General features: G+C 41.9%; 1 protein-coding gene across 1 annotated transcript; it reads left to right on the forward strand.

The window, feature by feature from the left end:
• Positions 1-13,508: 13,508 nt before the first annotated feature.
• On the forward strand, positions 13,509-40,265 carry LOC311146851 (myosin heavy chain, fast skeletal muscle-like; the record flags this gene model as incomplete). The annotated part of the gene is made up of 39 exons (XM_084183456.1): positions 13,509-13,724; positions 14,231-14,374; positions 14,575-14,731; positions 15,219-15,246; positions 16,267-16,375; positions 16,503-16,595; positions 16,771-16,831; positions 17,418-17,516; positions 17,866-17,969; positions 18,370-18,508; positions 18,748-18,866; positions 19,041-19,190; positions 19,285-19,455; positions 19,635-19,938; positions 20,155-20,219; positions 20,313-20,400; positions 20,516-20,633; positions 21,710-21,833; positions 22,214-22,350; positions 27,816-28,071; positions 29,718-29,960; positions 30,628-30,804; positions 30,895-31,040; positions 31,202-31,292; positions 31,579-31,968; positions 32,090-32,216; positions 32,413-32,531; positions 32,649-32,845; positions 32,970-33,153; positions 33,277-33,442; positions 33,739-33,863; positions 34,180-34,488; positions 34,684-34,887; positions 34,995-35,120; positions 35,260-35,430; positions 35,666-35,770; positions 35,866-35,961; positions 38,055-38,186; positions 40,245-40,265. 39 exons carry the CDS (start codon positions 13,509-13,511, stop codon positions 40,263-40,265), a joined length of 5,811 nt encoding a protein of 1,936 aa, XP_084039582.1.
• Positions 40,266-72,089: the final 31,824 nt, after the last annotated feature.

Genomic DNA, 72,089 nt, shown 5'->3' on the forward strand with positions numbered 1-72,089 from the left:
GTGTTTAACCCCTCTGTGTCCAAGAACTGAACTTTTCAATATTATTTTCGGACTGAACTTTTCAATATTATTTTCGGGGCGCTTCAAGTGACATTTTTTACAACATTTATTTCTGATAAAATTAGTTCATTGCATCCGCCATGGAGCCCAGTTTCATAATATTACCTTCTGTCCCTGGTTAGGAAGTAATCGCGAAAAAACAGGCCTTATGTTTGGGCATTTTTCACCCTACCAGCTCCTTTTAGTTCTATTGAGCTCCGTGACACCGACTCGCCTTAAGAACGTTCTATTCCCAGCCCATTGTTTTGCGTCACAATGCCAGCTTCACTATTGTTATCAATGAGACCTGCCTGCGTTAACCCTGTAGGTTTACCTCAGGTAACTTATTATTAACAAGGTTACAGCTACTTGGTGAGCGCGCTCACTCACTCACTCACTCACTCACTCACTCACTCACTCACTCACTCACTCACTCACTCACTCACTCACTCACTCACTCACTCACTCACTCACTCACTCACTCACTCACTCACTCACTCACTCACTCACTCACTCACTCACTGTTCACCTGAGTACAGGGGTACGAGGTAATAACTTGGCTTTATACACAGGGTACCAGTACCGAGTCGATGTTCAGGGGTACGAGGTAATAACTTGGCTTTATACACGGGGTACCAGTACCGAGTCGATGTTCAGGGGTACGAGGTAACAACTTTGCTTTATACACGGGGTACCAGTACTGAGTTGATGTGCATGATGTGTAGATGTACGAGGTAACTGAGGTAGATATGAACATATAGGTAGCGGTAAAGTGACAGATAGTAAACAGTAGCAGCAGCATATGTGATGAGTCTAAAAAAGTTAGTGCAGAAAGGGTCAATGCAGATAGCGTTTTGGTTAACTATTTAAATAACTATTGAGCAGTTGTATGGCTTGGGGGTAGAAGCTGTTCAGGGACCTGTTGGTTCCAGACTTGGTGCATCGGTTCCGCTTGCTGTGCGGTCGCAGAGAGCACAGTCTATGACTTCGGTGTCTGGAGTCTTTTGACAATTTTTAGGGCCTTCCTCTGACACCACCTGGTATAGAGGTCCTGGATGTAATTGAGCTCAGCCCCAGTAATGTACTGAGCAGTTTGCACTACCCTCTGTAGTGCTTTGCGGTCGGATACCAAACAGTTGCAATACCAGGCGGTGATGCAACCAGTCAGGATGCTCTCGATGGTGCAGCTGTAGAACTTTTCATATAGGTAACGGGAAGAAATCAAGGCACACCTCAAAATCCACAAAGAAATGGTTTGTTAATCTCCGGACATGGTTTGAATTCAAAATCTAATCAAATCGTAATTTAATGTTATTGCATACACATATTTAGCAGATTGCTGGTGGTGTAGTGAAATGCTTGTGTTCCTAGCTCCAACAGTACAGTAGTATCTAACAATTCACAACAATACACACAAATCTAAAAGTAAAATAATGGAATTAAGAAATATATCAATATTAGGACGAGCAATGTCGGATTGGCATTGACTAAAATACAGTAGAATAGAATACAGTATATTCATATGAAACGAGTAAAGCAGTATGTAAACAATATTAAAGTGACTAGTGTTCCCTTATTAAAGTGACCAGTGATTCCATGTCTATGTACATACGGCAGCAGCCTCTAAGGTGCAGGGTTGAGTAACTGGGTGGTAGCCAGCTAGTGATGGCTATTTAACAGTCTGATGGCCTTGAGATAGAAGCTGTTTTTCAGTTTCTCGGCCCAAGCTTTGATGCACTTGTACTGACCTCGCCTTCTGGATGGTAGCGGGGTGAACAGGCCGTGGCTCGCGTGGTTGATGTCCTTGATGATCTTTTTTGTCCTTCCTGTGACATCGGGTGCTGTAGGTGTCCTGGAGGGCAGGCAGTGTGCCCCTGATGATGCGTTGGGCAGACCGCACCACCCTCTGGAGAGCCCTGCGGTTGTGGGCGGTGCAGTTGCCGTACCAGGCGGTGATACAGCCCGACAGGATGCTCTCAATGGTGCATCTGTAAAAGTTTATGAGGGTCTTAGGGGCCAAGCTGAATTTATTCAGTCTCCTGAGGTTGAAGAGGCACTGTTGCGCCTTCTTCACCAAGCTGTCTGTGTGAGTGGACCATTTCAGATTGTCAGTGATGTGTGTACACCGAGGAACTTGAAGCTTTTCACCTTCTCCACTGTGGTCCCATTGATATGGATAGGGGCGTGCTCCCTCTGCTGTTTCCTGAAGTCCACTCTCAGCTTCTGCATTTTGTTGACGTTGAGGGAGATGTTATTTTCCTGGCACCACTCTGCCAGGGCCCTCACCTCCTCCTTGTAAGCTGTCTCGTCATTGTTGGTAATCAGGCCTACTACTGTTGTGTCGTCTGCAAACTTGATGATTGAGTTGGAGGCGTGCGTGCCGATGCAGTCATGGGTGAACAGGGAGTACAGGAGGGGGCTGAGCACGCAGATACTGTTTGTATTTGGTCATATTCCCAGTCACCTTGCCATGGTTAAATGCGATGGTTCGCGCTATCAGTTTTGCGTGAATGCTGCCATCTATCCACGGTTTCTGGTTTGTGTATGTTTTAATAGTCACAGTGGGAACAACATCCCCTATACACTTCCTGACGAACTCAGTCACCATGTCCGTCACCATGTCCGTGTATACGTCAATTGAAGAGGGCAGTCCATGAGCACAGATGAAAGACATCAAGGGTCTGGAAAGATTCTGCATGGAGGAATGGTCTAAAATCCCTCCCAATGTGTTCTCCAATCTCATAAAACATTTTAGAAAACGCTCAGTCTTTATCCTCGCAAGGGGAGGGTGCTGGAGTATTAAAAACAGCCAGAAACCTTTAAAACCTATTTTTTTTAATTACTTGTTAAACAAAATATTTTTCTCAGACCAATTGTATTAGTATAAAATAATATTAACATTAAAAACAATTTTTGCATATACTTTTATCTTTTTAAAAATTTATTTTCAAATTAAACATCTCTTTCTCTGAGCAATTGTATAAAATTATGTAATTTTCCCTTTTTTTGTATATATTTGTATATATAGCTCAGTATTTTAATTATTTATTTTATAGTCTGTTTTGCACATATTTATCAACGGTGCCAATAATTTTGGACCTGACTGTATATTTTTTTCCCATCTTAGACAGAGACGTTAACATTTATGTACTCTTTCCTAAGACCAGTACCCTGCTACCCAAGATGCTATACTCTAGGGCAGGGGTTCCCCCTTCCAGCATTGGGGAACATCCCGTGACCCACCTGCGCACGCACACGCTCCACGTCTATTTCTATGGGCACAAGCACTGTTCATGACACAAACTGTTCACACCCCTTCTTGATGGTGGAGAGAATTTAGCAGGTTTAAATCTTATTTCCTGCAATTCTACACATTTTTTCATGTGGTGCAAAGAACATTTTGCAGTTTTAAAGCACATTTTCTTGCTATTCTATACATTTTTCCATGTCTTATATGTTTTCATGTGATATTTGAGTGACCATAAAATGTCAACAATATCTATGGACTAAAAAACCTATATATATAAAAATAAAACGTTAGCTGACATGGGGTAGTTGATTTTTTAGTTATAAATAGCTCTCTAAGGTCTGCAATGACTAACATGACAAGAGGAACTGATGATATACTACCTAATTTATAAATTGCACCTTGTGCATTCTACTTTTACAACGTTCAACAGTAAGTTTAAAGCCGGACTGAGTTCCTTTAAAAAAACAAATATATATATATACACTGTATTTACAGTACCAGTCAAAAGTTTGGACACACCTACTCAATCAAGGGTTTTTCTTTATTTTATCTATTTTCTACATTGTAAAATAATAGTGAAGACATCAAAACTATGAAATAACACATATGGAATCATGTAGTAACCCAAAAAATTGTTAAACAAATCAAAATAGATTAATATTTTAGATTCTTCAAAGAAGCCACCCTTTGCCTTGATGACAGCTTTGCACACTCTTGGCATTTTCTCAACCAGCTTCATGAGGAATGCTTTTCCAAGGAGTTCCCACATATGCTGAGCACTTGTTGGCTGCTTTTCCTTCACTCTGCGGTCCAACTGATCCCAAACCATCTCAATTGGGTTGAGGTCGGGTGATTTTGGAGGCCAGGTCATTTGACGCAACACTCCATCACTCTCCTTCTTGGTAAAATAGCCCTTACACAGCCTGGAGGTGTGTTTTGGGTCATTGTCCTGTTGAAAAACAAATGATAGTCCCACTAAGCCCAAACCAGATGGGATGGCCTATCGCTGCAGAATGCTGTGGTAGCCATGCTGGTTAAGTGTGCCTTGAATTCTAAATAAATCACAGACAGTTTCAACAGCAAAGCACCCCCACACCATCACACCTGACAATCCATGCTTCACGGTGGGAACCACACATACGGAGATCATCCGTTCACCTACTCTGTGTCTCACAAAGCCACAGCGATTGGAACCAAGAATTTAAACTTTGGACTCATCAGACCAAAGGACAGATTTCCACCAGTATAATGTCCATTGCTCGTGTTTCTTGGCCCAAGCAAGTCTCTTCTTATTATTGGTGTCCTTTAGTAGTGTATTCTTTGCAGCAATTCGACCATGAAGGCCTGATTCACGCAGTCTCCTCTGAACAGTTGATGTTGAGATGTGTCTATGACTTTTGCGACTGCACTTGAAGAAACTTTCAAAGTTCCGGATTGACTGACCTTCATGTCTTAAAGTAATGATGGACTGTCGTTTCTCTTTGCTTATTTGAGCTGTTCTTGCCATAATATGGACTTGGTCTTTTACCAAATAGGGCTATCTTCTGTATACCTTGTAACAACACAACTGATTGGCTCAAACTCATTAAGAAGGAAATAAATTCCACAAATTAACTTTTAAAAAGGCACACCTGTTAATTGAAATGCATTCCAAGTGACTACCTCATGAAGCTGGTTGAGAGAATGCCAAGAGTGTGCAAAGCTGTCATCATGACAAAGGGTGGCTACTTTGAATAATATCAAATATCAAATATATTTTGATTTGTTGATCACAGTTTTGATGTCTTCACTATTATTCTACAATGTAGAAAATAGTACAAATAAAGAAAACCCCTGGAATGAGTAGGTGTGTCCAAAACTTTTGACTGGTAGTGTATATATCTTTATTTTTTTGGGTGGGGAGGTTTGGTAACCGCTGCTCCAGGGGACAGTGATGTCACTCTTTCCTAAGGCTGGTCTGGACCAGTCCCCTGCTACCCAAGATGCATGTACACTCAACAGCTGCAGTACAACCCTAACCCTTGAAGGGGAGGGGATGGGATTACCGCTTTCATCAATGTTCTCTTTTGTTATGAACTTGTCCTGTCTTAAACTGTTTCGTCTTCCCAGTTATATGTGTTGTCGTTACATGTTGAACATCTAAAAATATAGCTGTCCAAAAAAGAAGCGCGTCTTTGACACTGGTCTGTCTTTGGCCACGTCTATTCTGTATATGGCCATATCCCACTGGTGCACAGCTCAAATGGCAGTAGATCTGGGTTATTACTCATCACGGGGGGGGGGGGGGGTGATAAAGCCATGCCGAACGATTGTGCTGTGGCGGTTACATTTACTTCTGACACCCCAGTTTGTGAACATGGCCCTATTGAAGACAAGGTCACTGATAGGACTTTGTAAATCATCCTGTTTTCGTTCTACTGCTTTTGTAACTCTGTCTTTGACTTCAGGACATTGAACTGGAGTTCTAAGACAATGGTTATGTTTCCCCCTCTAAGGTTTAACAGATCTGTTTGATTGGGTGGTTTATAGAGATGCACATCTTTGCTGAAAAGACACAATAACTCACCTTTTGGATTCATTTCTTTATACTTACATGCAATATGTTTAAAATCAGACATTTCAGCCTTTCATAGACTTGCTGCAAAAGTAAAAGCCCTGACAACCTATACTGTGAAGCACAGAGGTATCCGGTGCAGGACAGCATTTTTGACCATTTTAGTCAACCCTGTCCTCACATTGGTGACATTGGCTACTGTAATATATTTACCGCTGAGATATGTGGCCTGTATGGAAAATAAGCTCTGAATGAGCTTAGCCTTGCTCTGGCCACTCCAAGTCTTTCAAAGGGGACCGGGACTGTTATATGGATCCCTGCCACTTCATGTGACATTATACATCCCAATTTAGACCTTTACCGTGGGGGGACATTGTAATGGATTAAATCATGTTACAAAAAAATGCTGTTGTGAGCCAACGGCTGGGGACTCGCAGGCAACTCACGCCTGTCACAATAACATGTGAGCGTAGTTACAGCACCCTTAAAGAGGCTTTTTACTTTTCCTGTTGAAAAACAATATCCCAGGTATGAATACAGTAATGTACACACACTTAAGGGTAAAATGTTTTGAGCAAAATTTGTGTTTTTTAGACAACTGCGAACTTCAAGGAGTAGGCCATTGAAGGAGTTGGTCTGATGTAAAAATCAGACCAACTTTTTTTTTTTTTTTGCATATCCCCCTAAGAAACCCTTGTCAGCTCGGGGATTAGAACTAGCAACCTTTCAATTATTAGCGCAACACTCTAACCACTAAGCTTCCTGCCACTCTGTGATGTCATCGATGTCATTGTGATGTTACCATCAGGGTTTGGCAACGGTTCTGGACAGCTGCAAGGTGTGCAGAACTTTTGTTCCACCGCAGCTCTATCACAGCTGATTCAGCTAATCAACTGCTCATAGTCTTGATTCAAATCAATCAGGTGTGTTAGTGAACAAAGCCTGTGCACACTGACAGCAGGTCTCCAGACCTGGGCTTGGTCCGCTACATTCATCTACAGCACACCTTTACCCCTTCCTGTCCAGGTACCGTTTTACCACTCCGTTACAGTGCTCACTCCATTATGAGAATCCTGAGCTTTGGCCTTTGTGGCCAAGTGTACAGGTGTGCCCTCTAGCTTGGAGTACCAGGTAAGCACATAATTACTTTGACATTGATCTAACATCTGTTTTGTAATTTTCCCCGTAATGGTTAAGTTGAGGACTTGGTAAGCTGATTCTAAGGAAAGCTTATACCCAATTGTGGATCTAAGAGAAACATGTCCCGCTGATACCATGACAAATGTCAAATATAATTTAAGATATCTACACACCTGCCCATTAAAATATCTTGAATGTCATGAACTCCATTTGAATAATCTGCATGGCATGAAGAACTCTCTCTATCCACAACCGCGTCCAGAAAATATGTTGTGGCAGCTGTGTGGAAGAGTTTGCCGATACTCAATCACTACAAAGGCTTAAAACAATAAGCCTCGACTGCAGAGATGAGAATAGCATAGCTCAAGAAATTAAAAAACTGTTGGCCTTGCCTACTCAACATGACTCCTGCAGCGCCCCCTATGATGTTTCCAACAGTGGCTTTATTAATACATTACATTGTCACATTGTTGCAAATAGGTTGGGAGAACATTGTGACAACTTTATTCTGCTAGTAGGGGATCGGATGAGACACATGATTGAATAAAACAAAATGCCACATTAATTTAGCTGAACCAATTGGAAAGAAATAGCTTTTACACAATAATTGATTGCAGACGTTTGACAGAAAAGATTCAATGGATATTAAAAGCTGTGAAATGATTGACTTGAAAGAAAAAGTGTTGATTGATACCATGAACCTATGTCTCTTAACAAATACAAATCGCACTAGTATGTCAAACCTTAAGGATAAATCTCAGCTGAAATCTCCAATGTGGAGAAAGACAGGAATTGTTTCAGGATTTGTGATTCTTTTGGTAACACTTTATTACTTTTACTTTATCTGAAGGTGATACACATAAAGGCATTCATAACACTTTTGAAAAACCATTCATAACACCTTTAAGTAAATGTTGTTGTACCGTTCATAGCAACATTCAAAACACATGTACAGTTGAAGTCGGAAATGTATTAACACTTAGGTTGGAATCATTAAAACTCGTTTTTCAACCACTCCACAAATTTCTTGTTAACAAATTATAGTTTTGGCAAGTCGGTTAGGACATCTACTTTGTGCATGACACAAGTAATTTTTCCAACAATTGTTTACAGACAGATTATTTCACTTATAATTCACTGTATCACAATTCCAGTGGGTCAGAAGTTTACATACACTAAATTGACTGTGCCTTTAAAAAACTTGTGAAATTCCAGAAAATGATGTCATAGTTTTAGAAGCTTCTGATAGGCTAATTGACATCAGTTGAGTCAATCGGAGGTGTACCTGTGGATATATTTCATGGCCTGCCTTCAAACTCAGTGCCTCTTTGCTTGACATCATGGGATAATCAAAAGAAATCTGCCAAGACCTCAGAAAAAAAATTGTAGACCTCCACATCCTTGGGAGCAATTTTCAAACGCCTGAAGGTACCACGTTCATCTGTACAAACAATAGTACGCAAGCATGAATACCATGGGACCACGCAGCCATCATACCGCTCAGGAAGGAGATGTGTTCTGTCTCCTAGAGATGAACGTATTTTGGTGCGAAAAGTGCAAATCAATCCCAGAACAACAGAAAATGACCTTATGAAGATGCTTGAGGAAACAGGTACAAAAGTATCTATATCCACAGTAAAACGAGTCCTATATTGACATAACCTGAAAGGCCGCTCAGCGAGGAAGAAGCCACTGCTCCAAAACCGCCATAAAAAAGCCAGAATACGGTTTGCAACTGCACATGGGGACATAGATCGTACTTTTTTGAGAAATGTCCTCTGGTCTGATGAAACAAAAATAGAACTGTTTGGCCATAATGACCATCGTTATTTTTGGAGGAAAAAGGGGAAGGCTTGCAAGCCGGAGAACACCATCCCAACCGTGAAGCACGGGGTGGCAGCATCATGAGGTGGGGGTGCTTTGCTGCAGGAGGGACTGGTGCACTTCACAAAATAGATGGCATCATGAGGAAGGAAAATTATGTGAATATATTGAAGCAACATCTCAAGACATATTGGAGTGGCCATCACAAAGCTTTGACCTCAATCTTATAGAACATTTGTGGGCAGAACTGAAAAAGCGTGTGCGAGCAAGGAGGCCTACAAACCTGACTCTGTTACACCAGCTTTGTCAGGAGGAATGGGCCAAAATTAACCCAACTTATTGTGGGAAGCTTGTGGAAACACATGTACAGTTGAAGTCGGAAATGTATTAACACTTGGGTTGGAATCATTAAAACTCGTTTTTCAACCACTCCACAAATTTCTTGTTAACAAATTATAGTTTTGGCAAGTCAGTTAGGACATCTACTTTGTGCATGACACAAGTAATTTTTCCAACAATTGTTTACTGATGAAACAAAAATAGAACTGTTTGGCCATAATGACCATCGTTATGTTTGGAGGAAAAAGGGGAAGGCTTGCAAGCCGGAGAACACCATCCCAACCATGAAGCACGGGGGTGGCAGCATTATGAGGTGGGGGTGCTTTGCTGCAGGATTGATGGTGCACTTCACAAAATAGATGGCATCATGAGGAAGGAAAATTATGTGGATATATTGAAGCAACATCTCAAGACATATTGGAGTGGCCATCACAAAGCCTTGACCTCAATCTTATAGAACATTTGTGGGCAGAACTGAAACAAACCTGACTCTGTTACACCAGCTTTGTCAGGAGGAATGGGCCAAAATTAACCCAACTTATTGTAGGAAGCTTGTGGAAGGCTACCTGAAACGTTTGACCCAAGCTAAACAATTTTAAAGGCAATGCTACCAAATACTAATTGAGTGTATGTAAACTTCTGACCCACTGGGAATGTGATGAAAGAAATAAAAGCTTAAATAAATCATTCTCTCTACTATTATTCTGACATTTCACATTCTTAAAGTAAAGTGGTGATCCTTAATGACCTAAGACAGGGAATTTTTACTAGGATTAAATGTCAGGAATTGTGAGAAAAATAATGAATTTAAATGTATTTGGCTAAGGTGTATGTAAACTTCCGACTTCAACTGTATAGCTAGAATCTCTACCTATGGCTTGTCCGTGTTTTTGTGAGAAATTAGACTGGTAACTCAAAACTTTTATGAAGTATTTGTAAAGTATAAAAGGCCTTTTGATAAGCGATTTACTTCAGAGTGTCATAAGATTAATGAAATACTGTACTGGTGTCATGGGTCATAGGAATTCTAACTCTGACCTTAAATCGTAAGAATCCTACTGGACTGTTTCAGCACCTTAAGCTTATTCACGCTGGAGATTAATAACTACACATTATCAGCTATAATTTAAAGCCTAAATGTGTCTGTTCTAGTTTTTAAATATGCATTTAATATGGTTTCACCAGAGTGATAAATCAAACCAAGCAAAGCACAAGGTAATGGCCAACTCCATCACAATGAGGTGAGGAGACAGTTCACGTGTTTACTAGCAAAAAAAAAATAGAAATATGAAAAAAAAAAGGAGGGAAAAAATATATATATAGTTCTTGATAAGGATTAATGCCACGGAAATTCAACTAAATAAGGTCAGATTATATTATACAGTGGGGAGAACAAGTATTTGATACACTGCCGATTTTGCAGGTTTTCCTACTTACAAAGCATGTAGAGGTCTGTCATTTTTATCATAGGTACACTTCAACTGTGAGAGACAGAATCTAAAACACAAATCCAGAAAATCACATTGTATGATTTTTAAGTAATTAATTTGCATTTTATTGCATGACATAAGTATTTGATCACCTACCAACCAGTAAGAATTCCGGCTCTCACAGACCTGTTAGTTTTTATTTAAGAAGCCCTCCTGTTCTCCACTCATTACCTGTATTAACTGCACCTGTTTGAACTCGTTACCTGTATAAAAGACACCTGTCCACACACTCAATCAAACAGACTCCAACCTCTCCACAATGGCCAAGACCAGAGAGCTGTGTAAGGACATCAGGGATAAAATTGTAGACCTGCACAAGGCTGGGATGGGCTACAGGACAATAGGCAAGCAGCTTGGTGAGAAGGCAACAACTGTTGGCGCAATTATTAGAAAATTGAAGAAGTTCAAGATGACGGTCAATCACCCTCTGTCTGGGGCTCCATGCAAGATCTCACCTTGTGGTGCATCAATGATCATGAGGAAGGTGAGGGATCAGCCCAGAACTACACGGCAGGACATGGTCAATAACCTGAAGAGAGCTGGGACCACAGTCTCAAAGAAAACCATTAGTAACACACTACGCCGTCATGGATTAAAATCCTGCAGCACACGCAAGGTCCCCCTGCTCAAGCCAGCGCATGTCCAGGCCCATCTGAATTTTGCCAATGACCATCTGGATGATCCAGAGGAGGAATGGGAGAAGGTAATGTGGTCTAATGAGACAAAAATAGAGCTTTTTGGTCTAAACTCCACTCGCCGTGTTTGGAGGAAGAAGAAGGATGAGTACAACCTCAAGAACACCATCCCAACTGTGAAGCATGGAGGTGGAAACATCAATCTTTGGTGATGCTTTTCTGCAAAGGGGACATGATGACTGCACCGTATTGAGGGGAGGATGGATGGGGCATTGTATTGCGAGATCTTGGCCAACAACCTCCTTCCCTCAGTAAGAGCATTGAAGATGGGTCGTCGCTGGGTCTTCCAGCATGACAACGACCCGAAACACACAGCCAGGGCAACTAAGGAGTGGCTCCGTAAGAAGCATCTCAAGGTCCTGGAGTGGCCTAGCCAGTCTCCAGACCTGAACCCAATAGAAAATCATTGGAGGGAGCTGAAAGTCCGTATTGCCCAGCAACAGCCCCGAAACCTGAAGGATCTGGAGAAGGTCTGTATGGAGGAGTGGCCCAAAACCCCTGCTGCAGTGTGTGCAAACCTGGTCAAGACCTACAGGAAACTTATGATCTCTGTAATTGCAAACAAAGGTTTCTGTACCAAATATTAAGTTATGCTTTTCTGATGTATCAAATACTTATGTAATGCAATAAAATGCAAATGAATTACTTAAAAATCATACAATGTGATTTTCTGGATTTTTGTTTTAGATTCCGTCTCTCACAGTTGAAGTGTACCTATGATAAAAATTACAGACCTCTACATGCTTTGTAAGTAGGAAAACCTGCAAAATCGGCAGTGTATCAAATACTTGTTCTCCCCACTGTATATATATATATAAAGAATTATAATAGGTTTGGGACAACATGGACTCACTCCATTACAGTATTTGAGGGGCAATGACATTGTAATAGATTTGATAAATCAAACTTTTGATATTGGCTTAATTATTCGTTTATGACATCTCTCATTCACGTAAATTCTGTGAAATTTAATTTAGACAAATATTATATTATATTAAAGAGAAATATGTATTCTAATGTTTATGTATTAAGATTGGTTGGTTGAATTTCATGTCAATAAGGTGTTATGCCATTGGCCACACTTGCAGATAGCGGGAGATCACGAACGTCAATTTATCCCAGTCTGATATTTACATTCAAGCAGTAGGTTGAGTTCTAAACTAAAGCACTTTATTTGATTTATGTAAATTACAGTTTGTACAAGTTTAATAAGTACAACAGCTCAAGGTCAGCCACAGAGCTTTACTCTCGTAGCAGGTTAGATGGACATGTCATATGCAGACATTCCTGCAGTAGGTAACCTGATCCTCCTCAAGGTCTCAACGTAGTCTAGAACAATCAATGGTTAAAGAATAAGGAGTGTGGTTATCCTGGAAGTGGGTGGGGCTAGTGAGACACAGACACACAGAGGTCTCTCATCCAATCCATTTCCTTCACCAGAGTGGTCCATAATTAACTTTTGCTTGCTTGGCACTTTCAAACAGATATAAGGAGGCTGAGGCCCCAGCGTTCTTAAGTCAGATACCTTCTTCCTCTGTGGTAAGACTCTCTCCGCCTCCTTAGATTTGTACATACAGTTTCATATTTGCGCTCAGCATCTGAGGCAGTAACTAACTACACTGTTTGAGTTCAGCATTTATTTTTTTTACATGTCTTTTGTATGATTTTACAATATGCAATCAAGTGGCATTGATTTAAAATGTTTTAGTTTAAATGTGTTTTACTTAAATTGTAAAGTGTAACTTTCATTCACGGTAAAAAGTGGTATTCCTGCTCTTGTTTTTTAAATTGAGGGGGTGGTCTAGAATGTAACTGGGTTTTCAGGGGTATTTATTTGAAGTCTTGAGATGAAAGTTTCCAGTTGCACCTGTAGTCGAATTGGATGTAATGATGAAGTTGAATGATGCCATTCAAAATGTTTTCTAGCCCTTCGGGGGCTAAATTATAATGCTTTAGATATGCGTATTCACAACACCCTGATGTTTCACAGGGTCCTCCAAGACGTACAAATTCATCTGTAGGAGTGGAAAAAGAAGGTGAGACATGGTTTGAGTCTTCACATAAAATGTGATAAAAATATTCTGTGTGAGATGCCGCTCACTCTATTGACTGGGGAGGAATGCACCACAGAGTCAATCATGTCTCTTGTTTCATCTTTTTCCTAGTGTTCCGTCACCATGAGTACGGACGCAGAGATGCAAATCTACGGCAAGGCTGCCATGTACCTTCGGAAACCCGAGAGGGAGAGGATTGAGGCACAAGCCGCACCCTTTGATTCAAAGAACGCCTGCTATGTGACAGATGTCAAGGAGCTGTACCTTAAGGGTCTGATCATTGGCAGGACAGAGGGAAAGTGTACTGTAAAAGTCACGAATCCTGACGGCACTACAATGGTAAATCCAATCTGAAAAGTATTCAAATTCAAGTTTGTGCAATTACACTATTTAAAAAAATATATATATATTTCAAAATGATCAAAAACATGCCAAAAGTCAATATGAAATCATTAACAAAAGATTAAGAAGCATTTTTCTTTTTTTAACAGAATATTTTTAACCCTCAAACAAAACAATTTTATTGAACTATTTAAAAACGGCATGGAGTTATTGATGTTGACTAGTCAAGAATCACCATGTATGTGTCAGTGGGGATTTTAAAAAATCATTTTTTTACATTTTAGTCATTTAGCAGACGCTCTTATCCAGAGCGACTTAATTTATTTTTTATTTTTTTATACTGGCCCCCTGTGGGAATCGAACCCACAACCCTGGCGTTGCAAGCACCATGCTCTACCAACTGAGCTACACGGGACCAAGATTGAACTTGTATTTAATGAGCAAAAAGCATTCAGTCATGTCCAGTTTGATCCGTGTGTAATCTAGATTTCTGACTGTTTCAGGATAAAGAGTTCAAAGAAGCAGACATCTACCAGATGAACCCCCCTAAGTACGACAAGATTGAGGACATGGCCATGATGACCTACCTGAATGAAGCCTCTGTGTTGTATAACCTCAAAGAGCGTTATGCAGCATGGATGATTTATGTAAGAAACCTGCATAAACATACACACATACTGTAAATGAACATAAGAAATTCCCACATGCATGAACACACAAACAGTACTACACAGAAATGAACGGTAGAAACCAAAACATACCAATACAGTAGATCCACATTAGTATATCAAAGCACACCCTCATCCTCACATAAATCCCTTAATTTCATTGAATCCCTTTCATCCAGACCTACTCTGGGCTCTTCTGTGCCACGGTGAACCCCTACAAGTGGCTCCCCGTGTATGACGAAGATGTTGTCAACGCCTACAGAGGGAAGAAGAGGATGGAGGCTCCACCCCATATCTTCTCCGTCTCTGACAACGCCTTTCAGTTCATGATGATTGGTACGAGCTCTCATGGATGGATGGATAGATAGATAGATGGATGGATGGATGGATAAATTAATGAATGGATGGATGCGAAAAAATATATATAAAAAAATAACACTTAACCAGTACTTCTAGCCCTGACTCTACTGACAGCTACCTTATTGAGGAAAAATGTACTTTCTATGCCTGTAATGTGTGGTTGTCACTCCCAGCTATCTTAAGATGAATGCACTAACTGTAAATCGCTCTGGATAAGAGCATCTGCTAAATGACTAAAATGTAAAATGTAAATGGATGCATGGATGGATGCATGGATGGATGGATGCATGGATGGATGGTATTCACTGTTTTCTAGTTAAAGCAGTTTGCTGGGAATATTTGATTTCACTAGACTTAAATGGAAAATGTACCAAAAAATGAAATTCATGATGATGCTTATGAATGCAATTATGTACCCATAATGTTGCTTGAGTATAATAAGGAACATGTTTTTTGGTTCTAGATAAGGAGAACCAGTCCGTCCTGATTACGTAAGTTATTTACTATAATTCCACTTGAGAAGATGTTTCTATTGTAATATGTTGGGTCACTTGGTGTTATAAAATACATGACATTATGAATGGATTAGGTCACTTGGGTGTGATGAAAATATACTGAACAAAAATATAAACGCAACATGTAAAGTGTAGGTCCCATGTTTCATACGCACAAAAAGCTTATTTCTCTTAAATTCTGTGCACAAATTTGTTTAGATCCCTGTTAGTGAGCATTTCTCCTTTGCCAAGATAAACCATCCACCTGACAAGTGTGGCATATCAAGAAGCTGATTAAACAGCATGATCATTACACAGGTGCACCTTGTGCTGGGGACAATAAAAGGCCACTCTAAAATGTGCAGTTTTGTCACACAACACAATGCCACAGATGTCTCAAGTTTTGAGGGTGTGTGCAATTGGCATTTTGACTGCTGCAGAAATGCCCACCAAAGCAGCTGCCAGAGAATTTAATGTTCATTTCTCTACCATAAGCAGTCTCCAACAAGTTTTAGAGAATTTGGTAGTATGTCCAACCGGCCTCACAACAGCAGACCACATGTGTAACCACGCCAGCCCAGGATCACATCCGGCTTCTTCACCAGCGGGATCTTCTGAGACCAGCCACAGCTGATGAAACTGAGGAGTATTTCTGTCTGTAATAAAGCCCTTTTGTGGGGAAAAACTCATTCTGATTGGCTGGGCCTGGCTCCCAAGTGGGTGGGCCTATGCCCTCCAAGGCCCACCCATGGCCTAATTCATTTTTTTGCAATTTACTGATTTCCTTATATGAACGGTAACTCAGGAAAATCGTTGAAATCGTTGGATGTTGCATTTATATATGTGTTCAGTATACATGGCATTATGAATGGATTAGACTGTGCGTAATAATGAGTCGATGAGTGGAAATATTCTAACTTATGTTAGAAAACAGGTGAACAGTGTATTTGTCAGTGCTATTTCTTAGCAAAAGCCAATATGACACTTAAACCCATCATTCTCGGTCATATAAACCAGTGGAGAATCCGGTGCAGGAAAGACTGTCAACACCAAGCGTGTCATCCAGTACTTCGCCACCATTGCAGTTTCTGGTGTCAAGAAGGAAGTAGACCCCACCAAAATGCAGGTAGGTTATGCCTTTTTAACATATTTCAGTTTGGTGGGCTGTGTAAAAAAAAAATTCAAGTGCTGAATACTGTTTTAAGTAAAGTGTTTCCCAGTTTCTGAGCAACTTGTGTTTTTTCTCAAATCAGGGGTCTCTTGAAGATCAGATCATTGCAGCTAACCCTCTGCTGGAGTCTTACGGTAATGCCAAGACAGTGAGGAACGACAACTCGTCTCGCTTCGTAAGTATGAAGAATTGACTGTGGAAGTACGTTATATTGGGTGGAAAAATGTCAGTAGTTCCCTATAGTTGTATCAATAGATGTCCAACGAACTGTAACATTTCAAGGGGTCTATCAAAGTAAAATGGTAGATTTATTTAGTTGACCTATTTCTAACCCCCATGCTCTACTATAGGGTAAATTCATCAGGATTCACTTCCAAGGAGGCAAACTGGCTAAAGCTGACATTGAGACCTGTGAGTTGGTTTTGATTGTTTCTCAATGCTTTCCTTAAAGACTTGCTCCGGAACTTTGAAGACTAGGAAGTCTTTTTTAAATCTCGCGCTTTGGACTGGATGTGTCTATGTGTAGTAGACTAGCAAGTATGTTTTAAATCTCGTGCTTTGGGCTGGATGTGTCTATGTGTAGTTTATACATGCACAATCTGTCTTAACTTAATTAGCCAGGAAATCCCTAGTTTTAAAGTGACTTTTTTCTGGAAGCGCCATTTTCCCTACATTTTCCCCCAGGTGGGCCAGCCCCCTAGCAATTGAAGTTTCAGCCAATGAGCTTCAGCCCTTCGCCATTTGAGTGACAGCTAGCAAGTTGCACACACAGCAGAGCGAAAGAGAGAGTAATGACTTGGTGCACATATCTGCACATATGTGAGGTAGTACGTAATTTTCGGGGACCATTTTTGACTCGTGAGCGATAATTTCAGAACTACTGACTATAAAGTATACAAAAGTACCGGAGAATCTTTTTAATTCACACAGCATATTTCGAGGAGATCACATCATCAGATATAATATTTTTCTATCACTTGTTCTCTTTCTCTCTCAGACCTGCTGGAGAAGTCCAGAGTGGCCTTCCAGCTGCCCGCTGAGCGAGGCTACCATATCTTCTACCAGATGATGACCAACCACAAACCTGAGCTAGTTGGTAAGGCAAAGTAGAGGTTTATGTGAAATTATTCCCACCCCCATCTGTGGAACTTATTAAACATTTTCATACTCTACACTGTTAATATTATTACAATGACTACATCCAAGGTAACAAGGCATCTAAACATGGGTCAGGTCTTTCAAGGTCTTTCATGGGAAAGATCTATCAAGTAATGCACTGTGATGCACTAGTCCTGGAGCCTCAGTCCCCTCTTTTGATGCTATGTATTATATACTACATGTATCCTTGAGTCCATCTATTGAGTAAAGGAGGGAGAGATACTGTAAAGGTAGGACAGCACAATTCTAAGAGATTTAACTGACAAACCATTCTCCGTTGTCCACAGAAATGACGCTCATCACCACCAACCCCTACGACTTCCCCATGATCAGCCAGGGTCAGGTCACTGTGGCCAGCATCGACGACAAGGTCGAGCTGGATGCCACAGATGTGAGTCATACAAAGTGTTAACCAAACTCTAGATATGGAATGGGTAGGATCACCATACACACTGAATGCACTGTGCAATTCCAACTTGGTGGCAGCTGGGCACCTTGTGTTAGTTAGGCACGTGCTTCAAGGCACTCTTCATGCCTTCACTCTTCGCCTTGAGGCACATACCTGTAAGACATCCACAAGAGACTGCCACTATATGCCCTGTGGAACTGTGTAAAACTAATTTTGTGCTGCCATATACTAGTGTGTTGGCCAAGAGCAATCATGTGGAACAGAGAAGCCAGTCAATTGTATCCATCCCATTTGTTCTGGACTGAACACAGAACGGTAGTGTACTGTAACTGAGCAAACTGCCGTTCAGTTCTTCACGGTTGTACTTCCTCTCTAATGCCAGGATGCCATTACAATCCTGGGCTTCTCTAATGATGAGAAGATGGCCATCTACAAGCTGACAGGAGCTGTAATGCACCATGGAAACTTGAAATTCAAGCAGAAGCAGCGTGAGGAGCAGGCCGAGCCAGACGGCACAGAGGGTGAGTCCCACTCAAAGATATACAATATGGAAAGCATTAGTCCCTTTCCCAGTCCCAAACATATAAATAGAACACATAAGACAGACAGGCATGAGATAAAAACTCAAACCCCCGGAAAATGATTTTAAATAATAGATGTGGGTTCAAATCTAAACCTAACCTACAAAAGAGCTGGCCAAACTATTTTGTCAGTTTGACATCAGAAACAAGTGATCTGTTGTTGTTGGCTCTCTCTCCAGTTGCTGATAAAATCGGCTACCTGCTGGGCCTGAACTCAGCTGAGTTGCTGAAATGTCTGTGCTACCCCAGAGTGAAGGTCGGCAACGAGTACGTGACCAAGGGACAGACTGTGCCTCAGGTAAGGCGGTCAAACACAGCATCAAACATCTACCATTTTCTAACGACCTGAATTATTTTGGGGATGAGTGCATTGCTTTCTAAAAATAGTAATGTTGTTTTCCCAAGCGCTTATCGCCTTATCACTAGACATGGCCAATATCTCCTGTAATAATTTGAGTTATTATCATTGCAGGTTTATAACGCAGTCATGGCTCTGGCCAAGTCCATCTACGAGAGGATGTTCTTGTGGATGGTCATCCGTATCAACGAGATGTTGGACACCAAGAATCCAAGGCAGTTCTATATCGGTGTGCTCGATATTGCCGGGTTTGAGATCTTTGATGTGAGTATGAGACCAGAACAAGACAATTAGTTGTGATTAAGAAGGATTACAGCCTTGTATAATGAAATTATCCCTTTTGAAATTCCACCAACAGTACAACAGCATGGAGCAGCTGTGCATCAACTTCACCAATGAGAAACTGCAACAGTTTTTCAACCACACCATGTTCGTCCTGGAGCAAGAGGAGTACAAGAAGGAGGGAATCGTCTGGGCCTTCATTGACTTCGGCATGGACTTGGCTGCCTGCATTGAGCTTATTGAGAAGGTAAGTTATCGAGAGATATATTCACAGTGGTACAATGTATCTGACTGTTGAGAACTCAATAGGTTTCCTATTTTGTGCCCCTAAATGAATAGAATCCTATAAAAGCATGTTTGCAAAAGGAATAAATGTGATCCTAAATGTAAATATCAATCATTTGATATACATCTCTTTTTGTAAAGCCATTGGGCATCTTCTCCATCCTTGAAGAGGAGTGCATGTTCCCCAAGGCGTCAGACACTACCTTCAAGAACAAGCTGAACGACCAACATCTTGGCAAAACCAAGGCATATGAGAAGCCCAAGCCTGCCAAAGGCAAGGCAGAGGCCCACTTCTCCCTGGTGCACTACGCCGGCATTGTGGACTACAACATCACTGGCTGGTTGGAGAAGAACAAGGACCCCCTGAACGACTCAGTTATTCTGATGTACGGGAAGTCCTCAGTCAAACTGATGGCTACCCTGTATCCTGCTGCCCCACCTGAGGGTAAGACCAGCATCACGTCAACATATTTAATTAAGCCCTAGTTACAACTCAGACCCACATTGTCTTTAAAGCCTTTGAATGTATCACAATTTCTCAGGGTTATTCACTGGGTTAATTTACACATACAATAGGTGTTATTTTACACAATCTCATTGGTAGTGTTTGCATTTGATTCTCTTATTTATAATTATATTTTACTTTTCCACATTTGAACAGATACAACCAAGAAAGGAGGCAAGAAGAAGGGTGGTTCCATGCAGACTGTGTCTTCCCAGTTCAGGGTGAGCTCTTGAAATGTGTATATTCAGTCCTTCAAAAGGTGCATTGATTATCATAAATTATTTATGAGAAAATGGTTTGTAACCCTCTTACAGGAGAACTTACAAAAGCTGATGACCAACTTGAGGAGCACTCATCCTCACTTTGTGCGCTGCCTGATCCCCAACGAGTCAAAGACTCCAGGTCCCGAAATATTGCGTTAAATATTACATCTTATCAATACAGTATGAGTAACCTTAATGAGTCCAATATTTAATCTGTTTATGTGTATTAAAAGAGACTTGGTTTGTTTTACCAGGTCTGATGGAGAACTTCCTGGTTATCCACCAGCTCAGGTGTAATGGTGTTCTGGAGGGTATCAGGATCTGCAGAAAGGGCTTCCCCAGCAGAATCATCTACGCTGACTTCAAGCAGAGGTACACACACACAAACACAAATGCACACACGCACAACAACAACACACACACACACACACACACGCACACACACACAGAAAGATCTGCTCCAAGAGTTTTCCCAGCATCAGAATAGCTATTTCATGTGCATTCGGAAAGTTCAGACCCCTTGACTTTTTCCACATTTTGCTACTTTACAGCCTTATCCTAAAATTGATTTTTCATCAGTCTACACACAATACCCCATAATGATAAAGCAAAAACAGGTTTTTAAAAATGTTTGTGCCAGGTTTCCTCCAGACGTGACGCTTGGCATTCAGGCCAAAGAGTTCAATCTTGGTTTCAACAGACCAGACAATCTTGTTTCTCATGGTCTGAGAGTCTTTAGGTGCCTTCTGGAAGGTTCTCCCATCTCCACAGAGGCACTCTGGAGCACTGTCAGAGTGACCATCGGGTTCTTGGTTACCTCCCTGACCAATGCCCTTCTCCCCCGATTGCCCAGTTTGGCCGGGCGGCCAGCTCTTGGAAGAGTGTTGGTGGTTCCAAACTTCTTCCATTTAAGAATGATGGAGGCCACTGTGTTCTTGGGGACCTTCAATGCTGCAGACATTTTTTGGTACCCTTCCCCAGATCTGTGCCTTGACACAATCCTGTCTTGGAGGTCTACGGACAATTCCTTCGACTTCATGGCTTGGTTTTTGCTCTGACATGCACTGTCAACTGTGGGACCTTATATAGACAGGTGTGTGCCCTCCAATCAAGTTGTAGAAACATCTCAAGGATGATCAATGGAAACAGGATGCACCTGAGCTCAATTTCGAGTCTCATATTAAAGGGTCTGAATACTTATGTGAATAAGGCATCTGTTTTTTCTATTTTTAATACATTTGCATACATTTCTGAAAACAATTTTTGCTTTGTCATTATCGAATATTCTGTGTAGATTGATGAGAACAATATTTTTTGGAATACATTTTAGAATAAGGCTGTAACGTAACAAAATATGGAAAAAGTCAAGGGGTCTGAATACTTTCCGAATGCACTGTATAACCAACCTATTACAACTTCACATAAGTTAAAAATGTCTCCTCATTCAGGTACAAAGTACTGAATGCCAGTGTCATCCCCGAGGGCCAGTTCATGGACAACAAGAAGGCTTCTGAGAAGCTGCTTGGGTCCATTGACATAAATCACGACGATTACAAGTTTGGACACACCAAGGTCAGTCAAATACCCCCAGCAAAAGCTGACAACAAAACACAACTTCAATGATAATTCCAACCCTAACTGTTCAACATCTCACCAGTATCTTCATTTAACTAATGAAAAAGGTTGGAAAACTATTTTTACTCACATCTAAGTATAGAAACTCAACTCATTATCATGTTGCATTGGTTTAGAGTGATTTGGTTGCAGTTATCTGTATCTGTGTTCATTATTCATCTGCAACTGTACAATAACTTACAACTTAGAAACAGCCTATGCAATGTTTATGTTGTTCAAATCAATCCAGTGGTGTTGTTGCCCTGTTTTGATCCAACCCTTTCTATCTGTAACCATCTGACTGTGGTTCCAATGTTCCATGTTTACCTGTGCCTCAGGTGTTCTTCAAAGCCGGTCTGCTGGGTGTCCTGGAGGAGATGAGAGATGAGAAGCTGGCCGTTTTGATCGGCATGGTCCAGGCTCTCAGCCGTGGATTCCTCATGAGGAAAGAGTTCACCAAGATGATGGAGAGGAGGTGAGGAATAGTAGACTTATAATTTTTTTTTCATTGTTTTTTCACCATTCAGCTCCCCTCAACCCATACCATCTATTTCTGAACGCCATCCAGTTTTGATTTCTATTAGCCATATATTTTTTAACTATGCGGTTTCACAAAAGTCCTGAACCTTTCTAGTCTCATAGTTTCTACAGATAGTCAATTAAAGATATAATGTTTTGCTAAGAGTATTATTATTTTATTGATCGATTGACTATGACTTTGCAGAGTTAGCTCCAAGTAAATGTGGCAATTTTTCAGCCATTCCTGAACCTGCGACCAAAAACAAGCTACATATGGGCAGTACCAAAACAAGTGATCTAATGATTCTGTCTCTTCGCAGAAAAATCTGCAGAGCTTAAATGGTTGTATCTCCCATACATATAACATTCTGTTGGTTGCAAGAATAATGTGTAATAATTTTAGTTTTGAATCTGGCGTCTTTCACAAACTTTTGAATTGAATTGAAAATCGAAAATCTCCTCCCAACTATGTTGCAACATGTATGGCGCAGCTGTCCATTTTTTGGTTCTTAGATTAAACTTTTTTATTCATCACGATTTGCTTTAGGCAATTTTGGTCTTTAATGCCGACAGACAAGTTCCTTACCTTTTCCCCTTTACACTGCGGTAATGCTGCAATCAGTTGGCTGTAATTTTGGATAGAGAAGACATTTCCATATATTTTTGTTAACAGCATGTCACCAGTCCTATTTGTGATATCATTTACAAAGATTATACTTTTTTTTCTGATTTAAAAAATAAATAAATAATCAATTAGTATTTTTGAGTTTAACCATAATATTTCTTGTAATATTTGTTTGGTCTTTTCTGGTGGATTAAACTGAAATAGCAGCCAACTTTCTATTGCTTGTTTTAAAAATAGCGATAGTTTGGAAATGATTTCATTTTCAATTAACCGAAAGTGAGAGGTTGTAATCTGAATAAAGGGAAACAGGACATTCTTGAACACGGGGTGAGCCATTCTTACTAATCTACAAGAAAACCAGTTCGGATTTAAGTGTAGCTTTTGTATGACTGAAGCCTTTAGTGAGTGAGACGTCTAACACTTTAATATTTAATTGTTTCTGCCCTCCGAATTCATATTCATTATATAAATAGGCCCGTTTAATTTAGTCTCGCTTCCCCATTCCAAATAAAATTGAATATTTTTTACTCATATCATTTTTAAAAACAAGTCGTTGGGTGTAGGCCATAAGTAAATAGGTAAACTGGCATATGACTAAAGAGTTAATCAGGGTGATTTTCCCACAAATAGACAGCTGTTGTCCTTTCCATGGTAGCAAAATCTTGTCTAATTTCTATTCAAATGTATTGTAGTGAGATCGTTTATTTTTTGTTCAGGGTATAAATACCTAGTATGTCCACTTCACCGTCTGACCATTGTATTGGTAAACTACACGTTAATGTAAACGTTAACATTTTTTGAGATCCAATACGTAATATGGTACACTTATCATAATTCGATTGTAATCCAGAGAGTTTAGAAAAATTATCTAGATCCTCTGAGGCTGTGGAGGGATCCAACTTGTGGTATTAAAAGAAAACATGAATCATCAGCGTACAATGACACCTTTGTTTTTAAGCCCTGGATTTCTAGCCCCTTTGATATTATTGTTGGATCTGATTTTAATATCTAACATCTCGATGGCCATAATAAATAGATATGCCGATTATGGACAACATTGTTTTACTCCTATTGACAATTTAATACTTTCTGAGAAGTAGCCATTATTTACTATTTTACACCTAGGGTTACTATACATAACTTTAACCCATTGTATAAGAGATTCTCCAAAATTAAAATAGTCCAGGCATTTATATATCAATTCCAGTCATACTTTATCAAAAGCCTTTTCAAAGTCTGCTATGAATAGTAGGCCTGGTTTCCCAGATTTGTACTTGTCTTATATTATCTCCAATGTATCGTCCATGAATAAAATCTAACACCTTTTTAATTCTATGCGCTATGCATTTTGCTAGAATTTTTGCATCTTTATATTGGATCTTCACATTTACCACCTGGGTCCTGTTTCAGTTAATAGTGAAATCAGACCTTCTTGTTGAGTATCTGATAGTCTACCATTTTTATCGGAGTGGTTAAAACATGTTAATAACGGACCTTTGGTACATTGAAAAATATTTGATATACCTCAACTGGTATACCATCTAGCCCTGGAGTTTTCCCGGACTTGAAGGCTTTAATTGCATCGAGAATTTCATCCGCTGTAATTTGGATTTCACATTACTCTTTCTGTACAGCTGTTCATTTGACATTATTAATTGAACAATAATCCTTGCAATTAACTTAGTTTAGTGGAGATGGAGGAGATTGAAACGAAAACATATGCTTAAAGTAATTTGCTTCCTCTTTCAAAATATTGTTTGGTGGATCATGGGTGACTTAATTTGTAACAAATTTCAGTAAATAATTTTTGGTAGCATTTCTATTTTGAAGATCCGCATATTCCATCCAGTTCGCTTTATTTTTTATAATATATTAGACTTGATCTTTCTTGAATAAGGTCCTCCAGTTCTTTTTGTTTTTCCTCTAACTTATTCTGTGCCTCTCTAGTACAGTTTGTATTGCTATCTATCTGTACTCTTAGTCCCTCTATTTCCTTTGTTAATATGAACACTTTTCACCTACGTTTCTTTTGTTTTAAATATGAGTATTGAATTGCATGGCCTCTAAAGGCACATTTAAAAGGATCCCATACAACAAGGGGATCTGCTGTACCTATGTTATGTTGGAAAAAGTCTGTTATGAATTATTCTGTCTTGGTTAAAAACTAGTTGTCATCCAATAGGCTTTGATTACATTTCCAATATCCTCGCCCACTTGGAAATTCAGCAAGAGTAATGTACATGCCAATTTTTTGATTCAACTTTTGGTGCCAGCGAGAATGACATAAGAAAGTAGTCAAGACGACTAGCTTGATTTAGCCTCTGCAATGTATATCTCACTAGGTCAGGATATTTAAGCCTCCATATATCCACTAGTTCCAATATATCCATGATATTTGTAATTTCCTTAAGTGCATGAGGGTCCATTGAGGTATTTAAAACCGTATTATAATCTCCCACCATAATAATAAAGTATTGTATTGCTTGTAGGCTTGAAAGAAAATTATTTTCAAAGAAGCGTGGATCATCATTATTTGGACCGTATAGATTAAATGAGCCAAATCTGTTTATGGTCCAATAACATATTTAAAAAAATCTGTCTACCTTGCTGATCTGTTTGGACAGTTTGCACATTCGGATCAAAATTATTATTAATTAATGTCATCACCCCTTTTGATTTTCTTTGCCCATGGGAGAAGTATATCCCCCCCCCCCCCCCAGTCCTTTTTCCATACAACTTCATCAAAAATTGTTGAATCAGTTTCCTGTAAACAATATATATATTATATTCCTTCTCTTTTAGCAGGTAAATACTGAATGTCTTTTCATATTATCTGCTAAGCCATTACAATTATAACTGGCTATACTTATTTCACCATTTACCATAACGAGATACAAGTTTTAATTATATTTATGCTAATATATGTTTGTAAACTTACCATTAAAAAGTACCATGATGGTTGTGTATCCATATAGCTGTACCATGATATTTGAACTGCTACTGAGTAAATCTCCAATTGTTCTCCAATATCCACTATTCCATCCGCTAAAACCCTCCCCCCATCCCAAGTTGGGTTGTCGTCCCGGTGACTGGCAGACCACCCCTGTCCCCCTGGATCCTAGGGCCTTTGAGAGATCGGGACCCATCCTTTAGAAAGAGCACACAGTGGCACCCACAGAACAGCAGCAGATTAACAGCCAAAGGCATTTCCAACGCACTCACCTCCATTATATTGAATAGTTATTTTATATATATATAAAAAATTATTGAATATCTTTATTTATTCCACAATTAATGAATAATACCGCGTAATGATGTAGGCACTTCCTATGAAGGATTGTTACCTATAACCAGGACTGGCATTACAAAAATCACATTTTTGGCAAGCTATTATTGTGATTCAACCTACCACTAACATCATTACCCCATAGCAACAGATGTGGGATACATACACACACACACACTCTCCCCACCCTTCCCCCAACAAACAACCACAAGCTCAGATGTTCAACAGTTGTTCCATCCCGGAGCCCAACTCAAGAGAAGGCTTGACGTGTGAATGCATTTACAGTTGTAGCTGTTTGAGAAGGCCTGCAAAAATTGAGCAAGAATGGGGAGATTTGATTAACCAATGTCAAGTCCTAGCTGATGGAGCTTAGATACACCCCCCTACCCTGAAACACACACACACACACACACACACAGACACTGGTCCCCCGTTGTGAGCATTTTCCCAAGCACCTCTATGCAGTCAAACCATTTGATTATTTTGTGTCGCCAGGGCCACAATAATTTGCTCCCTCTCTGATTGTCCGAGTGTGACCCCCTCCCCATGGGTTACTGCAGCCAGTGTTGCCAGCACTGCCACTACCTGGGTGGGGGTACCCCACCGGAATCCCCACTGGCTAGGTACAAGGTCGTCAATGTTCTCATTAGCAGCTTTGAGAATTTCCTTGTATATTATGCTCTCCCATCAGGGGGCTCTGGCTTTGTAGGACCAACCCTGCCAGGCAGGCTCAGAATCTTGAGGGGGCAGTGCTGCTTTAGTGGGTCTCTGACCGCGGTGATGTTTCTTTCAGTCTCGGCTGTGTATAGGCTACTTGCAGTAGGCCTATAAAACAGATAAGGACTTCTCCTTAGTGTGTGGGTCGCTCAGGTGGGTGTCTAGGATATAGGGTTGGGGACCATTCAATCATGATAGGACAATAAATAAATAAACTATTTACCCATTAATTCTTAAAGAATATAAAATGCCTCATGAGCTAAGCATGACCTGTAAGTCCTTGCATTCCTGAATGTAGCTTTAAAAAAGGTCCAATGCAGCTGTTTTTATCTCAATATCAAATAATTTATGGGTAACAATTAAGTACCTTACGAAGATTGTTTCAAAATTAAAATAGTGAAAAAGAAACAAAAATAGCTTCTTAGCAAAGAGCAATTTCTCAAGCAAGAATTTAGCTATGACTGTCTGGGAGTGGTCTTAGTGGGGAGGTGAAAATTGAAAACTAGCTCTTATTGGCAGAGAGGTTTGGAACTCTTTCTTATTGGTCTATTAACTAATTTACTGCCTGGTGATGTCACCAGGCAGGTCAAAACGCCATCCCACCAATTTCAGGCAGACTTTTCAAACAGCTCTTACGCTAAAAGGGCATTCTCATTATTTTCACAATTTCACAGGATTATTCCAACCTCATAGTGTGGAAATGTATATAAAACACAGGACAATCATGATTTTGACTGCACTGGGCCTTTAAGCATGTCACTCACCATGCCACTCTGTCCTTTCTGTTGACCAGAGATGCCATCTTCACCATCCAGTACAACATCCGCTCATTCATGAATGTGAAAACCTGGCCATGGATGAAGGTGTACTTCAAGATCAAGCCCCTGCTGAAGAGTGCCGAGACTGAGAAGGAGCTGGCTAACATGAAGGAGAACTTCGACAAGATGAAGACAGACCTGGCCAAGGCTCTGGCCCGCAAGAAGGAGTTGGAGGAGAAGATGGTGTCTATTACGCAAGAGAAGAATGACCTGGCACTCCAAGTTGCATCTGTGAGTGAGAAATGATCCTCATGAGGTCACATTTACATACACAAGAATACACAGATGAGCACACATTTTTATTCTCCATGTTATACATATACACACACACACACACATATTTACATATATATACACATATACATATATACACACATATACATATATACACACATATACATATATACACACATATACATACATATACATATATACACACATATACATATATACATTTATACACACATACATATATACATTTATACACACATATACATATTTACATTTATACACACATATACATATATGTAAACATATATATACATATATATACATACAAACATATACATATATATACACACATATACATATATATATATATATATATATATATATATATATATATATATATATATATATATATATATATATATATACACACACACATATATATATATATATATATATATATATAGCACCAATCAAAAGTTTGGACACACCTACTCATTCAAGGGTTTTTCTTTATTTTTACTATTTTTTAAAATTGTAGAATAATAGTGAAGACATCAAAACTATGAAATAACACATATGGAATCATGTAGTAACCAAAAAAGTGTTAAACAAATCAAAAATATATTTTATATTTGAGATTCTCACAAAGACACTTCGGTTGGAACCAAAAATCACCAATTTGGACACCAGACCAAAAGGACACATTTCCACCGGTCTAATGTCCATGGCTTGTGTTTTTTGGCTCAAGCAAGTCTCTTCTTCTTATTGGTGTCCTTTGCAGCAATTCTACCATGAAGGCCTGATTCACGCAGTCTCCTCTGAACAGTTGATGTTGAGATGTGTCTGTTACTTCAACTCTGTGAAGCATTTATTTGGGCTGCAGTTTCTGAGGCTGGTAACTCTAAAGAATTTATCCTCTGCAGCAGAGGTAACTCTGTGTCTTCCATTCCTGTGGCGTTCCTCATGAGAGCCAGTTTCATCATAGCGCTTGATGGTTTTTGCAACTGTACTTGAAGAAACTTTCAAAGTTCTTGAAATGTTCCCTATTGACTTACCTTCATGTCTTAAAGTAATGATGGACTGTCATTTCTCTTTGCTTCTTTGTGCTGTTCTTGTCATAATATGGACTTGGATTTTTACCAGATAGGGATATCTTCTGTATACGACCCCTATCTTGTCACAACACAACTGATTGGATCAAATGCATTAAAAAGAATGAAATTCCACAAATTAACTTTTAAGAAGGCACACCTATTAATTGAAATGCATTCCAGGTGACTACCTCATGAAACTGGTTGAGAGAATGTCAAGAGTGTGCAAAGTTGTCATCAAGGCAAAGGTGGCTACTTTGAAGAAACTCAAATATAAAATATATTTTGATATGCTTAACACTTTTTTTGGTTACTACATGATTCCATATGTGTTATTTCATGGTCTTGTTGTCTTCACTATTATTCTATAATGTAGAAAATAGTAAAAATAAAGAAAAACCCTGGAATGAGTAGGTGTGTCCAAACTTTTGACTGGTACTATATATATATATATTTCATGAATTTATATAGATTTGCTCTGACCTCTGACTAAATCAAATCTATATGTTGATACACAAAGTGAGGCTGCTGATTTTTCTCTTGTTCTGAAACCAGGAATCAGAGAATCTGAACGATGCTGAGGAAAGGTGCGAGGGGCTCATCAAGAGCAAGATCCAGCTGGAGGCCAAACTCAAAGAGACGACTGAGAGGCTGGAGGATGAGGAGGAGATGAATGCTGAGTTGACTGCCAAGAAGAGGAAGCTGGAGGATGAGTGCTCTGAGCTGAAGAAGGACATTGATGACATGGAGCTCACCCTGGCCAAAGTGGAGAAGGAGAAGCACGCAACTGAAAACAAGGTCTTGTGTCTTCCATAGACAGTCTAACCAAACAATAATCAACTCAAAACATAAAATAGCTCAACAGAAATGGAATTACAGTTATATTGTGTGTGCAGGAAAAATGAAGACACAAAATAGTAGAACAGTGGTACTCTCTCCTCTCTCCTCTCCTCCCCTCTCTCCTCTCTCCTCTCTCCTCTCCTCCCCTCTCTCCTCTCTCCTCTCCTCTCTCCTCTCCTCCCCTCTCTCCTCTCTCCTCTCCTCCCCTCTCTCATCTCTCCTCTCCTCTCTCCTCTCTCCTCTCCTCCCCTCTCTCCTCTCTCCTCTCCTCCCCTCTCTCCTCTCTCCTCTCTCCTCTCTCCTCTCCTCTCCTCTCTCCTCTCTCCTCTCCTCCCCTCTCTCCTCTCTCCTCTCTCCTCTCCTCTCTCCTCTCTCCTCTCTCCTCTCCTCCCCTCTCTCCTCTCTCTCTCTCACCACCCCTCTCTCCCTACAGTAATTGTATGTTCAGATCCCCCTCGTTTATGACTTCCATTCAGTACACTGGCATTGAGTTCACTGCCATCTAGTGTTGACTCTATAGAACAGTACTTGTTGACATTTCTAATCTGAATGAAATACATATCAAACCAATTCTCCCCTTCATGGTGAAGTGACCAAAGGCTAATTTTGGTGTGGCCGTTTTCAGGTTAAAAACTTGACAGAGGAGATGGCGTCTTTGGATGAGAGTGTTGCCAAGCTGACCAAGGAGAAGAAAGCCCTCCAAGAGGCCCACCAGCAGACACTGGACGACCTGCAGGCAGAGGAGGACAAAGTCAACACTCTGACAAAGGCCAAGACCAAGCTGGAACAGCAAGTGGACGACGTGAGTGGAGTTTGGCCATGATAGTATGTAAGATGATATTATCTTCAGTTGTTTACATAAGAAAAATACATGTGTGTTTTTATCTTGTAGCTTGAGGGTTCTCTGGAGCAAGAGAAGAAGCTCCGTATGGACCTAGAGAGAGCCAAGAGAAAGCTGGAGGGAGATCTGAAACTGGCCCAGGAGTCCATAATGGACCTGGAGAATGACAAGCAGCAGTCTGATGAGAAAATCAAGAAGTAAACACAAATAAATTAACACAGTATTACCTGCCATCTTGATCATAATGGTTGTTCTTGACTAATTCTTGAAATTATGAAATAGCATTTACATATGATACTCTCTCTTTACCCTATCGGACCAAAACCATCTTTGCAATCGACGTGTTTGTGTTTCTTAGGAAGGAGTTTGAGACCTCCCAGCTCCTCAGCAAGATTGAGGATGAGCAGTGTCTGGGAGCTCAGCTGCAGAAGAAGATCAAGGAACTCCAGGTACAGTACAGTACCTAAGCTCCTGTACAGGAAAGCACACACCTGAAACATTTCATAAATAAATATTCTGGTAGCACACATTTTTCCTGGTGGCTTGTAGGTTGGAAAATGGTGCTTCTTGCTGGTGCTTCTTAATGTTATGGTTTTGGTTCCCGCATGGGACACTATTTACTTATTATATTAGTGTAACTGGCTTTGAATGAACACATTTATGAAAAATATACATACTATTATTATTTTATGTATTGTAGTGTTCATCCCTCCCTGCTCCTGCCCCCTGTTCTAGGCCCGGATTGAGGAGCTGGAGGAGGAAATTGAGGCTGAGCGTGCTGCCAGGGCTAAGGTTGAGAAACAGAGGGCCGATCTCTCCAGGGAACTTGAGGAGATCAGCGAGAGGCTGGAGGAGGCCGGAGGCGCCACTGCTGCACAGATTGAGATGAACAAGAAGCGTGAGGCTGAGTTCCAGAAGCTGCGTCGTGATCTTGAAGAGTCCACCCTGCAGCACGAGTCCACAGCCGCCGCTCTGCGCAAGAAGCAGGCCGACAGTGTGGCTGAGCTCGGGGAGCAGATCGACAACCTGCAGCGCGTCAAGCAGAAGCTGGAGAAGGAGAAGAGTGAGTACAAGATGGAGATTGATGACCTCTCCAGCAACATGGAGGCCGTCGCCAAGGCTAAGGTGAGTAGTGATGCTTTGATCAAGCAGTGTTGAGGAGGGTCAACTACATTACCATTCAAGTTAACTGAAGTTGACAGGAGTCCCATATATAAAGTAATGATGGAACATGTTTCACTAACAGGGCAATCTGGAGAAGATGTGCCGTACTCTTGAGGACCAGCTGAGCGAGATCAAGACTAAGAATGATGAGAATGTTCGCCAGATCAACGACATCAGTGGACAGAGGGCCAGACTCCTGACAGAAAATGGTACCATCATCACCAACGAACAACAAACCAATGCTTTCTTTCTGTAAAACACAATAACATGGGTTGGGGGCTGTATCCAGTCCACAGTTTCTACTGGACTATTCAACACCTAACATTGCCATACGATACCTTAAAATACATGTTCAATCTTAGAGAACAGAGACCCCATTAACAAGACGTTCCTCTTTCCCTGCAGGTGAGTTTGGCCGCCAGCTAGAGGAGAAGGAATCCCTGGTGTCTCAGCTGACCAGAGGAAAACAGGCCTTCACTCAGCAGGTGGAGGAGCTGAAGAGGCAGATTGAGGAGGAGGTCAAGGTAAGGGACTCAAAACGGACATCACCGACTACAGAGTTTAGAGCTTCATATAGACGGTGACTACGCCACCCTCAGAGACTTTGTCATTTGTAATTTATCTCCTTTTCTCTCTTACAGGCTAAAAACTCATTGGCCCACGGTGTCCAGTCTGCCCGCCATGACTGTGACCTCCTGAGGGAGCAGTTTGAGGAGGAGCAGGAGGCCAAGGTAGAGCTGCAACGCGGCATGTCCAAGGCCAACAGTGAGGTGGCTCAGTGGAGGACTAAGTATGAAACTGATGCCATCCAGCGCACAGAGGAGCTGGAGGAGGCCAAGTGAGTCGCACTCAACAGCAAAAACTCAAACATACAGTGTGGATGGTGAGGGTGGTAGGGGGATCTAAGAAAATATTACGTTGATATGTATTTTAACATTTGTACACCCTCTGTCGTCCAACAGGAAAAAGCTGGCCCAGCGTCTGCAGGATGCTGAGGAGACCATTGAGGCAACAAACTCCAAGTGCGCCTCCCTGGAGAAGACCAAGCAGAGGCTGCAGGGAGAGGTGGAGGACCTCATGATTGATGTTGAGAGAGCCAACGCAATGGCTGCCAACCTCGACAAGAAGCAGAGGAACTTTGACAAGGTTAAAATGAATAAACCTCACTCTAGGGTGATATTTTCTGTCTGCTATATGATCAATTGTAATATAATTGTAACATATTTCTGATTCCAAACTTCATCAATAACTTCTAATGGATTTTCCTAGGTTCTGGCAGAGTGGAAGCAGAAGTATGAGGAGGCTCAGGCTGAGCTGGAAGGAGCTCTGAAGGAGGCTCGCTCTATGAGCACTGAACTCTTCAAGATGAAGAACTCCTACGAGGAGGCTCTGGATCATCTGGAGACTCTGAAGAGAGAGAACAAGAACCTGCAACGTGAGCATTTGACAGCAGTTCTATTGGGCTCATGTTTGACTAGTGTTTTAAAAATGGAGGGAACTGTAATCAACATTTATTACACCATTTTAGAACAGTATTATACTTACTTTATTATTTGAACTTGTAAATCGTTATTCCTTTGAACAACCCAAGGATGTAGCAGCACTTAGATTTGCAAGACCGTATGAAATGCTGATTAATTAATTAGTATGATTCAATGTCAACTTCAGTGTAATGGCGGTATCCACTGAAAATCTCCCAAGTCTAAACTGCTCCTGTGTTTGTGTGTGCAGAGGAGATCTCTGACCTGACTGAGCAGATCGGAGAGACTGGCAAGAGCATCCATGAGCTGGAGAAGGCCAAGAAGACTGTGGAGACAGAGAAGTCTGAGATCCAGACCGCTCTGGAGGAGGCTGAGGTACAAACTACAGCTGTTTGATTGGGAAAATAGTGTTATCCCCATGAGCTTTTGCAGAAGCAGCAGCTACTCTTCCTGGGGTCCACTAAAAACACAAAACATGACAAGTAACAAAACCCTGATAGACAAGGACAGTCACACAAATTTAAAATACGATATACAAACAATACGACTAAAGTGGTACACTAGCCAATGCCAGCTACAGTCCAACACTCCCTGTATTGGTGTTTATTGTAGTCATATATATTTAATTCCTTGTGTTATACACATCCAAATGTATTGAACACAATTTGCCTGACTGCTTCTCTTTGTTCAGGGAACACTGGAACATGAGGAATCCAAGATTCTGCGTGTGCAGCTGGAGCTGAACCAGATCAAGGGTGAGGTGGACAGGAAGCTGGCTGAGAAGGACGAGGAGATGGAGCAGATCAAGAGGAACAGCCAGAGGATGATGGACTCCATGCAGAGCACCCTGGACTCTGAGATCAGGAGCAGGAATGACGCCCTGAGGGTGAAGAAGAAGATGGAGGGAGACCTAAACGAGATGGAGGTCCAGCTGAGCCACTCCAACAGGCAGGCCGCTGAAGCCCAGAAACAGCTGAGGAACGTCCAGGGACAGCTCAAGGTAAAGGGACTGGGGAGGGATTTGCTTGTAAATCTGTAGAAAATTATAGCACAGAGGAATTTAATAGAGTTAACTAATATGCTGTAGAAAAGGTAGGGATATTGGGGAAATTCTTACCAATGAGCATTTCTATCACCCATCCTATCACCTCTACTTCCACCAGTCCTAATGAACCTATGTCATTGTGAACCCCAGGATGCCCAATTGCACCTTGATGACGCCGTCCGCGCCGCAGAGGACATGAAGGAGCAGGCAGCCATGGTGGAGCGCAGAAACGGTCTGATGATGGCTGAAATCGAGGAGCTGAGAGTTGCTCTGGAGCAGACAGAGAGAGGCCGCAAAGTGGCTGAGACTGAGCTGGTAGATGCCAGCGAGCGTGTTGGACTGCTGCACTCTCAGGTACGTGTCAAAAGCCTTTAATAATGAAGCTAAACCAAGCATACCGTTTCTGCCTTGTGACTTGAAAGTTCTCTTGAGATTCAAGAAAATTGTCTTCCCTCCTCCAGAACACCAGCCTTCTGAACACCAAGAAGAAGCTGGAGTCTGACCTGGTGCAGGTGCAGGGAGAGGTGGAAGACATCGTCCAGGAGGCCAGGAATGCAGAGGAGAAGGCCAAGAAGGCCATCACTGACGTGAGTCCTTATGATCTATTCAATTACAGCAACTTGATTTGTATCCAAGGGCCAATGGTAGCTGGGCTGGTTTACCACAACAAAGTCTCATAGGGACGTTATGATTATTGCCAATAAATCAAACAAACTACCATTCCAGGCGGCCATGATGGCTGAGGAGCTGAAGAAGGAGCAGGACACCAGCTCTCACCTGGAGAGGATGAAGAAGAACCTGGAGGTCACGATCAAGGACCTGCAGCACCGCCTGGATGAGGCTGAGAATCTGGCCATGAAGGGAGGCAAGAAGCAGCTCCAGAAACTGGAGTCCAGGGTGAGTTAATAGCAGGGTGGATTAGAGTTGATTGAAAGACGGATTGCTGGAAATGTATTTGATCATATACAAATACACAGGAGCATTGAGTAATGACTTTTTCTCTCACCTAGAGAATGAAAAGATGTTGTTATCATTACAGACCCCTTTCAATTAAAATTGTAAAAGTACATAGGAACAGACAATCTGATTTCACCACCTCAAACAAATGCCTACGTACATTTTTTCCACGAAGGTGCGTGAGCTGGAGACCGAGGTGGAGGCTGAGCAGAGAAGAGGTGCAGATGCAGTCAAAGGAGTCCGCAAGTATGAGCGCAGAGTCAAGGAGCTCAGCTACCAGGTAAGAGAAAGTACCTTCTTCACAAACTTGACACTAACACAGACAGGTTTGTGTATAAAACTATGGGGCATTGATTCTTTGATCTTCTCCCACAGACTGAGGAGGATAAGAAGAATGTTAGCAGACTTCAGGACCTGGTAGATAAGCTGCAGATGAAAGTCAAGGCCTACAAGAGGCAGACTGAGGAAGCGGTGAGTCACATACTTAGTCAAATACTCTGAAAGCGTACATTCAAAAACATATTTTTTTCCCTTGTAGACATTACAAAATGTAATTACATTTACATCATTTAGCAGACACTCTTATCCAGAGCAATTAGGGTTAAGTGCTCTGCTCAAGGGCACAATGACACATTTTTCACCAAGTCGGCTCTGGCATTAGAACCAGCGACCTTTCGGTTACTGGCACAACGCTCTTAACCACTAAGCTACCTGCTGCCCCATGTCCATACAGTTTAATGTCCATACAGTTTAGTTTAGGCTATTTCAATTCCTAGTGGTAGATGGATATAAAAAAAAGCAGACACTGAATATCCCTTTGAGTGTGGTGAAGTTATTAATTAGGCTTTGGATGGTGTATCAATACACCCAGTCACTACAAAGATACAGGTGTCCTTCCTAACTGAGTTGCCGGAGAGGAATGAAACCGCTCAGAGATTTCACCATGAGGCCAATGGTGATTTTATAAACAGTACAGTGTTTAATGGCTGTGATGGGAGAAAACTGAGGATGGATCAACAACATTGTAGTTACTCCACAATATTAATCTAAATTACAGAGTGAAAAGAAGGAAGCCTGTACAGTATAAAAACATTCCAAAACATGCATCCTGTTTGCAACAAGGCACTAAAGTAATACTGGCAAAGGAAAACATTTTGTCCTGAATACAAAGCGTCATGTTTTGGGGCAAATCTAAAACAACACATCACTGAGTATCACTGTCCATATTTTCAAGCATGGTGATGGCTGCATCATGTTATCGGTATGCTTGTCATCGGCAAGGACTGGGGATTGTTTCAGGATTTAAAAAAACAAAAACAGAATGGAGATAAGAACAGGCAAAATCCCTGTAAGATGAAAAACCTGGTTCTGTCTGGTTCTGGGGGACGAATTAACCTTTCAGCAAGACAATAACCTAAACACAAGGCCAAATCTACACTGGGGCTTTCTTACCTAGTAGTAAATGAATGTTCCGGAGTGGCCTAGTTACAGTTTTGACTAAAGTAAAGTAAAGAAACTAAAGGGAAGGAGGAACGGTGATATCAGGTGCCGGTAAAGTTGTTCATGGCCAAAGTTCACACTGTGAATGGGAGTAATTCCATCCCATGCGTCATCCACTTCTTTCGGTGTAGCTGTAATGGGAGTGGGGGATCATCTCCACGTTTGAATTGAATAATAAATTAGAAACGGCAAAGCAAGGCTTCTGCCTACAGCTATATTGATCACACATACGTGAGTAAAAATTGGCACAAAAAAATATATAAAAAAATCGGTCCAGACCTGTACAGGCTGTCAGTCGATACACTCAACTAAATAAAATGTAAAACAGCCTATACATGAAGCTCACAGACGAATTCAACTACTCACACCAAACACCTACTTGCTCAGTATTAACTGTGGGTAGCTAATGAGAGGGATTTTGACTTGAAAAACTATGGCAAGACTTAAACATGGCTGTCTAGCAATGATCAACATCCAAATTGACAGAGCTAGAAGAATTTTGAAATTAGTAAATGGGCAAATATTGCACAATCCCGGTGTGCAAAGGTCTTAGAGACTTGCCCATCGCTGTAGTTGCTCCCAAAAGGTGTTTACAACATGTATTGACTCAGGGGTGAGAATATTTATCTAGTCCAGATATATTAGGGTTTTATTTTTCATCAATTATAAAAAAACGAATCATTCTTCCACTTTGACATTTTTTTTGTAGATCGTTGACAAACAATGTAATTTAAATCCATTTTAATCCAAATTTGTAACACAATTAAATTTGAAGATATCCAAGGGGGGTTAATACTTCTGATTGGTACCTGGAGGCCCCTGGAGGCCCCTGGAGGCCCCTGGAGTCCCCTGGAGGCTCCTGGAGGCAGTGGTTTGTTCCCCCGTTCCACCACTCACGTTCTCTGCTGTATCATCTATCTCCCTATGAACATTGCTATTCCTAAATCAGTCAATAAAATAAATAAAAAACATTGAAATACCTTAAGAAAAAAAGAATATTAATATGCTACCTGAAGCTTCAAACTTTGAATACTGATGTTTACTCCTCTCTTTTCCTCACCCAGGAGGAACAAGCCAACAGCCACATGTCTAAGTTCAGGAAGGTTCAGCATGAGCTGGAGGAAGCTGAGGAGCGTGCTGACATCGCTGAGACTCAAGTCAACAAGCTCAGAGCCAAGACCCGCGACACTGGAAAGGTACAGAGCTGCTGCTAAACCTGTATCTGACTAAATGATCAAATATGTGACCAACTGGCTCGATTTAGTCTTATGTAGCAAAATTTGAAATGGTGTTTTTGACATTGGATAAAAGTAGAGACTTGTATAAAAAAATATATATCATGCACTACAGTTGAGGAACAATGGAAAAGTAATTCTGCTTTTAAAGTTGATAAACTTGTAACCTCACTTTTGAGAAAAGGGCCCTTGAATGTTTTGGTACACCTACTGGAGAGCTCTTCTTTGTCTACACCCATTCAGCATCGTTCACACCCACTTAAGCCCTAGCCCCACCCATTTCTTTAAGGATTCACATGTGAGGCTATGTACTAAACAACCAAAGATTTCAAGACTAAAGGCTGGTTTATACTACGGGTGTGTTCGTCAATTTAATCTGGAGTGCCAGAGTGTGCTCTGGACATTTGTAAACTCAGAGCGTTGTCAGATTGTCAATTTTTATGTTATCCAGAGGCTGTTTTTATGTTACCAGAGCGTTGGTGACCATAACTGTGCTGCTGGCAACAATTGAATTACGCTTTTTTGCCAACGTTTACTGACACTGCCCATATTCAATGGGTGTTGAGCTTTCGTACATTTGTTAGTTATTCTGCGCTCTGGCACAGTCATACGAGAGTGCTCTGAAGTCGGAGTAGATAGCCAGAGCGAATTTATCAGCTACGTCTATCGACAGTTGTCGCAGTGACATCATAAAAATTCTATTGAAATAGTTACTTGCATAGTGGAGTCTTTTGTTTAGACATGTAGCTAGCTAGCTAAACAATTAACCATAATCCCAACTCTAATGTTATTACCCTGACTGAATCTGCAGGTAGCTAACCAACCAGGTTCAATGTTAGCTAGCTAACATTAGGCTATAACTAGCAATGAAAATGGCTCTGAGATACTAATAATATTACTACACAGATCATACACGTAATGTTAGCTAGCTAGCCAGCCAGCTAACGTTAGCTAGCTAGCTAACAGCACACTTTAACTTGAAATGAAAACGACATTCTGACAAAATTAGAAACGTGTAATGTCTGAAAATGTAGCTAGCTAGACTATCTTGCCCATATACATGGATGGACACTTCTCCCTCTCTGTCATGGATGCCATGGTTGCCTTTAGTTTGAAGATGGAATCCGGAGACAGGTGTTTTATACAACAGCCTTCTGTGTGTTCTCTTTTCGACTCTGTCTGCATATTTGCAATGAAACATCAGAATTGTCTCCATCTCCTTAGCTATCATACTCTAATTCTCCTAATTTCAAAACTTGGTCCTCCAGAAAGTGGAGAGCAACACTTATGCAATTGTACGACGTGATATCTTTCAAAAACAACGCGTTAGAAAGGATTACCTACACATACCGACCAGCTCATATTATAGACAGTAGCGTGCTACATGGCAGACCAATCCGAACTCATCTCTCGGCATGTCCAGCCCACTCAGTATCTCAGCCAATCTAGCGGGAAGGTTGATGTCTTTTTCCATTGCTTAACCAACTAGTCTCGTAATTTAACAATTGTATTCGTATTTACAGATGGCATACAAGTTTGTTATTAAGGCACATGAAAGTTCACATGTTCCAGAAGGCAATCTGCCAAAAAAACGCATTTTGATAAATAAATAAAGTTTATGTTCAAATGGCGCTCCTGTGAAGTAGTGACACGCGACATACACCTAGTTTCCTGAAACAAGTCACATATGGCCACATCAACACCACCTATGATGCAGTCTTCACAGAGGTCAATACAGAACTTTTACACAAAATTTTTTAAAAATTAAAATTTACATATTTAATTAATTAATTAAATAAAATACTAAAATGTATTTAAGATCTCCAAGAATAACATTTCAGGTCAAAACATAAATAGATTAATTAAAACTAAGTTGGTACGTCAAAATTGAAAATCAAAGCTTAGCACTGAGCCTTAAATGTTTGATCCATTACATGATTTCCAAATGTACATATATTAATATATTTAGCATGTTCATTATTAATACTCATCCATTATATTCTTTCTTTCTTCTTACAGGGCAAAGAAGTTGCTGAATAAACAAGACCAAAGTCTTATATCGTTTTCCTGTGTTGCATAAAATGTGATTTTCATGGTGAAAATGAGCATTGATTAAAAACATGTAGACCTACATACACTTCCTTTGTGACTGTGGATTTATTACTCAGCAAACAGCTAAAACATGTAGGCCTGCATACACTTATTTTGTGATTGTGGACAACAACAACAAAAAACTAAGACTTGGAATGCTTGTTTGAACATCGAAGAACTGTCAATGAACAATCATATCAATGGATGGAATCAGTGAATGAATGGCTGCAGCAACCGTCACATGGTCTGCAAGCTGCTTAACATATGAGGCATAATTAGACAAAATAACAAAATAGCTTGTTCAAACGACTTTGTATCTCATTCGAACGACTTAGTATCTTGTTCAAACGACTTAGTATCTAATTTGAACGACTTAGTAAAAAATGTAATTGTTTAAAAAGTTCAAACGAGATACTAAGTTGTTTTTTTTCCTAAGTCGTTCAAACAAGATACTAAGTCGTTCGAATGAGATACAAAGTCGTTTGAACAAGCTATTTTGTTATTTTGTCTAATTATGCCTCATATGTTAAGCAGCTTGCAGACCATGTGACGGTTGCTGCAGCCATTCATTCACTGATTCCATCCATTGACATGATTGTTCATTGACAGTTCTTCGATAGCCTAAGGCAGGGCTGCTTTTGAATGCCAGTTACTAAGTTGTTCAAATGAGCATGAGAATGCCAGAGCATGTAAGTGTAGAGTGAGGAGTAGAGTGTAATTCGAGCAGACTTAGAAAAGGGTGTCTGCCTTCTCTCTGTGCTCCAATTTCGCTCTGGTTCTTCTCAGCCACAAGCTCTGGGCATGCTCTGCCTAGCATTTTTCATTTCCTTTATCACTATTCTTTTAATTGGGGCTATTCGGTTGTAATTATTTATCCTACCCCACCTACAGTAGCCTATATATAGTTTATATTCTACTTTCATTAGGATATGTAGTTTCTATTGTGAAGGACTTCAAATGTATTAAAATCTGTTTTAGGTAGGCAATATATAGGCTACTGTAAAATGTATTTTTGTTTTTCTCGGAATAGAAAAAACATCATATAAATCAATTTAATTAAGCTAAAATATCAGAAAGAAATCATAAATAATAATTCCCATGCTCAATACATATGTCAAGCTTGTTGGTTCTTGCTTCTGTGAGCAAATAATTTGACCGCTGCAGTTTGAAATTATTTATTTTATTTTATTTATGAAAAGAAGCTGATATTGGCATTTACTTTTTATGATTTCTTTCTGATATTTTAGCTTAATTAAATTGATTTATATTATGGTGTTTCTATTCCAAGAAAAACTAAAATTAATTTTACAGTAGCCTATGTATTGCCTACCTACAACTGTGGGTGGTGTAGGCTAAAGGTAGCTTAGTGGTTAAGAGCGTTGTGCCAGGAACCGAAAGGTTGCTGGTTCTAATCCCCGAGCCGACTAGGTGAAAAATCTGTCGATGTGCCCTTGAGCAAGGCACTTAACCCTAATTGCTCATGTAAGTCGCTCTGGATTAGAGCGTCTGCTAAATGACTAAAAAAAAACACACAAAAAAAACAATTACAACTGAATAGTGATGAAGGAAAAAAAAAATATGCTAGGCAGAGCAGACCAAGAGCTTGTGGCTGAGCAGTACCAGAACGAAATTGGAGAGGGAGAGAAGGCAGACACCATTTTTTTTCTCATCCGCTCGAATTCTTTGGACAACAGCCATGTTGAGATCTGGCACCATTACTCCTATACACTCACAGGGTATTGTCCCGAGTAGTGTTTAGTAGGCACCAAACAGAAGAAAACAGACTGAAACATGGAGGGTATACTTCGACCGATAAGAAATACAAATTTTTGTTTTCAAATTGCAAAATGTTTGAAGATGTTTTTCTTTGCATGTCCTAATGACCATGGGCCTTGCTTTTTATAGCAAATCTCCGAATATCATGGGCCAAACAAGCAGTATCTCCAAACAAGTAGTATAACTATTCTCCAACAGAGGGCACTAAATGCCCAGGCTAGAAGAGGCTACGCTAAGGGTCTTTTCTTGCCTGCCACTGCACAGGTTAGGAGAAGCCTAAAAAAATTGCCTAAACAAACAGTTAACCTCTCCACCAATCAAGGAGTAGAAAATGGGAATGAGACTACGATATTATCCACTGGCCTACATCACTTCCACCCTGACCGTCTGAGTCAGTATGCAGTGAGGGCTTCCACTGACAGTTTGTTAACTAGCCTATTTATAGCCAACGTGTTTTAGGAAAATGGGGAATCGCTGCGGTACTCATCAAGGGCTTCCGCTGGGCTGGTTGGTGGTTACTGTGGTGTGTGTGAGCTCGCGATTCAGGAAACAGGCAAGGGATCGCCGCATAGCTACGTGTGTGTAGAAGGAAACACAATGAAACATATTTCAATGTAGTTGATTGGTGTAACGTTAGCTAGAAACCACAAGTGTCTATCCAGATAATGAAAAGGCACCCAATAAAGACAATTCAAGGAAATTATAGTTACATTTAATTTGCGGCGTACATGATCATGAGCAAAGTCATTGTAGCCTATCATTTCACTTCCCCAGTGAGAACCATGAGCATGGGTTGACTTGGCTTTGCTGTACTGCACCGAAGCCTGCCAGCAGCCAAGCTAACAAAGGTTGCACTGTGTCCATTACAATGTAGAAAAATGCATATCAGCTACCTTTCAATAGTTCAGAAAGGAAACACCAAGTAGAATAATGTTTAATCTGGATCTGAATCTGAATCTGAATCTGGACCCTTTCTTTCTAAAATTGGCTGCAGAAATTGTCGCAACCCCTATTACTAGCCTGTTCAACCTTACCTTTCGTATCGTCTGAGATCACCAGAGATTGGAAAGCTGCCGCGGTCACCCCCCTCTTCAAAGGGGGTGACACTTTAGATCCAAACTGTTACAGACCTATATCCATCCTGCCCTGCCTTTCAAAAGTATTTGAAAGCCAAGTTAACAAACAAATCACCAACCATTTCGAATCCCACCGTACCTTCTCTGCTATGCAATCTGGTTTCCGAGCTGGTCATGGGTGCACCTCAGTCACGCTCAAGGTCCTAAACGATATAATAACCGCGATCGATAATTGACAGTACTGTGCTGCCGTCTTCATCGACCTGGCCAAGGCTTTCAACTCTGTCAACCACCGCATTCTTATTGGCAGACTAAATAGCATTGGTTTCTCAAATGACTGCCTCGGCTGGTTCACCAACTACTTCTCAGATAGAGTTCAATGTGTCAAATCGGAGGGGCTGTTTTCTGGACCTCTGGCAGTCTCTATGGGGGTGCCACAGGGTTCAATTATTGGGCCGACTCTATTCTCTGTGTATATCAATGATGTCGCTCTTGCTGCTGGTGACTCTCAGATCCACCTCTACGCAGGCGACACCATTTTGTATACATCTGGCCCTTCATTGGACACTGTATTAACAAACCTCCAAACGAGCTTCAATGCCATACAACACTCCTTCCATGGCCTCCAACTGCTCTTAAATGCTAGTAAAACTAAATGCATGCTCTTCAATCGAACGCTGCATGCACCCGCCCGCCCGACTAGAATCACTACTCTTGGCGGGTCTGACTTAGAATATGTGGACAACTACAAATACCTAGGTGTCTGGTTAGACCGTAAACTCTCCTTCCAGACTCACATTAAGCATCTCCAATCCAAAGTGAAATCTAGAATCGGCTTCCTATTTCACAACAAAGCCTCCTTCACTCATGCTGCCAAACATGCCCTCGTAAAACTGACTATCCTACCGATCCTTGACTTCGGCGATGTCATTTACAAAATAGCTTCCAACACTCTACTCAGCAAATTGGATGTAGTCTATCACAGTGCCATCCGTTTTGTCACCAAAGCCCAATTTACTACCCAACATTGTGACCTGTACGCTCTCGTTGGCTGGCCCTCACTACATATTCGTCACCAAACCCACTGGCTCCAGGTCATCTATAAATCACTTCTAGGCAAATCCCTGCCTTATCTTAGCTCATTGGTCACCATAGCAACACCCACCCGTAGTATGCGCTCCAGCAGGTATATCTCACTGGTCATCCCCAAAGCCAACACCTCCTTTGGCCGCAATTCCTTCCAGTTCTCTGCTGCCAATGACTGGAACGAACTGCAAAAATCTCTGAAGCTGGAGACTCTTATCTCCCTCACTAACTTTAAGCATCAGTTGTCAGAGCAGCTTACCAATCACTGCACCTGTACACAGCCCATCTGTAATTAGCCCACCCAACTACCTCATCCCCATATTGTTATTTATTTTGCTCATTTGTACCCCAGTATCTCTATTTGCACATCATCTTCTGCACATCTATCACTCCAGTGTTAATACTAAATTGTAATTATTTTACACTATGGCCTATTTATTGCCTCACCTCCATAACTTACTACATGTGCACACACTGTATATAGATTTTCTATTGTGTTATTGACTGTATGTTTTGTTTACCCCATATGTAACTCTGTTTGTTGTTTTTATCGCACTGCTTTGCTTTATCTTGGCCAGATCACAGTTGCAAATGAGAACGTGTTCTCAACTGGCTTACCTGGTTAAATAAAGGTTAAATAAAATAAATAAAAAATAAAAATAAATATTAAAGAATTAATAATGCAACTCTTGGCGATATAGGCTCTGCTCCTTCAGGGTAGCTCACTGCCCAAGCAAAGCGTCAATATAAAATAGCCTACAGGCAGTAAGCTATACCAATCCCCCAAAACAGCACGACTAGGTGTAACTAAGGCAGAAAGCGCCTTAGTCATCCTACCATTACAAGACTGTGTATACCTTGTGTGAATATTACCCATGTCTAGGATGAGCTGTGCAACGTATGTCTCATATGACGCACGTCTGGGTACCCTCGCTTGAGGCAAGATGAGCTGTCATCTTGGTATATGGGAATATTCTCCCTAGCAACCGTAAGCAGCATGAACCCAGCCGCCCTGGAGACGCACTGCCGGGTGCCCTCGCTGAAACTAAATGAGTAATCATCTGGTGGGTCAACATTAAAATATTATTATTATTATTATTATTATTATTATTATTATTATTATTATTATTATTATTATTATTATTATTATTAATATCTACTCATGTACATGCAAACCTTAAGCAATATGACCCAGGCAACCACTTGTAGATATAGGTAATGTACTTATATCAGGTAGCCAGCGAAGATGGCAACATGTAGGCTGTTGACCATTGCTGACGCCATCATAGCAAACTTAATGAGGCATGGTACTGGCAGGTAAACTCATTGCCGTTTATGAGCTCTCAATAGACCAGCGAAAGGTCATTCTACATGACTGAGTACTAGGCCTGTGTGTGAATATTAACAATCAAATTCAATCAAATGTATTTATAAAGCCCTTTTTACACCAGCAGATGTCACAAAGTGCTTATACAGAAACCCAGCCTAAAACCCCAAACAGCAAGCAATGCAGATGTAGAAACACGGTGGCTAGGAAAAACTCCCTAGAAAGGCAGAAACGTAGAGAGGAACCAGGCTCTGAGGGGTGGCCCATCCTCTTCTGGCTGTGCCAGGTGGAGATTATAAGAGTACATGGCCATTAAGGCCAGATTGTTCTTCAAGATGTTCAAACATTCATAGATGACCAGCAGGGTCAAATAATCACAGTGGTTGTAGAGGGTGTAACAGGTCAGTACCTTAGGAGTAAATGTCAGTTGGCTTTTCATAGCTGAGCATTCAGAGGTCGAGACAGCAGGTGTGGTAGAGAGAGAGAGAGAGTCAAAAACAGCAGGTCCGGGACAAGGTAGCACGTTTGGTGAACAGGTCAGGGTTCCATAGCCGCAGGCAGAACAGTTGAAACTGGAGCACGACCAGGTGGACTGGGGACAGCCAGGAGTCATCAGGCCAGGTATTCCTGAGGCATGGACCTAGGGCTCAGGTCCTCCGGGAGGGGAGGGAGAGAGGGAGAGAGCGAGAATTAGAGGGAGCATACTTAAATTCACACAGGACACCATATAAGACAGGAGAATTACACCAGATATAACAGACTGACCCCAGCCCCCCGGCACATAGACTAATGCAGCATACAGATACTGGAGGCTGAGACGGGGAGGGGGGGGGGGGGGGGGGGGACTATGGCCCCATCCAACGATACCCCTGGACAGGGCCAACCACTATGACCCCACCCACTTTGCCAAAGCACAGCCCCCAACACCACTGGAGTGATATCAACAGACCACCAACTTACTACCCTGAGACAAGACTGAGTATAGCCCACGAAGATCTCCTCCACCGCACGAGCCCGAGGGGGGTGCGAAAGCGGACAGGAAGATCACGTCAGTGTCTCAACCCACTCAAGTGACGCACCCCTCCTAGGGACGGCATGGAAGAGCGCTAGTAACCCAGTAATAGGATCAGAGGTGAGAGGGGAGCCGGCCAGGCAGAGACAGCAAGGGCGGTTCGTCGCTCCAGTGCCTTGCCGTTCACCTTCGCACCCCTGGGCCAGACTACATTCAATCATAAGACCTACTGAAGAGATGCCCTTGTAGAGTCTTCAGTAAAGACTTAAAGGTTGAGACCGAGTCTGCTTCTCTCACATGGATAGGCAGACCATTCCATAAAAATGGAGATCTATGGGAGAAAGCCCTTTCTCCGGTTGTTCGCTTAGAAATATCTAGGGACAATAAGGAGGCCATGCGTCTTGTGACTGTAGCGTACGTGTAGGTACGTACGGCAGGACCAAATCGGAGAGATACAGTAGGTAGGAGCAAGACTATGTAATTATTTGCAGGTTAGCAGTAAAACCTTGAAATCAGCCCTAGCCTTAACAGGAAGCCAGTGTAGAGAGGCTAGCACTGGAATAATATGATACATTATTTTGGTTCTAGTCAAGATTCTAGCAGCCGTGTTTAGCACTAACTGAAGTTTATTTAGAGCTTTATCCAGGTAGCCGGAGAGTAGAGCATTGGATAGAAGTGACACAAACATGGATTAGCTTTTCTGCATCATTTTTGGACAAATATTTCAGATTTTTGCAATGTTACGAAGATACATATTCTTGATAAGTTCGTCAAAAGAGAGATCAGGTTCCAGAGTAACGCTGAGGTCCTTCACAGTTTTATTTGAGACGACTGTACAACCATCAAGATTAATTGTCAGATCCAACAGCAGATCTCTTTGTTTCTTGGGACCTAGAACTAGCATCTCTGTTTTGTCCGAGTTTAAAAGTAAACAATTTGCAGCCATCCACTTCCTTATGTCTGAAACACAGGCTTCCAGGGTAGGCAATTTTGGGGCTTCACCATATTTCATCGAAATGTACAGCTGTGTGTTGTCCACATAGCAGTGAAAGTTGACATTGTGTTTCCGAATGACATCACCAAGAGGTAGAATATATAGTGAAAACAATAGTGGTCCTAAAACGGAACCTTGAGGAACACCGAAACAAACTATTGATTTGTCAGAGGACAAACCATCCACAGAGACAAACTGATATCTTTCCGACAGATAATATCTAAACAAGGCACTTGTCCGTGTAGACCAATTAGGGTTTCCAATCCCTCCATAGGAATGTGGTGATCGATGGTGTCAAAAGCAGCACTAAGGTCTAGGAGCAGAAGGACAGATGCAGAGCCTTGGTCTGACGCCATTAAAATGTAATTTACCACCTTCATGAGTGCAGTCTCAGTTCTGTGATGGGGTCTAAAACCAGACTGAAGCATTTCGTATACATTATTTGTCTTCATGAAGGCAGTGAGTTGCTGCGCAACATATATATATATATTTTTTTTGGGAGGAATGGGAGATTCGATGTAGGACTATAGTTTTTAACATTTTCTGGGTCAAGGTTTGGCTTTTTCAAGAGAGGATTTATTGCTGCCACTTTAAGTGAGTTTGGTACACATGCAGAGGATAGGGAACCATTTATTATGTTCAACATAGGAGGGCCAAACACAGGAAGTAGCTCTTTCAGTAGTTCAGTTGGAATAGTTGGGTCCAGTTTAGAGGCCATGAATGTGTCAAGAGATACAGGATTTAAAAACTTGAGTGTCTCCATTAATCCTAGGTCCCAGAAGTTCAGTGGAGACTCAGGACAACTGAGCTTTGGAGAAACATGCAGATTCAAAGAGGAGTCTGTAATTTGCTTTCTAATGATCATGATCTTTTCGACTAAGAAATTCATCACTGCTGAAGTGAAAGCCATCCTCTCTTGGGGAATGTTGCTTTTTAGTTAGCTTTGCGACAGTATCAAAAATAAATGTTGGATTGTTGTTATTCTCCTCAATTAGGTTGGAAAAACAGGATGATCGAGCAGCAGTGAGGGCTCTTCAATTTGACACGGGACTGTCTTTTCAAGCTAGTAGGAAGACTTCCAGTTTGGTGAAGCGCCATTCCGTTCCACTTTTCTGGAAGCTTGCTTCAGGGCTCGGGTATTTTCTGTATACCAGGCAGCTAATTTCTTGTGACAAATTTTTTTTGTCTTTAGGCGTGCGACTGCATTTAGGGTATTACGCAAGGTTAAATTCAGATCCTCAGTTAGGTGGTTAACCGATTTTTGTACTCTGACGTCCTTGGGTAGGTGGAGGGAGTCTGAAAGGGCATCTAGGAATCTTTGGGTTGTCCGAGAATTTATAGCACGGCTTTTGATGATCCTTGGTTGGGGTCTGAGCAGATTATTTTTTGCGATTGCAAACGTAATAAGATGATGGTCCGATAGTCCAGGATTATGAGGAAAAACATTTAGATCCACAATATTTATTCCACGGGGCAAAACTAGATCCAGGGTATGACTGTGGCAATGAGTTGGTCCATAGACATGTTGGACAAAACCCACTGAGTCGATGATGGCGCCAAAAGCCTTTTGGAGTTTGTCTGTGGACTTTTCCATGTGAATACTGAAGTCACCAAAAATGTGAATAATATCTGCCGTGACTACAAGGTCCAATAGGAACTCAGGGAACTCGGTGTGGAACGCTGCCTGTAAACAGTAGCTATAAAAAGTGAATGAGTAGGCTGCATAGATTTCATGACTAGAAGCTCAAAAGATGAAAACACAGTATTTTTTGCAGAGGTAAATTGAAATTTGCTGTCGTAACTGTTAGCAACACCTCAGCCTTTGCGGGATGTGCGGGGGATATGGTCACTAGTGTAACCAGGAGGAGAGGCCTCATTTAACACAATAAATTCAACAGGCTTGAGCCATGTTTCTGTCAGTCCAATCACATCAAGATTATGATACGTGATTAGTTCATTGACTATGACTGCCTTGGAAGTGAGGGATCTGTCATAAAGTAGCTTATTTTGCCAAGGCAGCAGCTACTCTTCCTGGGGTCCAGCAAAATTAAGGCAGTTATACATTTTAAAAACATTACAGATTTCACAACATATTAAGTGTGTGCCCTCAGGCCTCTACTCTACTACAACATAGCTATAACACAAAATCCATGTGTACGTGTGTATAGTGCGTATGTTATCGTGTGTTTGTATGCATGTGTCTATGTTTGTGTTGCTTTTGTGTTGCTTCACAGTCCCCGCTGTTCCATAAGGTGTATTTTTTATCTTTTTTAAAAAATCTAATTTTACTGCTGGCATGAGTTACTTGATGTGGAATAGAGTTCCATGTAGTCATGGCTCTATGTAATACTGTGTGCCTCCCATAGTCTGTTCTTGACTTGGGGACTGTGAAGCGACATCTGGTGGCATGTCTTGTGGGGTATGCAAGGGTGTCCGAGCTGGGTGCCAGTAGTTCAAACAGACAGCTTGGTGCATTCAACATGTCAATACCTCTCACAAATACAAGTAGTGATGAAGTCAATCTCTCCTCCACTTTGAGCCAGGAGAGATTGACATGCATATTATTAACGTTAGCTCTCTGTGTACATCCAAGGGCCAGCCGTCCTGCCCTGTTCTGAGCCAATTGCAATTTTCCTAAGTCCCTCTTTGTGGCACCTGACAACACGACTAAACAGTAGTCCAGGTGTGACAAGACTAGGGCCTGTAGGGCCTGCCGTGTTGATAGTGCTGTTAAGAATGCAGAGCAGCGCTTTATTATAGACAGACTTCTCCCCATCCTAGCTACTATTGTATCAATATGTTTTGACCAAGACAGTTTACAATCCAGGGTTACTCCAAGCAATTTTGTCTCCTCAACTTGCTCAATTTCCACATTATTCATTACAATATTTAGTTGAGGTTTAGGGTTTAGTGAATGATTTGTTCCAAATACAATGCTTTTAGTTTTTGAAATATTTAGGACTAACTTATTCCTTGCCACCAATTCTGAAACTAACTGCAGCTCTTTGTTAAGTGTTGCAGTCATTTCAGTCGCTGTGCTAGCTGACGTGTATAGTGTTGATTCATCTGCATACATAGACACACTGGCTTTACTCAAAGCCAGTGGCATGTCATTAGTAAAGATTGAAAAAAGTAAGGGGCCTAGACAGCTGCCCTGGGGAATTCCTGATTCTACCTGGATTTTGTTGGAGAGGCTTCCATTAAAGAACACCCTCTGTTATCTGTTAGACAGGTAACTCTATATCCACAATATAGCAGGGGGTGTAAAGCCATAACACATACGTTTTTCCAACAATAGACTTATGACCGACAATGTCAAAAGCCGCACTGAAGTCTAACAATTTTTGTTTTTTTATTTCACCTTTATTTAACTAGGTAAACCAGTTGAGAACAGGTTCTCATTTACAACTGCGACCTGGCCAAGATAAAGCAAAGCAGTGCAATAAAAACAACACAGAGTTACATATGGGGTAAAAAAACATAAAGTCAAAAATACAACAGAAAATATATATACAGTGTGTGCAAATGTAGCAAGTTATGGAGGTAAGGCAATAAATAGGCTATAGTGCAGAATAATTACAATAGTATTAACACTGGAATGCTAGATGTGCAAGAGATTATGTGCAAATAGAGATACTGGGGTGCAAAAGAGCAAAATAAATAACAATATAGGGATGAGGTAGTTGGGTGGGCTAATTTCAGATGGGCTGTGTACAGGTGCAGTGATCGGTAAGGTGCTCTGACAACTGATGCTTAAAGTTATTGAGGGAGATAAGAGTCTCCAGCTTCAGAGATTTTTGCAATTCGTTCCAGTCATTGGCAGCAGAGAACTGGAAGGAATGGCGGCCAAAGGAGGTGTTGGCTTTGGGAATGACCAGTGAGATGTACCTGCTGGAGCCCAGACTACGGGTGGGTGCTGCTATGGTGACCAATGAGCTAAGATAAGGCGGGGATTTGCCTAGCAGTGATTTATAAATGGCCTGGAGCCAGTGGGTTTGACTACGAACCTGTAGTGAGGACCAGCCAACAAGAGCGTACAGGTCACAGTGGTGGGTAGTGTATGGGGCTTTGGAGACAAAACGGATGGCACTGTGATAGACTACATCCAATTTGCTGAGTAGAGTGTTGGAGGCTATTTTGTAAATGACATCGCCGAAGTCAAGGATCGGTAGGATAGTCAGTTTTACGAGGGCATGTTTGGCAGCATGAGTGAAGGAGGCTTTGTTGCGAAATAGGAAGCCGATTCTAGATTTAACTTTGGATTGGAGATTCTTTATGTGAGTCTGGAAGTTGAGTTTACAGTCTAACCAGACACCTAGGTATTTGTAGTTGTCCACATACTCTAGGTCAGACCCGTCGAGAGTGGTGATTCTAGTCGGGTGGGCGGGTGCCAGCAGCGTTCAATTGAAAAGCATGCATTTAGTTTTACTAGTGTTTAAGAGCAGTTGGAGGTTACTGAAGGATTGTTGTATGGCATTGAAGCTCATTTGGAGGTTTGTTAACACAGTGTCCAATGAAGGGCCAGATGTATACAAAATGGTGTCGTCTGCGTAGAGGTGGATCTGAGAGTCACCAGCAGCAAGAGCGACATCATTGATATACACGGAGAAAAGTGTCGGCCCAATAATTGAACCCTGTGGCACCCCCATAGAGACTGCCATAGGTCCAGACAACAGGCCCTCCGATTTGACACACTGAACTCTATCTGAGAAGTAGTTGGTGAACCAGGCGAGGCAGTCATTTGAGAAACCAAGGCTATTTAGTCTGCCAATAAGAATGCGGTGGTTGACAGAGTCGAAAGCCTTGGCCAGGTCGATGAAGACGGCTGCACAGTACTGTCTATTATCTATTATAACAAAACATTCCCCTCAATCTTTTTATCATAAATTTCTCTCAGCCAATCATCAGTCATTTGTGTAAGTGCTTGTTGAATGTCCTTCTCTATAAGCATGCTGAAAGTCTGTTCTCAATTTGTGATGGGGTGTGTTAACCAAGCGCACAGACTCTACCTGAATCATTGGGAACAAACAAAGTATAAAACACTCCTGAGGGAATTCCTGAGTGGCGCAGCGGTCTAAGGCACTGCATCGCAGTGCTTGAGGCGTCACTACTATTCGACTGGACGGTGTTGCCCGGAGCGCCCCCATTTGATAGCGGAGTCGAAGGAGCACAGCAAGAAGAGCATGGCAATCAACGATGGTCGCATGTCAACAATGGTGGTTCACGAGCCGTGGAAGCCGAAGACAGCGGTCTCCCGCAAAAGGAGTCTACACTCCCAACGAGAGGACCGGTGCGGATACAAACAACAAATCGTTTCGCCGCCCTGGAGCCTGATCTTCCTCCACCTTCGTCACTGGGGGTACCTGTGTCTGCCGATGTGCCTACTCCTACACCTCCCCCCTACGATTTTCGAAGTCGACGTCAGCAACCTTCCGTCCTTGCTCTGGATCGAGCGGGGCTTCTCCATCTGTCGGAGGCCAGCACCAGGCGCTACAGGCTCAAGTTATCTTGCCTGTGGCCCGTCCTTAAAGGGTTCTCTGAATCTTCCTGCACCTTCGTCGCTGGGGGTGCCCGTGTCTGCGGCCGCGGTGCCTACTACTACGATTTCTAAGTCGACGTCGGCAACCTTCCGTCCTTGCTCTGGAACGAGCGGGCCTTTTCCATCTGTCGGAGGCCTGCATCCTGTGAAGGGTGGGCGGATTTCCTTGTCCTTCTCGCCAGCCGTGATTTTGGGCAACTGCATGGTAAGAAATGTGACTCTTCCTATCCCAGAGCTTGAGTAAATTACATTACTAAGCTGCTCGCGAATGTACTACGCCAGGCAATGGACATCGATTCTATCATAGTCCATGTGTGTTTTAATGACATTATGAAGGGCAGCTCTGAACAGTTGAAACCGGATTTTAAAGAGCTGATTTACTCTCTGCTAGACACTAATAAAAAGCCCATCAAATCTGGCCTTGTGCCCTCTCTGAATCATGGCATTGAATGCTTTAGCAGGATTCTTTCTCTTCACAACTGGCTATGTGATTATTGCAACTCAATGGGTGTAACTTTTGTTGACAATTTCGATACCTTTTGGAAACAAAGCACGTTTTATAAGGAGGATGGGATTCCTCCAAATCATTTGGGTTCCTGGATCATATCACAGCATTATAAGGCTGCGTTGAGACAATGAATTATCAATGACCCAAGCCCAGCTCAGCTAATGCCTACCAACGTGACGCAGAGTTGTCAAAATGCTTCAGCAAATGTACATTACATCAGCGGCATTGGTAGACACAATGAAAGTAACCTAATATATGTCCCTCTAACTGCCCTGAATGCCTCTGCTGATCCTACAGCTATTGTATTCAGCAATAATGTGCCCATGAACCAAAGTAATACTGTTAGCAATGAGGCGGTAACTTCTGCTAAGCTTCCCAGTAAAGCAATGAAAACAAGCAAGCATCCCAGAAAAGTGTTCAAAATAGCCCACATTAACATATGTAGCTTAAGAAACAAGGTTCATGAAATGAATAACATGCTAATAACAGATGACATTCATATTCTGTCTATCTCTGAAACTCACTTTGACAATACCTTTGATGATACAGTGGTAGCAATACAAAGTTATAACATTTAGCGAAACGACAGGAATGCCAGTGGTGGAGGTGTTGCTGTTCATATTCAGAACCACATTCCTGTAATGATTAGAGAGGATCTCATGTTAAATACTGTTAAAGTAATATGGCTACAGGTTTATCTGCCTCACCTAAAGCCCATTCTTGTGGGAAGCTGCTATAGAACACCAAGTGATAACAGTCAGTATCTGGATAATGTGTGAAATGCTTGATAATGTATATGATATCAACAGAGAGGTATATTTTCTAGGTGATTTAAATATTGACTGGGTTTCAACAACCTGGGGTCTGACAACTTGGATGGAAAATTACTGAGGTTAATAGCGGACGATATTGCTACTCCTATTTGCCATATCTTAAATTTAAGCCTACTATAAAGTGTGTGCCCTCAGGCCTGGAGGGAAGCAAAAGTCATTCCGCTACCTAAGAATAGTAAAGCCCCCTTTACTGGCTCAAATAGCCAACCAATCAGCCTGTTACCAACCCTTAGTAAAGTGTTGTTAGAAATTGTGTTTGCCCAGAAAAAAATGCTATTTTACAGTAAACAAATTGACAACAGACTTTCAGCACGCTTATAGTGAAGGACATTCAACAAGCACAGCACTTACACAAATGACTGATGATTGGCTGAGAGACATTGATGATAAAAAGATTGTGGGGGCTGTTTAGCTAGACTTCAGTGCGGCTTTTGACATTATCGATCATAGTCTGCTGCTGGAAAAAATTTATGTGTTATGGCTTTACACCCCCTGCTATATTGTGGCTAAAGAATTACCTGTCTAACAGAACACAGAGGGTGTTCTTTAATGGAAGCCTCTCCAACATAATCCAGGTAGAACTAATGGGGATCCATAATAAACCCCAGGAAGAGTAGCTGCTGCCTTGACAGGAACTAATGGGAATCCATAATAAACCCAAGGAAGAGTAGCTGCTGCCTTGGCAGGAACTAATGGGGATCCATAATAAACCCCAGGAAGAGTAGCTGCTGCCTTGGCAGGAACTAATGGGGATCCATAATAAATACAAATACAAACCAACCTATAATGAAATAGAAGGTCAAACTTGAGATAACAATAGATGTCAAAGATAGGCCAGTGGTTTCCATCTGCGGCTAAGTTTTCCCTAAATCAAAGTTTATGACAAATCTGGCTCCAGAACCAGCCAGAGCCAGCAAGCTAATCTTTTGAATACGGTGTAGTAAAAAAAAAAAAGCAACAGATAACGTTAGCTAACTAGCGAAGATTAGCAAGATAGCTAGCTACTGACAACTGTCAGTGCCCCATTTGTTGATGTTTATCAACTTCACATGGAACTTCCCACACCCAATTTGTGAATATGTATAAGTAGCCTTCGTCATTCTTCGGAGGCAGAACCTAAACGTGCATGTCCTCTCTAGGACATAAATTATGTTGAAATAGTGGCAGCAACTTCCTCTGTGGGGGACCTTTAAAGCTGCACTTTACAACATTTTTAGCAACCAAAAAGGTTGTCATCGGCAGTGCTATTGTAACCTGTAATGCAGCCTCTGCCAAAATATATGGACCGTAAAAGGTAGGTAGCACAAACGTAACCACATGTAACATATGGATATGCATTAGTATACACATCAAAAGTCTAAATGATGCTTAGTTAACCATGTCATGTTTTATGGGATAGAGCGAAACACATTGCTGATACCAGTTTCAATCTGTCAGCACCACTGACTGGCTAGCGCTTAGCCAGCTAATGTTAGCTATCATATTTTTGCACAATTAATGTGATAGGTAGCTACCTAACTAATTATTGCCTAAACACTTAACATTTTAGGAGAATACGTTGTTGTCTTTTAATACCTATATGCATGTCAATATGCTAGTCTCACGGTTCAGTAGCATGTTAGCTAGCACAACAGCTAGGCTGTCCCCGCCAGCTGGTCTAGGCTGTCCCTGCCAGCTGTTCTTTGAGGTTCTGAAGAATGTCTATACAGTGGGGAGAATAAGTATTTGATACACTGCTGATTTTGCAGGTTTTCCTACTTACAAAGCATGTAGAGGTCTGTAATTTTTATCATAGGTACACTTCAACTGTGAGAGACGGAATCTAAAACAAAAATCCAGAAAACTACATTGTATGATTTTTAAGTAAATAATTTGCATGTTATTGCATGACATAAGTATTTGATACATCAGAAAAGCAGAACGTAATATTTGGTACAGAAACCTTTGTTTGCAATTACAGAGATCATATGTTTCCTGTAGGTCTTGACCAAGTTTGCACACACTGCAGCAGGGATTTTGGCCCACTCCTCCATACAGACCTTCTCCAGATCCTTCAGGTTTCGGGGCTGTCGCTGGGCAATACGGACTTTCAGCTCCCTCCAAAGATTTTCTACTGGGTTCAGGTCTGGAGACTGGCTAGGCCACTCCAGGACCTTGAGGTGCTTCTTACGGAGCCACTCCTTAGTTGCCCTGGCTGTGTGTTTCGGGTCGTTGTCATGCTGAAAGACCCAGCCACGACCCATCTTCAATGGTCTTACAGAGGGAAGGTTGTTGTTGGCCAAGATCTCGCGATACATGGCCCCATCCATCCTCCCCTCAATACGATGCAGTCATCCTGTCCCCTTTGCAGAAAAGCATCCCCAAAGAATGATGTTTCCACCTCCATGCTTCACGGTTGGGATGGTGTTCTTGGGGTTGTACTCATCCTTCTTCTTCCTCCAAACACGGTGAGTGGAGTTTAGACCAAAAAGCTCTATTTTTGTCTCATCAGACCACATGACCTTCTCATTAAATTATCTGGCAACAGCTCTGGCTGGTGGACATTCCTGCAGTCAGCATGCCAATTGCACGCTCCCTCAAAACTTAAGAAATCTGTGGTATTGTATTATGTGTCAAAACTGCACATTTTAAAGTGGCCTTTTATCATCCCCAGCACAAGGTGCACCTGTGTAATGATCATGCTGTTTAATCAGCTTCTTTATATGCCACACCTGTCAGGCGGATGGATTATCTTGGCAAAGGAGAAATGCTCACTAACAGGGATGGAAGCAAATTTGTGCACAAACTTTGAGAGAAATAACCTTTTCTTTTGGGACACTTTAAATGTTGCTTTTATGTTTTTTGTTCAGTGTAGATCAGACAGAAGGCTCAGTCAACCAATGACAACCAAAATAACAGCATACCGCAGTATTATGTAGGGAGACTGGAAAAACACCCCAAATAGTGTCTAGCGGTGAAGTTCCCCTTTAAAAACCATTGTCTCTCTTCAGCCTTGTTCACAAACACACTGCTATATATGTATTACACCTAAATGTAGACCTACATCGTTTTATATTTAAGCAATAAGGCCCGAGGGGGTGTGGTATGTGGCCAATATACCACGGCTAAGGGCTGTTCTTATGTACGACGCAACGCACACAAGGGCATTGATACAGCCCTTAGCTGTGGTGTATTGGAAATATACCACAAACACCCGAGGTGCCTTACTGCTATTATAAACTGGTTACCAACGTAATTAGAGCAGTACAAACAAATGTTTTATCATACCCGTAATACCCGTTATACCCAATATACCACGGTTTTCAGCCAATCAGCATTCAGGGCTTGAACCACCCAGTTTATATTCATTGTTATAATTACCTATGCGTTAGTTGACTTGAGGACCAGCAGTGGAGCGATAGATAGATATTTAATCCCACATGGGATGCCACCTTACAGCCACTAAACTTGGAGCCAAATGTCTTTGCAAACTGCATCACCAATCAGTCATGTTTGTGAAAGAGTACAACCACTTGACAAGACCACCATTGTCGATTTCTTTTTACGATGGATGTAGCGATGAAGATACATTTATTTTTATTTATTTATTTATTAATTTTATTTAACCTTTATTTAACCAGGTAAGCCAGTTGAGAACAAGTTCTCATTAACAACTGTGACCTGGCCAAGATAAAGCAAAGCAGTGCGGTAAAAACAACAACAACACAGAGTTACATATGGGATAAACAAAACGTACAGTCAATAACACAATAGAAAATCTATATACAGTGTGTGCAAATGTAGTAAGTTATGGAGGTAAGGCAATAAATAGGCCATAGTGCAAAATAATTACAATTTAGTATTAACACTGGAGTGATAGATGTGCAGAAGATGATGTGCTAATAGAGATACTGGTGTGCAAATGAGCAAAATAAATAACAATGTAAATAACAATATGGGGATGAGGTAGTTGGGTGGGCTAATTACAGATGGGCTGTGTACAGGTGCAGTGATCGGTAAGCTGCTCTGACAACTGACGCTTAAAGATAGTGAGGGAGATAAGTGTCTCCAGCTTCAGAGATTTTTGCAGTTCGTTCCAGTCATTTGCAGCAGAGAACTGGAAGGAATGGCGGCCAAAGGAGGTGTTGGCTTTGGGGATGACCAGTCAGATATACAGTGCTATGAAAAAGTATTTGCGACATGGTTCCAGTAATGCCTGGTGAAAACCAAACTCTGTATTCCACAGTAAGAACATCATACCAAAGGTCAAGCATGGTGGTGGTGGTGTGATGGTTTGGGGATGCTTTGCTGCCTCAGGACCTAGACGACTTGCCTTAATAGAAGGAAACATGAATTCTGCTCTGTATCAGAGAATTCTACAGGAGAATGTCAGACCATCCATCTGTGAGCTGAAGCTGATGCGCAGCTGGGTCATGCAGCAAGACAATGATCCAAAACACACAATCAAGTCTACATGAAAATAGCTAAAAAGCAACAAATCTGAAGTTTTGGAATGGCCTAGTCAAAGTCTAGACCTAATCCCAATTGAGATGTTGTGGCAGGACTTGAAACGAGCAGTTCATGCTTGAAAACCCACACGTCACTCAGTTAAAGCAGTTCTGCATGGAAGAGTGGGCCAAAATTCCCCCACAGCGACGTGAGAGACTGATCAACAACTACATGAAGCATTTGGTTGGAGTCATTGCAGCTAAATGTGGCACAACCAGTTATTGAGTGTAAGAGGGCAATTACTTTTTCACCAGGTGAATTGGGTGTTGCATAACTTTGTTTATGAAATAAATGAAATAAATGTGTAATTGTTGTGTTATTTGTTCACTTATGTTCCCTTTATCTAATATTAGGTTTTGGTTGAAGATCTGATAACATTCAGTATGCTGGAACGCATACTATGGGTGGGTGTTGCTATGGTGACCAATGAGCTAAGATAAGGCGGGGATTTGCCTAGAAGTGATTTATAGATGACCTGGAGCCAGTGGGTTTGGCGACGAATATGTAGTGAGGGCCAGCCAACGAGAGCGTACAGGTCACAATGGTGGGTAGTATATGGGGCTTTGGTAACAAAACGGATGTCACTGTGATAGACTACATCCAATTTGCTGAGTAGAGTGTTGGAGGCTATTTTGTAAATGACATCGCCGAAGTCAAGGATCGGGAGGATAGTCAGTTTTACGAGGGCATGTTTAGCAGCATAAACCTCCTGTTTTTTTCTCTGTAAAAGTACATGGATGTGTATGAAACGTGGAATTTGCTCAAATGTGCAGAATTTGTGTAATTTCAGTAGCCTAGACAAGGAAGCATCATGAAAAATATATTGGCACACTCCACTTGCCATGACAATTGGTAACAAACTAAACCAACCAGCTGGATGGTTTAACTCCCTCTGGTGGCCAAGTTGTCCTGTATAATAAATGTGATTGGATGGTGCTCTACCATTTAAGGTTGATTCGTTATTTAGTGACTGGAACTAATAGTCTGCTCAGCTGTTGTGTAACAGCCTGAATTTAAAATTGATTTCATTGAGATTTTGTGTCACAGATCTTCACACAATACTCCATAATGTCAAAGTGGAATTTTGTTTGTAGAACATTTTAGAAATGAATAAAGAATTTAAATCTGAAATGTCTTGAGTCAATAAGTATTCAACCCCTTTCTTAATGCAAGCCCATATGAGTTCAGGAGTATAATGTGCTTAACAAATCGCATAAGAAGTTGCATGGACTCATTCCATGTTCAGTAATAGTGGTTAATATGATTTTTGAATAACTACCACATCTCTGTACCCCACACATACAATTATCTGTAAGGTCCCTCAGTCGGGTAGTGAATTTCAAACACAGATTCAACCACAAAGACCAGGGAGATTTTTCAATGCCTTGCGAAGAAGTGCACCGATTGGTAGATGGGTAAAAATAAAAAAAAGCAGACATTGAATATCCCTTTGAGCATGGTGAAGTTATAAATTAGGCTTTGTATGGTGTATCAATACACCCAGTAACTACAAAGATACAGGCGTCCTTCCTAACTCAGTTGCCGGAGAGGAAGGAAACTTCTCAGGGACTACTATGTAGTATGGTGCCCGGAGGGGATGGCTGCCGTTTTATGGGCTCCTAACCAACTGTGCTATTTTGTTCATTTTTTCGCATTGTTTGTAACTTATTTTGTACATAAAGTTGCTGCTACTGTCTCTTCTGGAAATCAGAACAGCGATTACTCACCTCGAACTGGATGAAGATTTTTTATTTTATGTGTCCGACGCGAAGGATATACTGCTTTCAGGAGAACAGGCCCAAATCCCCGCCATTGGCGGGAAGAAAAGGCGAAGATACAGAGGGAGAAGTTCGGGGTGCTAGGATTTGTAGGCGAGAGAGTACCATCAGTTCTATTGGCCAATGTGCAATCACTGGAAAACAAACTCGATGATCTACGATCGAGTCTATCCTACCAACGGGACATAAAAAACGGTAATATCTTATGTTTCACCGAGTCGTGGCTGAACGACGACATGGATAATATAGAGCTGGCTGTGTTTTCTGTGCATCGGCAGGACAGAGTAGCTACGTCTGGTAAGATGAGGGGCGGGGGTGTGTGTCTATTTGTAAATAAATGCTGGTGCGGGATGTCTAATATTAAGGAAGTCTTGAGGTAGAATACCTCATGATAAGCTGTAGACCATTACATTACATTTGACATTTTAGTCATTTAGCAGACGCTCTTATCCAGAGCGACTTACAGGAGCAATTAGGGTTAAGTGCCTTGCTCAAGGGCACATTTACGTCATTTAGCAGACGCTCTTATCCAGAGCAACTACAAATTGGTGCATTCACCCTATAGCCAGTGGGATAACCACTTTACAATTATACTTTTTTTTTTTTTTTTTGGGGGGGGGGGGGGAGGGGTGGAAGGATTACTTTATCCTATCCCAGGTGTTCCTTAAAGAGGTGACCACACTGTCTACCAAGAGAGTTCTCAGCTATATTATTCGTAGCAGTCTATTTACCACCACAAACCAATGTTGGCACTAAGACTGCACTCAACAAGCTGTATAAGGCCATAAGCAAACAAGAAAATGCTCATCCAGAAGCGGCGCTCCTAGTGGCAGGGGACTTTAATGCAGGAGAACTGAAATCCTTTTTACCTAATTTCTACCAGCTTGTCACATGTGCAACCAGAGGGAAAAAAAAAAAAAACTATAGACCACCTTTACTCCACACACAGAGATGCATACAAATCTCTCCCTCGCCCTACATTTGGAAAATCTGACCATAATTCTATCCTCCTGATTCCTGCTTGCAAGCAAAAACTAAAGCAGGAAATACCAGTGACTCGTTCAATATGGAATGGTCAGATGATGCGGATGCTTTGAGAGAATGCCAAGAGTGTGCAAAGCTGTCATGAAGGCAAAGGGTGGCTATTTGAAGAATCTCAAATATAAAATATATTTTGATTTGTTTAACGCTTTTTTGGTTACTACATGATTCCATATGTGTTATTTCATAGTTTTGATGTCTTCACTATTATTCTACAATGTAAAAAATAGCAAAAATAAAGGAAAACTCTTGAATGAGTAGGTGTGTGCAAATGTTTGACTGGTAGTGTATGTAACATTACATTACATTTACATCATTTAGCAGACGCTCTTATCCAGAGCGACTTACAAATTGGTGCATTCACCCTATAGCCAGTGGGATAACCACTTTTCAATTTTTATTTTTTTATTTTTTTATTTTTTTAGTGTGGGGGGGGGGGGGGGGGGGTAGAAGGATTACTTTATCCTATCCCAGGTATTCCTTAAAGAGGTGGGGTTTTAAATGTCTCCGGAAGGTGGTGAGTGACTCCGCTGTCCTGGCGTCATGAGGGAGCTTGTTCCACCATTGGGGTGCCAGAGCAGCGAACACTTTTGACTGGGAAGAATGCTGTTAATTGACTACAGCTCATCGTTCAACACCATAGTGCCCTCAAAGCTCATCACTAAGCTAAGGACCCTAAGGACCCTGGGACTAAACACCTCCCTCTGCAACTGGATCCTGGACTTCCTGACGGGCCGCCCCCAGGTGGTAAGGGTAGGCAACAACATATCTGACATGCTGAGCCTCAACACCGTGGCCCCTCAGGGATGCTTGTTTAGTCCCCTCCTGACTGTGTGGCCAAGCACGACTCCAACGCCATCATTAAGTTTGCTGACGACACAACAGTGGTAGGCCTGATCACCGACAACGATGAGACAGCCTATAGGGAGGAGGTCAGAGACCTGGCAGTGTGGTGCCAGGACAGCAACCTCTCCCTCAATGTGAGCGAGACAAAGGAGATGATCGTGGACTACAGGAAAAGGAGGGCCGAACAGGCCCCCATTAACACCGAAGGGGCTGTAGCGGAGCGGGTCGCGAGTTTTAAGTTCCTTTGAGTCCACATCACCAACAAAACTATCATGGTCCAAACACACCAAGAATGTCGTGAAAAGGGCACGACAACACCTTTTCCCACTCAGGAGACTGAAAAGATTTGGCATGGGTCCCCATATCCTCAAAAAGTTATACAGCTGCACCATCGAAAGCATCCTGACCGGTTGCATCATCGCCTGGTATGGCAGCTGCTCTGCATCTGACCGTAAGGCGCTACAGAGGGTAATGCGTATGGCCCAATACATCACTGGGGCCAAGCTTCCTGCCATCCAGGACCTATATACTAGGCGGTGTCAGAGGAAGGCCCAAAAAATTGTCAAAGACACCAGTCACACAAGTCATAGACTGTTCTCTCTGCTACCGCACGGCAAGAAGTACCGGAGTGCCAAGTCTAGGTCCAAAAGCCTCCTTAACAGCTTCTACCCCCAAGCTATAAGACTAGTAAACAATTAACCAAAAGTTCACCCGGACTATTTACATTGACCCCCCGCTTTGTTTTTACACTGCTGCTACTCGCTGTTTATTATCTATGCATAGTCACTTTACCCCTACCTACATGTACAAATTACCTGGACTAACATGTATCCCCGCACATTGACTCGGTACTGGTACCCCCTGTATATTGCCTCGTTATTGTTAAGTAATTTTTTTGTGTTACTTTTTACTTAATTTTTTACTTAAATTTATTTAGTAAATATTTTCTTAACTCTATTTCTCGAACTACATTGTTGGTTAACGGCTTGTAAGTAAGCATTTCACTGTAAGGTCTACACCTGTTGTTTCAGCGCATGTGACCAATACAATTTCATTTGATTTGTTTTCTCCATGAGGCCAATGGAAAGTTTAAAACAGTTACAGAGTTTAACTAAGGTCAATGTCCGCACCCCCGCGGAAATCCAATTAGCATAATACAAAACTCCCCATACAAATCGGTCAGTTTAAGCTAGAGATGTCCTCATCCGCCGATGTCGTACTTCCGCATCTGCGGTGAAAGGTGACAGAGCTAGACCGGTGTTTGTCAGACCATGAGACGTCCCGTAAATCAGTCTTCTCACAAAACCGTCTATAGTGTCCGAACGGTTTGGCCTATAAACTATTATGCACCCCTCTATGGAAAGATGAGAGTTCTCCGTTTTGCTGTACGACCCCCACAAGCGTCTTGGGACTCGTCTGAAGTCGGTACAGCCGATCTGCCAACTTCTGTCTGTAGCGTCCAAACAGTTTGGGCTACACACTAATGACCCCTCTGTGGAAAGGACTCTCACACGAACACGTACATGTCGGTTGTTTTGCTCTAGGAACTTCAGAACAAACATCCTTTTGATTTTTGGGGGCACTAAAAAAAGTGAATCTGTTATTCAATGCATTTGTATGGGCTAATACCAGAAAGGCCAAAATAAAATTCAAACTCAAATAGCAAAATTATCCTTGGTATAACCTTCTTAAAACAATTCCATATAGCTTAGTAAAACCCCACCTCAGGCTTAGACAGGGCTTAGACTCTGATGATTGTGATATTAGAAAACTGAGGATGGATCAACAACATTGTTACTCCACAATACTAACCTAAATGACAGAGTGAAAAAAAGGCAGCCTGTACAGAACAAAAATATTCCAAAACATGCATCCTGTTTGCAACAAGGCACTTTAAAAGATTTGGCAAAGAAATTAACTTTTTGTCCTGAATACAAATCATAATGTTTGGGGGCAAATCCAACACAACACATCACTTCATATTTCCAAGCATGGTGGAGGCTGCATGTTATAGGTATGCGGCTATAAGCACAGGCAAAATCCTAGAGGAGAACCTGGTTCAGTCTGCTTTCCAACACACACTGGGAGACAAAATCACCTTTCAGCAGGAAAATAACCAAAAAAACACAACATCAAATATACACTGGAGTTGCTTACCAAGACGACATTGAATGTTCCTGAGTGGCCTAGTTACAGTTTTGACTTAAATCGGCTTGAAAATCTATGGTAAGACTTGAAAATGGCTGTCTAGCAATGATCAACAACCAACTTGACAGAGCGTGTAGAATTATGACAATAATAATGGGCTAATATTGTACAATCCAGGTGTGCAAAGCTCTTAGAGACTTACCCAGAAAGACTCACAGATGTAATCGCCGCCAGAAGTGCTTCTACAATGTTTTGACTTATTTAAAACAAGATATTTCTGTATTTCATTTTCAATACATTTCTAAAAACATGTCTTTGTCATTATGAGGTATTGTGTGTAGATGGGGTGAGATTTTTTATTCATTTGTTCAATTTTGAATTCAGGCTGAAACACAACAAACCGTGGAATAAGTCAATACTTTCTGAAGGTACTATAAATCAATCTTCCAATTGTAAGACTGGATGTGAAGTGTTCCACTTCTAAACATTGATCATTGGGGTCGGGCCATCTAGTGGATTGGGCTGCCACATGTCCTGACTCTTCCAAAAGGCGAGTCCCCATGCTCCCCCAGAGACGCTTGTGTTCCAACAGCTGTGTGGGATTCCCCATTTTTTATTGATGTTCTCTGTTATGGACTTTTATTGTCCTTGACTGCGTCTTCCTGCGATCTGTGTTGTCTTGACATTTGAAAAGTCTAAAAATAAAGCAGTCTAAAAAGAAGCAGGTGTTTGATTGGTCCGTTTAATGGCCATATCAGGTCTGTATCACATATGGTCATATCCTCTGGTGCACAGCTCAAATTGCAACAAAGCAATCAGTGGTGTAAAGTACTTAAGTAAAAATACTTTAAAGTACTACTTAAGTAGTTTTTGGGGTATCTCTACTTTACTTTACTATATATATTTTTGACTACTTTTACTTTTACTTCACTACATTCCTAAACAAAATTATGTACTTTTTACTCCATACATTTTCCCTGATACCAAAAAGTATTTGTTACATTTTGACAGGAAAACGGTGCAATTCACACACTTATCAAGATAACATCCCTGGTCATCCCTACTGCCTCTGATCTGGCGGACTCACTAAACACATATGCTTCATTTGTAAATTATGTCTGAGTGTTGGAGTGTGCCCCTGGCTATCCATCAATAAAAAAAAAAATGGTGCCATCTGGTTTTGCTTAATATAAGGAAGTTTAAATGATTTATACTTTTACTTTTGATACTTAAGTAAATTTTTTTGCAATTCCATTTACTTTTGATACTTAAGTATATTTAAAACCAAATACTTTTAGACTTTTACTCAAGTAGTATTTTACTGGGTGGCTTTCACTTTTACTTGAGTCATTTTCTATTAAAGGTGTCTTTACGTTTACTCAAGTATGACAATTTAGTACTTTTTTCCACCACTGAAAGCAATTTAGCAATGCTAAATTACCTTAGAAGTATTGCTGTGGAAGCTTCCAGATGGGCTGTTTTTTCCGTCTATCTTGGGTTTCTTGCACAAATTGATTATTATCTGTCTAATATTAGGGGCCTCAAGAAATAAAATGGTTCGGTGAGGGGGGCCTTGAGGAAAGAAATGGTCCGGTGTGTTTGAAAACAGATTTCTGGTCCCAGTCCGCCCCTTGACACACCCGTTTCTGAATATGGTCATATTGGGCTTGTAAATGATCTGTTGCTTTAGTTCACTTCTTGTATCTCTGCCATGGTATCAAAGTAGAGTTTGAAGAACAGCTCAGAAGATGTGGTTTGATACCATCTCTATGACGGAGGGTCATAAAGCAATCCCAAACAACTTTAGGCTGCATGTATTTCTGACATCCAGTTTCGGAACATGGCCATTGGCCAAGGAAAAGGTCACTGACAAGGGGTAAAAAAACAACCAGATCAGTTGTTTTGTGGATCCATGCCACAGCATGTGACATTTCAAATCCAGATTTAGATGTTTGCGGCTTGTGGCATTTGAATGGATGAAATCATGTAAAAAAAATGCTGACATGAGCCAAGGCGTTGGGGTGTCTCAGGCAAACTACTGTCTGTGGTGATAAAACTACTTTGCAAGCACAGACTAGGGGCTCGATTCAATCTGTATCGCAGAAAACCTGGTTGTAGCGCGGTTGACATTCAAAGTTAATTTAGGATTGCATTTACCGTGAACTCAGTCTCCGCGATTGCGGTAAGATTGCCTTTAAATTCCAATCACACTACAACACAGATCTTATGGGATTTAATCGAGCCCTGAGTCGTACCCTTAAAATGTAATGGATCAAGAGTTACTGTTCAATACTCCCAAGGCCCTGCCAGAATACATCAAATATGTACTGTATAATGGCAGTTTTATAATTAAGCAATAAGGCCCGAGGGGGTGTGGTATATGGCCAATATACCACGGCAAAGGTTTGTTCTTAAACTCGACTTAACGCGGAGTGCCTGGACACAGCCCTTAGCCGTGGTATATTGGCTATATACCACAAACCCCGGAGGTGCCTTATTGCTATTATAAACTGGTTACCAACGTAATTAGAAATGTTTTGTCATACCCGTGGTATACGCTCTGATATTCCACAGTTTTCAGCCAATCAGCATTCAGGGCTCGAACCACCCAGTTTAGTAAGGACAGTTAAAGCTACATACGTTTGTTGACTTTTACATTAATGTTATCTTCATTGATTCTTGAAGAATACAACTTATTAATGCCTCATGAGCTTAGTTCAACTGTCGTACCCAATCAGAACCTCAAATCTAGCCTCAAAACATTGCTAAAACTATTAATCTGATCTCATGGATGGTCAGTCCTTGCATCCATAGCTCCATCTATACATCTGAGAGTGGTTACATTTGCACCAGCCCCATCCCTCAGCTCTTTACCAAATCAAAGGTGGTGTCCCTACTTTGTAATTTATTTTTTCTCCAGATTTCCCCTTTAATAACAGTATATCAGGGGCATGCATCTCCTGTTCTGGACAGCCAATCCACATGGTGTGCAGGCTTTTATTCAAACCCCAGCACTAACAAAGCGGGTTCAGCTAATTCAACTGATCATGAATCTTCAATTTAGCCCTTAATTAGGTTCAGTATGTTAGTGCTGGAGTGGAATAAATTTTGTGAACGATGTTGTGCTTGACCCTCACGGCAGTCATGCGATGCATTTAGCCAAGAGTTGTTCACAGTCTAATCCGGTTGTGGCCGCAACTAGACCTCGTTTCAAATGTATCAAGAAATAATCGTATTTGTATGTCTAGCAATCAATAGATGTACATTGTTTAAAGCAAGGCTCAGTCACAAATGATCGCTCCAATGAATAAGCCCTCCATGGTGAACGACATGAGAACAAGAGGCTTGTGGAACAGTGACTCTTTCAAGTCTTCAGTTCACCGTTCACCGGTAGGGGGTCCTGCTTGCTCTGGGAATTACTGAATCAAATGAACAAAATGTGTCTATAGATTTGTTCTTTTGAACGAGTCGGGAAAAATCGGAGAATCTCTCCTCCTGGCTGTCTGTGAGTCAGTGACAGAATCTCTCCTCCTGGCCGTCTGTGAGTCAGTGACAGAATCTCTCCTCCTGGCCGTCTGTGAGTCAGTGACAGAATCTCTCCTCCTGGCCGTCTGTGAGTCAGTGACAGAATCTCTCCTCCTGGCCGTCTGTGAGTCAGTGACAGAATCTCTCCTCCTGGCCGTCTGTGAGTCAGTGACAGAATCTCTCCTCCTGGCCGTCTGTGAGTCAGTGACAGAATCTCTCCTCCTGGCTGTCTGTGAGTCAGTGACAGAATCTCTCCTCCTGGTCTTCAGTGACAGAACCTCTCCTCCTGGTGGTCTGTGAGTCAGTGACAGTGTCAGTGTGTAGTAAGAGGATCACTGCAGCAGTCAGCATGCTGCCAGGGCTTCCCCTGGTACTTTACATTCTTGGTCTACCAGTGTGTGTGCCTGTCTGTGTGAGAGAGAATGTGCCTGTGTGGTACACTCCTTGGGGAACAGCATGACCAGTGCAATCTAGTATCAGCTGAATTGGTTTGTGAAATTACACTAAATGTTACTCTCAATCATCCCATCAAATGTATTTATCAACTTGCCTTCCACTGTCCTCAGACTGTAAATGACAAAATCATGAGTAATTTATTATAGTGTTAATCAAAATTAGACACATTGTGGAATTATGCTGTCAGTGTTCACTTGAACCACGCTCCTACAATGATAACATTAGTCTATACCAGTTCATGACCAAGATAAAAGCATTTCATGTATTCAGTAATGTTACACTTATCCACATACCAGGGCCTTCAAGTTGCAATGAGCCCAGTCTGTAGATCTTTGTCAGCAGGTATTAAATCAAAATCGTCTGATCTCAGATCTCCACTACTGTCAGAGCTGGCGTAGGGGTGGTGTGGAAATCAGATGCAGGATGCAGAAGTAGTCCAAAAATACTTTAATAAAGTCCACAGAATGAACGGCTACAAACAGAGCCGGAGGCACAAGAAAAATAACGCACTCAGCGTAATACACTAAACACGCACAATAGTGCGGACTCTCTACAGCAATAGAGCACAAACTAGACATGGAAACACCTGCTGACAACTGAACAACTACACACAACCACAAGACAGAAACAACGAGAACTTAAAGGACACATAATCAAGACAAAATGAGAAACAGGTGTACCAAAACAGACCAAACCAAACGAACACAGAAACAACGAACGGTGGCAGCTAGTACTCCGGGGACGACGACCGCCGAAGCCTGCCCGAACAAGGAGAAGGAGCAGCCTCGGCAGAAACCGTGACAGTACCCCCCCCTTGACGCGCGGCTCCAGCCGTGCGCCGACCCCGGCCTCGGGGACGACCAGGAGGACGCGGAGCAGGGCGCGTGGGATGACCACGATGGAACTCAGTCAGAAGGGACGGGTCTAAGACATCTCTCCTCGGCACCCAGCACCGCTCCTCCGGACCGTACCCACATCCTGGTTTACCCGTTCAACCTGCCCATTGCTCTCCGGGTGGTACCCCGAGGTAAGGCTCACCGAGACCCCCAAGCGCTCCATGAACGCTCTCCAGACTCGAGAGGTGAACTGGGGACCTCGATCAGACACTATATCCTTGGGTACCCCGTAATGCCGGAAGACGTGAGTGAATAGTGCCTCAGCGGTCTGTAGGGCAGTGGGGAGACCCGGCATGGGAAGGAGACGACAGGCCTTCGAGAACCGATCCACAATGACCAGGATGGTGGTATTTCCCTGGGAGGGGGGAAGGTCAGTAACAAAATCAACCGAGAGGTGAGACCAGGGTCGTTGTGGAACGGGCAGGGGTTGTAGCTTACCCCGGGGCAGGTGTCTGGGTGCCTTACATTGGGCACACACCGAGCAGGAGGAAACATAAACCCTCACATCCCTGGCTAACGTTGGCCACCAGTACTTAGTGCTAAGGCAGTGCACCGTCCGGCCAATCCCTGGATGTCCAGAGGAGGGTGACGTGTGAGCCCAATATATAAGTCGATCCCGAACCTCGAGCAGAACGTACGTCCGACCCACAGGACACTGTGGAGGGCTAGGATCGGTACGCAACGCCCGCTCGATTTCGGAATCGACCTCCCACACCACCGGTGCCACCAGGCAAGAGAGTATGGCGTGGGCTCAACGGACCTCTCCTCCGTGTCATACCGCCGGGACAGGGCATCTGCCTTACCGTTCTGGGACCCAGGGATGTACGTGATCTTAAAAACGAACCGGGCCAGAAACATGTTCCATCTAGCCTGGCGAGGGTTCAGTCTCCTAGCTGCCCGGATGTACTCCAGGTTTCGGTGGTCAGTCAAAATGAGGAAAGGGTGTTGAGCCCCCTCAAGCCAATGCCTCCACACCTTTAGGGCCTGGACCACGGCTAGCAGCTCCCTGTCCCCCACGTCATAATTTCGCTCCGCCGGACTGAGCTTTTTAGAGTAAAAGGCACAGGGGCGGAGTTTCAGGGGCGTGCCAGACCGTTGCGAGAGCACGGCCCCTATACCGGCTTCTGACGCGTCTACCTCGACCTGGAATGGTAGCGCGGGATCCGGATGCGCCAGCACCGTCGCCGAGGTAAACAGGTCCTTCAGTCTCCCAAAAGCCCTATCAGCCTCAGCAGACCACTGCAAGCGCACCGGACCTCCCTTTAGAAGAGACGTTATGGGAGCTGCCACCTGTCCAAAACCCCGGAAAACCTCCTGTAGTAATTCGCAAAGCCCAAGAACCGCTGCACCTCTTTAACAGTGGTTGGAGTTTGCCAATTACGCACGGCCGACACACGGTCAACCTCCATCTTTACCCCTGACGCAGACAACTGATAACCCAAAAAGGAGACAGACTCCTGGAAAAACAGACATTTCTCTGCCTTGACATATAGGTCATGCTCCAACAATCTCCTCAACACTCGGCGCACCAGGGCTACATGCTCGGCTCGGGTAGAAGAATACACCAGAATGTCGTCAATGTACACGACCACTCCTTGCCCCTGCATATCCCGGAAGATCTCATCTACGAAGGATTGGAAGACTGAAGGAGCATTCATTAACCCGTATGGCATGACGAGATACTCGTAATGACCCGAGGTGGTACTAAATGCTGTCTTCCATTCGTCACCCTCCCTAATACGCACCAAGTTGTATGCGCTCCTGAGGTCCAATTTTGTGAAGAACCGCGCCCCGTGTAAAGACTCCGTCATAGTCCCAATCAGAGGGAGTGGATAACTGTATTTCACAGTAATCTGATTGAGACTGCGGTAATCAATACACGGGCGCAAACCTCCATCCTTTTTCTTCAGAAAAAAGAAACTAGAGGACGCAGGGGAAGTGGAGGGCCGTATGTATCCCTGTCTCAGAGACTCGGCTATGTAAGTCTCCATAGCTCTCTTCTCCTCTTGAGACAAAGGATACACATGGCTCCGCGGAAGCGCAGCTCCTACCTGGAGGTCTATCGCACAATCCCCCTGTCTATGTGGTGGCAACTGCGTCGCCTTCGCCTTACTAAACACAAGTGCTAAATCCTCATACTCGGGGGGAATGTGCAATGCGGGCACTTGGTTTGGACTCTCCACCGAGGTCGCCCCTACGGAAACGCCCAGACATCGCCCTACACACTGGGCAGACCACTCCTTAAAAGCCCTCTGTTGCCACGAAATAGAGGGATTATGGGTAATCAACCAGGGAAGCCCCAGCACCACCGGATACGCAGGAGAGTCAATAAGATATAGCTGTATAGTCTCCTCATGACCCTCCTGCGTCCCCATCCTAAGTGGAGCTGTGACCTCCCTAATCAACCCCGATCCCAACGGACGGCTATCTAGAGCATGTACAGG

Source organism: Coregonus lavaretus, assembly GCF_964263955.1.
Source record: "Coregonus lavaretus genome assembly, chromosome: 19".
Lineage (NCBI taxonomy): Eukaryota > Metazoa > Chordata > Actinopteri > Salmoniformes > Salmonidae > Coregonus > Coregonus lavaretus.